Source organism: Cyprinodon tularosa, unplaced genomic scaffold, assembly GCF_016077235.1.
Source record: "Cyprinodon tularosa strain WSP-4 unplaced genomic scaffold, ASM1607723v1 ctg210, whole genome shotgun sequence".
Classification (NCBI taxonomy): Eukaryota; Metazoa; Chordata; class Actinopteri; order Cyprinodontiformes; family Cyprinodontidae; genus Cyprinodon; species Cyprinodon tularosa.
This window is the reverse complement of record NW_024038779.1, coordinates 550,961-623,049: the sequence shown is the minus strand read 5'-3', so window position 1 is coordinate 623,049 and position 72,089 is coordinate 550,961. Positions and strand designations below refer to the sequence as shown.

The 72,089-nt window shown below is 39.2% G+C and overlaps 3 protein-coding genes and 1 long non-coding RNA gene across 4 annotated transcripts in view; all 4 read left to right on the top strand.

The window, feature by feature from the left end:
• Nucleotides 1–26,650: 26,650 nt before the first annotated feature.
• Nucleotides 26,651–27,804, top strand: LOC119783745. Its single transcript, XM_038285393.1, has 2 exons — nt 26,651–27,016; nt 27,123–27,804. Exons 1-2 carry the CDS (start codon nt 26,838–26,840, stop codon nt 27,736–27,738), a joined length of 795 nt encoding a protein of 264 aa, XP_038141321.1. The 5' UTR covers nt 26,651–26,837; the 3' UTR covers nt 27,739–27,804.
• Nucleotides 27,805–32,500: 4,696 nt separating this feature from the next.
• LOC119783763 lies at nt 32,501–33,409 on the top strand. Its single transcript, XR_005280855.1, has 3 exons — nt 32,501–32,710; nt 32,812–32,879; nt 32,969–33,409. It is a non-coding gene; the product is annotated as an uncharacterized LOC119783763 (long non-coding RNA).
• A 2,966-nt stretch (nt 33,410–36,375) lies between these two features.
• Nucleotides 36,376–38,897, top strand: LOC119783723 (E3 SUMO-protein ligase ZBED1). The gene is made up of 2 exons (XM_038285363.1): nt 36,376–38,109; nt 38,355–38,897. Exons 1-2 carry the CDS (start codon nt 37,156–37,158, stop codon nt 38,571–38,573), a joined length of 1,173 nt encoding a protein of 390 aa, XP_038141291.1. The 5' UTR covers nt 36,376–37,155; the 3' UTR covers nt 38,574–38,897.
• Nucleotides 38,898–71,702: 32,805 nt separating this feature from the next.
• The window catches only part of nkx1.2la (NK1 transcription factor related 2-like,a), a 4,974-nt gene continuing 4,587 nt past the window's right edge, over nt 71,703–72,089 (top strand). The window contains exon 1 of the mRNA XM_038285399.1: nt 71,703–72,048. Within this exon, the coding sequence (XP_038141327.1) occupies nt 71,877–72,048 (172 nt within the window). The 5' untranslated portion in view covers nt 71,703–71,876. The remainder of the gene's footprint in view (nt 72,049–72,089) is intronic.

Here is a 72,089-nt window from a genome sequence, read left to right as displayed (position 1 = left end):
CATGACGCTATTTTTCAGAACAGTGGATACATCATCTCTGAAACGATAAATCATGTTTTTCTTTATGGTAACCCAAAAAAACAAGTTTGTGTATGACAGGTGGCTGGAGAACAGCACTAGTCCGACTTTAATGTATTAATGTAAAGTTTGGTGCATGGCATGGGGGTGTTTTTCAGCAGTGGGCCATGGCTGTTATAACTGAATTAACTTTTATTTTCTGAAACATCCAGAGATTTTGCATAAAGTGGTTCTAGGGCAAAAGTTTGGTGACAACACCTCCAGTGTCGCTCAGGGAGAAACTCAAGTCCATCAGGACATGAACCTTTACAAATAAAATAGAGTTTAATTGTCATTATATGGAGATTGACAACAGAAGCGACTGAATTAAAACGAGTTCTGAGCGTCTGTCCAGAGCAGCTCTGTGGGATTTCAACCTTGTCCTAATCCAAGAGATGCTGTGGAGGCCCTTGCTGATTTGCTTGTCTGGAGAGAAGACAATCGACTGTAAGGACCCCTTGAAGTTTTTTTATCGCCGTGAAATTGAAGATGCCATCATACACCTTTATCAAAAAACCAACTGTCCTTTAGACAAGGCATCTTGAATCTTTTAAGGATCCTTTTCTTTGATTTCTCCAGTGCATTTAACATGATACACCCTGATTAACTTTGTCAGAAACTCCCAGCAGACCACATTTTCAAACACTGAATAATGAAGTGTCCAATAGAGTATTTAGCAGCACAGTAGCACCACAGGGGACGATACGTACTTGTAGCTTTCCTTTTCACTCCGTACACCTCTGACTTGCAGTACAAGAGTGTCCTGTCATCTGCAGCTGTTGAATGCATCAGAGATGGATGTGTACAGGGGGCAAGTGAACAGATTTGTAATTTGGTGTGGAACCAATCATCCGACCCTGGATGTGGACAAAACAATGGAGATGATTGTAGATTTCAAATGAAACAGGAACAAGTCAAGCACTGTTACTATCATGGTAGAGGTAGCGGTGGAGTATAAATACCTTGGTGTTCACCTGGACAACAAACTGGACTGAATGCGAAACTTTGAGTCTGTCTACATGAAGGGACTGAGCAGACTGTGCTTTTTAAGCAAGCTTAGATAGTTCAGTATTTGCATTAAGGTGCAGGATATATTCTATAAGTATATTGTAGAGAGTGTGACATTATCTGTTGGGAGTAGCAGCATCATGTGCCTTGAAGAGGCCTAAAGGCCTAGAAAAGAAGGGTTGCGCTGATCTGAGAACTCCTATAGAAATTCTCGGAATCATTTAACAAAGAAGAATTGTTATTTTGGACAACCCTGATAATCAGTTTCAGATAACTGTTAAATAGCAAAAGAGTGTCTTTAGGCAAAGGCTCCCCCAGATCTCCTATACAGTAAGTTAACCCTTAAAAAAAAAAAACCCACAAGAGTCACAACAAAATTAGATGTTCCTTCTGGATAATTTAGGTATTCTTTAACTTAAGTGATTAGTGCAGAAATTATATTTGTCCTCCAGCAGTGCATGGTTGGCTGTTGTTAAACATTTAAAGGAGACAATTTGTTAAGTAATACTGGTAAATGGAAAATAAATTTCTGCAAATATGGTTGGTTTGCTTTAAAGGAAGAATTAAAAAGTATATCGCTTTCTTTTTGACGAATCCTGAAATACCCGTTTTCTTTGCGGTGCTGGTTTAAACTGTCACATATCAGTGAACAAGCTGTGTCAAAGCAACCTTTAATATTTGGATCCACCAGTTATGCGGAGAGAAAACTAATGTAAACAGGTAGATTCACTTTCAACACGACTTGCACTACTACTACTGGATATTTTAGTCCTGCCCTACTCAACCACACAATGGTGTTAGATTTCTTCTTTCCATCTGCTCTCCTACACACTTCTCCCCCTTATTTCTCTTGCCTAAAGGTTGTGTTCAATGAAACAAACAACAAGCACAAAGAGTGGTCTTTGTACTGGAAATATTTGACACAAGAAAACTTGTAACTTTGTTAGAATAAGCCATTTCTTGATCATGAGAAACACAGTTAAGATCTTAGATATATCTGAAGGTTATTAGATTTAACTTCAAAGCTTTATGATAATTTTTTATCATTAGGCGTCCTCATTCTTTCACTTAGTCATGTTTCAAGATATTTTTTTGCAGTCTGTTTTTCCAGGATTCTAATTGTAATTCGTTGAACCGCGTTTGCAATTTCATGACCTCTTAACATCTTTATGATTCTCTTAATGGTGGATCTTTACATCTTCAATGAGACGATTCTCCATCAATGCTGATAGTTGCAGTTTCTGAAGGGAAAGTTAAAACACTGCTGCTGTTTCAACATCTGTGTTCTACAAATGCATGTGCAGATTGTGTACCAGTGGGGGAAATCTAAGACCATTGTTCCTTTTTACAGAAAAAGGTTGATGAACAAAAATAGTCGGCAAGGTAACACAGTAGGCCGGGTGAACTTCTAGATACACAGCAGGCTGTATAGTTGTTTTTTTTTTTTGGAACAAATCAGTCTAATGTTGAATAACTATTTCTGGATGGGTGAGGACTAAACATTTATAATAGATTGCTTTTCCAATACTATATCCCTGTCAAATTGTGTCATATATCTAGGAAGATATGCAGTTGTTGAACTCAAACTCTTTATTTTTACAGTCATGTAAAGATGGCCCAATAATTACAATCTAATATTACAATCTCATAGAGAGCAATCCGTTTGTGCTGGTGACAAATCACTCATCTCTATATGTTGGTTGCTTAAAAATTTCTTTGACATTCTGATTAATTTGTCTAATAATTATCGGACCTCCTGAAGCTTTCTAATTTTAGTTGACAGTATATCCTTTAATATAAAAAAAGCACACCAGAAGACACTTTAATTTTTCGTTAATTATCTTTGATGCTTCTTTATTTGTATCCATGGTAACTGTATCTCTGAATCCCAGACGTTTATGGGAAATAGAGCAGTAACTAGACCAGAAGTGACCTTTTTGTGAGTTTTTTTGCTGTTGTGACCGAGCCCCCTCAGATGGTTAACAAAGCTTAACATCCACCATTATGTAAACTATTATTTAAAAAGACGGGGAGTAACAGCGTAAATGATTCAAAAAATGTTTATGAAAAAGGTAAATGCTTCAAAAAGTCGAGCAGAGATTAAATACATATCAGAGAATAATTTAGGTGGGAAAACCAAAGCTCTAAACCGGGGGCCATTAATGTGGTGACCACAGAAACCACGGCGATCCCGAGGGGCACATGAGACACCTCTTCTAAAAATAGGACAGCTCACGTGTGAGGGATGAGTCTTTTATTTAATTATGTTGCTATTCTTTGTCAGTCACACTTATAGACATTTGAAAATAACAATTTCAGAAAAAAAAAAGATTAAAAAAAGGTTTCTTTTACTTGACATTTAGGTGAACGCTTTCAGGTTTCAGTAGCTCTTCATATTACCTCATACACCTGAAGTAGCCCTCAGTCTCAAAAAGGTTGGTGACTCCTGATCTAAAAACTAATACTATTGCTCTCAGAACTGCATATATATAAACAATAAAAGCAACACTAGATCAATCATACATGCTCTGAGAAGACCCTGGAGGTTTGTCAGAGAACATTAGACAACAAATAGCATCAAGAATGCCAAGGAACACATGAGGTAGGTGTGGGATAAAGCTGCAGGAAGGTTTAAAGCAAAGATAGGTTACAAAACAATGACCCATGGTTTGGACATCTCCCAAAGCCTGATTAGATCTGTCATCCGTAACCAAACCTTCATGCAACAGTGGTTTCTTCAAAACAACTAAGAGGTATTTTGCAAAGAAGGGCTAAAGGTATAATGTGGAAAGAGATGCAAGGCTAGCAGACAGAACCCTATAAAATATTCGCAGCTACAAAAAAGGTAAGTTTACAAACTAATGGCTCAGGGTGGTTGGATACTAATGCATTCAACACAGAAATTTTCATTAAAGAGGAGTTTTAGGAATCAAAGATAGTTTTCCTTTCACTTTGAAAATAGAAACTACTTTGTGTGGTTTTGTTAACTGAAATCTAACATAAAAAAAACAAACACAACAAACAGTTTAAGCTTGTAACAGGTCAAAATCTAAAATAGGTATGTGGTTCTACAGTTGAGCAAGAAATGTTATGGTATATTTAGCTCAGGTTGTTCATGTGTTTAGTGTCATGTCTGTTAGTCTGACAATAGATAAATCATCAAGTCTTTTATGTTTTTTGGAACATTTTTGTAAACATTAACCCTTTATTTACCAATAGATTTTGTTATCTTACCCCTCGAACAAAAGGTTCTAAATGGTCAATTAGAATATAACATCCTATCCGTTTTGATATAAGATTCATTAAGTGGTAAATGAATGTAAGCTCTTATAAATAGGAACTTAAGCTTCAAAACTGCTGCCAAACAAACTTGGCTTAGTGAGTTTCTTAATCCAGTGATTAAAACTCTTTATGGCCAGGCTTAAATATGAAAGAGCATGTGCTTGGTCATGCAGATGATTCTACAATGCAAAAATAGGACAATGTTTACCGCATGTGGAAAGGGTTATCTATTATAAAGGAAGTGCGTGTATAATGAAGGAAGCCTTACTGAAAGATAAACACACCACACCTCGTACTGTCTTGTCCAGTCGGATCCTGTCTCACTGAATCAGCCTGACCTGCTGTATCAACAGCAGCTTCATTTCTATGACTTTCTAAAAAGTTCTGTATGCGTCAACAGCATTTATGGCACTTTGAAAAACCACAACCACCCCCATCAAACTATCCCTGACCCCACCCCTTAACAGCAGAATAAAAGTCTTTATTTTGCTGTTAAGAATAGAATAGCAAAGGATAGAATAGAAAATCTCTTTATTGCCCCAGAATAGGGAAATTGAGGGGTTTACAGCAGCAAAAAGTTATAGTAGAGGTGGTCACACATTGTGCACCTTAGTGTATAGACATAACATGAAAGTTAAAACAAATTGAGTATTGTACTGTACAGTGTTTTTACAATATAAATACTCTTTATCTGGAGAAAAAAAGGAGTTTCGGCCCACTCTGCTTCTCTGCATTTTTTATTCAGTCACATTACAGGACCATTTATATGAGACAAAAGACCAGACTTTGACTAGGCCAATACATAACCTCATTTTTTTAGTATTCTAACTATAATCCTGCTGATTGCTAATTGATGCACTATTACCAGCATGTGTGATAGCCTTTTTTTCTGGATTGTGGCGCTATTCTTAACATAACAGGACATTCTAAAAAAAGGTCCTATTTTATCCCATCATTCTGGGATTATTGAGATGCTTTTTGCTAAGATTAGATAAATCTCATTTTGAGTCAGTGGTATTTGGTCATGGGACTCATCCATGGATCCTTTTTTCCGGCCTCTTTCTTATTGATTACTCATGAACACTGAATTACCCATGATTACCCTGAGGAAAATGAAACCAGCAGGGATTGTTGAGTACAAATGGCAAGGAATAACATTTGTACTTTACAGGGGATGGATGTAAAGTTTCTGCCTGTCCTCTGTTCTTGATTTCCTTTATTTTTGATAGGAGGGTATGTTTTTTAAAAGGTTAAATAAGCAGCAGGTCATATCATTGGTGATATTAACCCCCAAAATAGTGGTGAGTGATAATGATTCAGTGAGGAGTTAACACTTTTTAATGTTTTAATGTTGTTTAATGGCTTTGTAAGCCTTTGCTCCGAATAAATTATTAGAAAACTGCCTTTTGGTTTAACTCCAAAATATTTATGATAAAAGAAATATGTGAGGGGGAGTATATTTCTTTAAAGCAGTGTAAAAACACATGTCAAACTATACGTGTACCATAAAAGCTGAGTTTTCTCCTTTTAATGGGAATAGCTTCTACTAGCAGAAAAAAAAAAAGATGACATCTGTTCAGCTTATGTCACTAGGTATCATGTGTTCTTGAATTTAATTTGTTAAATAAACAGATAGATGGTGCTTTGGCCTGCAGTCTGGGACAACCTGGACAAAAGACTCCTCTTTGCCAGACAATACTCCTCACAGGTTATTTCTGGTGCTGTGGTGGAGAAGAAGGATGAAAGAGTGGCCACAAAGGAAAGAATGTGATTCCTGTTGTGGTCTCAGGGAGTCATGGGCAAGTCGAAGTAGGGGTGGGGTGTCTGCCTTTTCACATTTGGTGGCCCCTGGGGGTGCATGAGTCAAGGTCTGTTGAAGAGGAGGGGTGACTGGAGGAGAAAAATTGTTGTTTATAGTCCGGAGTTGGAGGGGTCAGAGGTGTGGGTTACGCTTTAAGAGCACAAGCATACAATAGATGCCACCTCTGTTTAACCCCACAAAACTGAGTTTTTTTTTTTTTTAAAGGATCTTGATTTACCATGTTCACACTTCCCTTAAAGATAATATTAATATCTATTAGAGCAAAAAAAAAAAGGAAAAAGAAATGACATAGAAAGTGGTGCACTTGATAAATCAATTTCTTTGGTACGTTTTTTGGAACTCTAATTCAAAAGTATGTGTGTGGGAGATCTGGTTGTCTCTGAATGTTTACTGTGGGAACTATGTGTTGTGACAGAAGAACTAACTCTTCTAGGCCTTGTTACCATGTACTGTATAATATAAATGATTATCTGACTGTTTTCCTTGCAGTCTGTGTACACATGCCCCATCTTTGGCAGACTCCCATAACCGCTGTCAAGAGGCATTGCCACAGAATCAAGTTTAGCCACCTTCTGTCTGTCTGTGTCTGTATGTCTGTTTTTATAGCCGCAGAGCTGTCACAACACTGCCTTTGCATCATACAACCAGCTGTAATATTCTTCTTAAGAAGCCCCCCAAAATAAGAAGAGGAAAATATTATTTATCTCAGTTAGACATGGTTAGTGTCTAATTCAACTGAAAAAAATAAACTGGTTTACCCTCTTGAGATAATTGTAGCTTAGCTGTAAATGTGAATAGTGCTGAATGATAAATTTATTTTATTATTTACAAATGAATATCTGAAAAGTGTGCTGTACATTTATATTGAGCCCAGTCAGTACTCAGGAACCAGCTTTAGCTGCAACTACAGCTGAGAGCCCATTTTTGGTGTGTCTGAAATGTCTGCAGTGTATGTAAAACAGATTTCAGTCAATAAAGAGAATCAATTTTAAATCAATGTTTAAATCAAGATGGATCTCTGTCTCTGTCTGTGTTTTGCCAACTCTACTAAGGTAGCTTTTTATGTAGCTCCATCTATTTGTCTTGTAATCAGTTTCCTTATCCATGCTAAAGAAAAGCACTGATGATGCCCCCATGGCTGTTTTTCCACCATGTGTATGGTGTGTTCAGGGTGATGAACAGTTCCTCAGAGCTCTGGATTTCTGCAGCTTTTCTATTTTTACCAATGGGCTCTCTGATACTTCCCTAATTACGCTCTGATACCTGGTCAGACAGTTGAAATGAATGCCCATCTAATAGAATGTTTACATTTTCCCAAACCCTTTACATCCTCAGACAATCAACTGAACGATGCTCCATACATTTGAAAAGCTTAGGAAACTGTTATAGCCTTTTCCATAACTTTATCCCTGGACTATAAGGTGTGTGCTGTTTGTTCACTAAGGTTCCCTAACACATTTCTCACCTCTTCATTCGACAGCTGTAGGTGTGTTGAGGTTAAATTACATACAGATGGGAGTTAATCTTTGATTAGGTTACGTCTGAAGGCAATGGGTTGCACTGGACTTTAATTAGGTGTAACAAGCAACCCTCTGCAACCCTGCAATGATAACCAGGTAGAGCGTGGATGTAATGACCAGTTTACTTTTACTTTACAATTATGCAATACTTTGTTTTGGCCTGTCATCTCAATTCCAAATAAAACACTGAAGTTTACACAGTAATCTGACTGGAGGTCATCCACTTACTCCTAATGAACCTATCCAAACTCTTCCTCTCATACTTCACCATTAAAAAAAATATTGATGCCACCACAGAGTCAAAGAAGGTATTTAGGAGCATTTCCTGTTCTCTGAAATATCTCAGTCTCCAAAGCAGGTATAGTCTGCTCTGATCTTCCAATAAAGTGCACCAGGGAGGTTTCTCCATTTTAGTCCAGGGTGGATCTTCCATGCTGCAGGACATCTTTAATGATAAAGATTTGCTTTAAAAATAAACCATAACATATCACACATTTTCATATGCCAAAGTCCAACAAAATAACACATCAATGCCCTTATAAAAAACATATCTGCAATTTTGTGTTTTCTTGTTGCATTGGTGAGAAATAAACAAGACAGCTTTGAAAAATTAAACAATTTATGATAGGACAAGATTTAGCAAATCTTTTTTTACATTGGTTAAAATAAGAAATAAAGAAATTGTCTATAATCGTCGAGTTATAAATTGTTCAGCCCTAAAATAAGCTACAGAGTGGTAAAAAACTAAAAAAGACAAAACAACCCCAATATAAGAGACCTTAGCTAAAATAGGAAGATTAGAAAAAGAAAACAAAGGAACAAAAGATGGTTGACGGGGTAAAATAAATGTGAGAATCTAACTTGAGTAAAAAAAAAGATAAGTGTAATTACACAGGGTGATTTCCAGGTGAGACAACAAACCTATGTCTGCAATTGATCGAAATTGCGCCAAACCTGTCATTTCTTGGCCCAACTTGTTTTAGATACTGACAGCCTAAACCTGAACCAATCTGGAGACCATTAAAGGATCCGATTGGGGTCCCAACGCCTGGTATGCATTGCAGAGACTCCTTAGTCTTATGTTAAGCCTTCTTTATTGAAAACAGACAAAATATAAATGGAAAAACCACCCAGGTGAAAACACATTCAAAAATAATTAAGGCAAAAAGACAAATTTTTGGGGTAATAAAGTTGAAGTCACAAGTTTTAAAAGTATTACAAATAGTTTGATTAATGAGCAACTCTGAATAGTTTTTCGCAGTAAAAACAATCATATGAATTTCATTCTTCCACAGAAGCTGTTTTGAAAGGGTAAAGATTCTGGACATTCCTGCACGTAAAACTTAATTTCTTCCTTATTTTTTCACCTGGATTAAACTCAGAAAATGGCTTGGGCCTTTTAAGCTGTTTAATTTTCTATACCGGGGACCAATTACGTTTCCTTGGCTTTGACCTCTATCAAGACTACCACAACCATATACTTAAAACGCCACCAGTTTTCCTCTAAAGATGATGTGCGCAATTCCATGGAGAATGTGAACAGAGGCCGTGGCATCATTGCTTTTCACTGTAAATCTGTTTCCAGGTTTTTCTAAAGTAAGTAAATCTGTAAGTACTCCTTGGCACTTGGATCTCTCTCTTGATTGCCCTTTTGACTTTTATCATAATAAATTTATGTTGGGCCCACTTTCACATCATTGCTCCAAGGGTTCTTTCATTTGGACATAGCAGAAGAAATACTGTCTAATCACAGATTTCTAATAGTCTCCTGGCTTTTAGCTCATCCTTTACTTCTTTTTGTCATCCCAACTTTTTCCCCTAGAGCTTCATTTATGGACTAATTTAATTTCTTTGTATGCAAAAGTTATTTAAATTTTTACTGACATCTGGTGCTGACATTATCACATCATGCCCCACAGAAACATGAGATCTGAATTTGATATGGTTACATAACTTTAAATAGGCTGTTTTTGCTTATAATTTCTCCTATATAGCGTAAAAAAAATAAAAAATAAATAAAATCTACTAAGAGGAGTGTGGCTAATTATAACCACAGTGATATAAAAGATAGCTAGTTAATGCAAATGCTGCTAAGGCAGTTGTTTCCCTGCAGTTAGTAGGTTTAGGGGCAAATTATATTTTCAAAGAGGGCAACATTATTTTTGACAACCAACAATAAGCAAACAGAAAAAAAACTGAGGAGGGTTTTTCTTTTTCACAGCAAGTCTGCTAATACCCATTCAAATCAAACTGTCCTTTAAAGATAGATTGGCTTAAAGCTGTTTTATCAGGAGCAATGAAACATGAGCAACTAGACTTTAAGTACAAGGTTTATTCTACACAGACACATAATGTATTTACAGAAAATAACGCCTGCTGCCCTGAAAGTCCTTCTGTGGGACACTGTTCCAGGAAAATGTCATTAGATACCAATCTAGCAGAAGGACAGGAAATTTGAGATGCTATAACCAAACCAATAAGCCCAGTGGTGATTATTTAACACTCTGACCAAGAAGCAGCTGTCATGGACATTCAGCCAAAAAGACTTTGTGGCTTTAAACCTGAGCACACTCTTTGTGGCGCTGCATGGGTATACCCAGCTGTACCTTTCTATGCATGTTTCCAACAATAAAGCAGTTAACTGTCCTGCAACTTCCAGCATACATGGTCCAGGACAACACAGCTAATATTTAACAAGCACAGGTGAAGGGTGTGCATATGTATGAATGTGTTTTATATCTTTAGATAACCTCCTTCTGACCTGGCTCATCCTCTTTTAGTCTTTGTTAGGGCTACAAATCATTTCACAGACTGTTGCACAACACTTTCATACTGTTAAGGAACAGGTTGTGCTGCCAGTGACTCTTACACCAGTACCAAAACATACCCACACCCACTGACTTTCATGTAGGAAAGCAGCTGTTTGAACAGCAAATATAGATTTTAATTCAAGTACTAAAACAAATGCACATTTTTAACTGAGAAAAAAAAGAAAAAACATAACCCACCCAAAATGCACACTCAACCTTCTATGTAATAGCGAGCAGAGAACCACTAGATGGTGCTATTTAACTTAAAAGTTCAGCAGCCTTTTCAAATCTATAGTTTGGTCCTCAGCATTTTTAAACCCTGGACAAGTTGGCAGTCGCTTAAAGAGGCAAAGAATTAGATTAACCTGAAAATCACTCTATTAAGATTTTTTTTAAATTAAAATGTTTAAATTATTAATGTATAAATGAAAGTCAGTATTCACAATTTGAACTTAATCCAACCATATACATTTATATTGCTGTTCAATTAATTATTATGATATGTCATTGGGTATATCTAAATAATATGTGTTTGCTGTGTAGATTTGAGATTTTATTTTAAAGCAGCATTTTAAAAAGTTTCAAAATTACATTGTTTACTCTGGGATGTATGTGTATGTCACTTTTCAGAGAGCCCAAAGTGGCAGTTTCTTTGTTATTTGAGTTCTATAAACAATATAAATTCTCAGAATAATGAGTGCATTGAGATAAACATTTTTTTTTAAGTTTTCAAACTGAATGAATGTAAAATATGCTCGAACTTTCAAGGACAGCTGTTGTAACCGTCCCAGAGATGAGGTGAAGGAGATTTTTTTTCCCCTTTTTTGTGTGTGTGTGAATATTGTGAAAAATATGTCCCATCTAATTATATGGCTGTGAACAAACAAGGACTAAATGATTGTCATTTATACAGAGCGGGCTGAAACTCACACATTCAAAGCACACCACTGAAGTGATATAGCTCCATCTTCTGTCTGAGAAAATACCTGTTTACTCTATGGAATGAGAAAACTTCACAGATAGAACCATTGATTAATCAATCACAGAGGATGCTAAAAAAAACCCAAAAAAATTAACAACACACACAAAACAGCTTTGTCGATCATGTTAATATTTAGAGCAATTTACACATAAAGGTAAGGAAAAAACTTTTATAGTTACCATTCTTCTAGTTAACATTCAACTGACTATATCTTCTGTTATTTTGTACCAGAATACCACGTGTTGATATTTGTATAAATATAATATCTATACCTTGTGTGAACATTGGGACAGTAGATTCACAACACTGTTAGTACCATCACACCACTTAAAGCATATTATCAATTTATTGGATATTCAACTAACCAGAATCTATAGAACTAGATAAATAAGTTCAGAAGACTTATGATAAATGGTCCAAGACCTGTACTTATATAACACTTCTTCAAGTCAGGAGACTTGACCAAAGCTCTTTACACTACATTCAATCACACATACTCATCCAGCTATACGTAGTGAGGACCATGTGTTGACTCCCTTTGACTTCCATTGATTTTCAGTCATTTTCAACCCTTTCTATGCCCTAACCCTAAAACTAACCCTAAACCTAACCATTACCAATGCATACATCACCCTCACCCTGACCCAATTGACAACTTACCCATAAACCATTAGCAAAATAGCTTGTGAGGACCAACAAATGGTTCTCACTTAGCAACAACTGGTCCTCAATCTGATGGTGACATTGGAAAAATCGTCCTCACTCTGAGGGCTAGACAGGTCCCTAAGCTAACTGCTAACTAGCTCCACAGGAGGCCCCGTCCAGGAAAGACACAGCCAGGCAGACGAGCTCCGAGCCAGCTCCCATGTCAGAGGATGAGAGAGAGCACAGTCACATTAAAAGGAAACGTGACTACACTGAAAAAAAGGCCAAGCTCCAGCAATTAAACAGAGAAGTTGATGGCAGCAGCACAGCTGATATTTCTCTCCAGGATGGTGTCACAGCCACACAGGAACAGACAAGATGAAGCTACAATGTTGAGGAAAAGCAGAGAGAGCATAAAGTTAGAGGTTGTACTAACAAATACTGTCAAATATAGATAGAATGAAGCAGGACGATGAAAAGTGGTCCCTATGTCCTCCAGCTGTCTAGACCTACAGCAGCATAACTATAGATAGCTCAGGATAATCTGAGCCACTCTAACTATAAGCTTTGTCAAAAACTAATATTTTAAGCCTAGCCTTAAAAGTAGACAGGGTGTCTGCCTCACGGACTAAAACTGGTAGTTGGTTCCACAGGAGAGGAGACTGATAACTAAAAGATCTGCCTCCCATTCTACTTTTAGAATTTGTTGGAACCACAGTGTAAACCTGGAGATTAACAGCAAAGTGCTCTGTTAGTAACGTAAGGAACAATCAGATCCCTGATATAAGATATATACTTAAATGAGCTTCTTTTTTTTATGTCTGCTTCTGTCTCCTTGAACCCCAGTCGGCCTCGGCAGATGGCCGCTCACACTGAGCCTGGTTCTGCTGGAGGTTTCTTCCTGTTAAAAGGGAGTTTTTTTCTCTCCGCTGTCGCTACATGCATGCTTGGTGTCAGGGATTGCTGTCAAGTCAATGAATCAATGCAATCAGCTGGTTTCCTTTGATAGAAAACGTTTGACCAATCTGACTGTATGATCTGATTAAATTTGTAAAGTGCCCTGAGATGACATGTGTTTTGAATTGGCGCTATAGAAATAAACTGAATTGAAAATAAAAGTACCGGTATTGATATTCATGGTCAAATCTCACTGAGTTAAAAGTAAAAGTTGCTCATTCAAACACCTACTGGTGTTAAAGTACTTAAATACTAGCTTTTGGAAAGACATAAGTTTTCAAAAATGCATGCATTTTAAAGTATTTAAGTATTCAAAAGTACAAATTAAATGATCTCAGATCAGTACATTATTGTAGAAATTTCAGAGTAATTTTACTAAACCTTGTAACTTTCAGAAACCACTGGATGTATTCAGGCGTAGACAACTCTGCTACAAACTCTACATCAGCTGTGAATAATTTCAGCAAAAAAAGGACAGCAATTTTAATTATCATTATTCTATTTAAAAAGCACACACCAAATGAAAACAGGAGAGTGTCAGTTCTCCTCAAAATTCTATAATGGAATAGAGGTTTATGGTTGAATCTATTACCACAAAGAAACAAGAACTCTGCTTTGAGAATAATCTTACTGAACAACTTCACCACATGGCAACAACTCACAACTTAATGAAATTTGTAAACCTGAAATTATATCTTCCCTAAGTTTTTCAATTTTGTAGAATGTCATGGAAATCTTTTAATCAGTGGTGTCCAAATTCAGTCCTCAAGGTATCTTGCATGTGTTAGGTCTTCTCCTTGGAGGTCGTAACATGATTCCTGACATTAGTGCCAGGAATCATGACAGGTAGTTACCACCTCCTAGGCATGTCAAAGTTCTGCATGTGCCAGCTAATGAGCTACCATTTCCACCTTGGTGTATTGAAAACAAAAGATAGCTAAGGGCCTTTCCACACGTAGCAGGATATCTGGAAAAAACAAGACATTTTTATATGGTTGTGCCTTTCAGCCAGACATAAACGTTAGTTTAGAGTTATACATCCTTTATTTGAATGACCCTAAAAACTCTGGCCAAAGATTGTACAAATGCTCCGCTTGGAACCTGGGTAAAAACATCGGGCCCATCCCATTGTGAGACGAATATTGCTGCCTTGCATCACACATATGCGACCATTGTTCATATAAGTGGCCGCATGGTGTATTTAAATAAATGCTCAGTGTTGTATTTGTCCCGGTTAGTGTGGATTATAAAAAAAGTGTGTATGGTATTATATCTAAAGACAACCGGTATAGGGGGTATATGTTCTTTCAAATTCCCTGCTATGTGTGTACATAGTCTAAAATATCCATGATAGCTGTTCTTAACCATGAACGTTAAACTTTGTGTGACCAAAGTTCAACGTGTGGTCAATTGCATTTCAGGAAATAAATATAGCTATAGTGGATTACAAAGCTAAGCTGTGCCAAAAAGAACAAGTAACTTCAAGCCTTCCAGAAATGTAGTGTAGGGGAAAGTGCAATATTTGACTTTGAAATGTAGGGGAGTGAAAGTTAGTAGTTTCCCCTCCCCCAAAATTACTCTAGTAAAGTAAAGATATTCCAAAATGTACTTAAGTACAGTAGTCAAGCCAAAGTACTCGGTTACTTTCCACCACTGAAGATGGCATAAATTTGTTCAAATACAAAGTAGGCTCTGTTATCACAAAATTTGGGCATGCAAAACATTTCTTTGACATAAATAATATGTTTTACCACAAAAATTGAGTTGTTCACCTCAGCACAAAGACTTTTTGCTGCGTGGAATAATGACTAAACTGAGCATTTGCAAAGTGAATCAGGTGAGTGCTAACTTGTTCCTGATTGGAGAATTTGCAAGTCTTACAACAAGAGAAGAGAAGAAATTTGTGATTTGATTTGGAACATTTGTCTCCGGTCGCTTTACAAGGATATGTGTAAGTTTTTATCATCTCATTTTTGGAATTTAATATATATATATTTTTGGCTGTTTTGGCTTTCTTACCCAGAAATATTTGATTTAAGTAGACAAATTCAAATGCTCCTAGGATGATGTCAGTTAAATTAGGCCATCTGGTATAATGAGCCAATAAGATTTAGGTGTTATGGCTCTTTAATTTTTTCAGCCAATGGCTTCACATTATTTTCAGATTGATGGCTTACCTGTACTTGAAAAAAACAAAAGTTTGTTTGATTGGTCAGTTACAACTGTAGTGGGTGGGGCAATGCTTAGAATTTGGCTTTGTGACAAGAACTGAGAGGTAAGTGGTCAAATCCTATCTGCAAATGATAAGGTAAATAAATCAGTGAAAAACTGATGTAGTTCTCATAGAAACATTTCATAATACATACTTTACCACCATGATGCAGATACTTTGCAAAATCTTTGTTAAGCTAACTATTTTTTTATTGAAAAAAAGTTTAGATGGGTGGCTCACTTGACCTTAAGCTAAAATGAGGCATGCATTTAAGGTAAAATTAGCTACCTTTAGAGAAGAATTTTTATGGTTAATTTTTCAAAAATAATTAATGTTTGTATATGAAAATTTCAACAAACCTATTTCATATATATTTATATTTATTTTATAATTTATAATTGTACAGCATCAAAAGTTTTTAACAAAAGACTGGCCAAGAAGGTTATTATTAGTTAAAAAACTGCATAAAGCGGAACCCAGGGCTTGGATTGTGAAAACCTGATGTGATGTCAGCTGCAAAATGTGCAAGGCTGAATACCCAGGTGGTCAGTTAGGGGTTCTAGATGTATGATAACCTGCTCAGCACTCTGGGCCTCAAGGGTATATCCCATGTATGGAACCTGGACAAGCGTGGTCTCCAAGATGATGATGGGTTCTTCTGTAAAGACTGCCTCTAAAAGCTTTCTATTACAATACCATCAAAAGAGCCCGTCACACAAAAAGCATCAGCAGTTTCACAGTTTTCGCAGAGATTATATTGTAGTGTTACAGTAGTGAGCTCTAGATATTTTTTTCTTGACTAATTCTTCATGATTTTTTTTCCCCAGTTTTTTAATGTTATAAATTGTTTTTTACTTTGTTTTTATGCAAGTTGGCATGTACAGTAATGATTTCAAAAATGATTTCAAGTTTAAATTAATTTAACTGTTATTTATCAAAAGTAGTGTTTTTTTCTTCGAATGGCTCATCTTAGCTTAACGAGTGGCCCACCCTGAATAATCAAAATTTCTTAATTATTGGACACCTGATGTTTTAAAAGCTATAGAACCTAAACAATTACATGTTGTGGCATCAATTTAACAAAGAGATATTAGAAACTGTCCATATAAATCACGGAAACACAATTCTTTGTACTTAGCGTAAGATAACACAGATACTGTCCACATTGAAAAATGTAGGTGTAACTGGAAATATATTGTTGATATAAATTATTATATGACAAATTTTGGATAAATATTTTGCATCTGTCATGATAACTTCCCATCATTGTGAGTTAAATTGACCACTACATGTTCATAAGATTACTTTCCCTCCATACTTCATATGTCTTCATATCTTAAAACTTTCCCCTCCCTCTTTCCAAAAGGTCTTTTCATTGACAGAAATGGGAAGGCAAAAGAAAGGACACAAAGCTCAGAGAAAAAAACTTATGGGAAAGTGCAGGTGGTTTGCAAGCTGTGGTAGAAACTCTGAAAACTGTGAATATAGAAAATAGAGACACCAGCTATATATCAGCAATTTGGTCAGAAATTTCTTTGAAATTATTTGGCAAAGATGAAAGTAAAAACCAACATTGGCTGTGGGTCCTATGGACAAACAATCGGAAAAGAGTGAGGGATTTTTTTGAAAAAGAAAGTCAATCAACTATAACTGAAGAAATCCTAGTGAAAGAAGTAGCTGATGTCTAGCATGATGAGCAGAAAGAAAGTCAAGAAGAAGAAGCAGTGGATGAAAAACAGTAAAAAAAGAGATGAAGAAGAGACAAAGGAGTAAAAACCAATTGGAAGAAATACAGGATGAACAAGACAGTGAGAAAGGAAACAAAGAAGACACAGAGGAAGAAACCCAGTGGAAGAAGTAGAGGATGAACAAGACAGTGAGAAAGGAAATGGAGAAGATACAGATGAGGAAAACCAGTTGCCAGAAATACAGGATGAAAAAGACAGTGAAAAAGGAATCGAAGAAGACACAATGGAAGAAAAGAAAAAAACCCAATGGCGAAACATACCAGTGCTATCAAAAAAAATTGTCATCACTGTTAATTAAAAAAAATGGAGACGTATTGCCCCCAAACACGGTTCCACAAAAAAAAGACAACCATGGACAATAGTATTGTATCAAATTTTCAGGAAAATAAATCCATGCTGTACTCTCTTTTCTGAGCCAGCATTTAAAAAAAAATGTAAAAGTCGAAAAGTGAATTGTCCATATTTAAATATAAGCCCAATCTGCACCTTCCCATCCTGCAAGGCAAAATATTGCTTTACAAGGAAAAATAGACCATCTGGAGACGATGTTGTTAAAATAACTGTCAAATAGAAAGGCAAAATAACACACAAAACTAGGGAAACTAAATTCCGGCCTGCCACAAAAACAAAACGTGGAAAAATTGCCATAGCTCTCCGTAAAGGTGTGAGCAAAGTGTGCTATAGAAAACTGAAGAAAACACCACAAAGAGAGCTAACCTCAGGAAACATGACACAGTGTCTGAACAAAATTTTTAAAAGTCATCAAATCAGAGGTTAAAAAAGAGAAAAGAATACATGATGTAAATATGGAAATGTACTTAACAAAAAACATAATCAAGGAATGCAACACATCATTTCATAACATGCCTGGGTATGTACAGCATTTCCAAGTGGAGCCATTTGGTTTGCACATGTATACTGAAACAGGAGTCAGTCAGAGAAAAAAGGCCCCCGTCACATTATACTTTGATGCTACTGGAAATGTGGTATCAAAAGTACCTAGCCAGAACAAAAGAGTGTTATACTATATACTGACACTTCTTGGAGGTGCTCAAAGTTTACCTCGCCTTCCTGTGTGCGAAATGGTAACCAATGACCACTCAGTTCCACAAATAATCTTCTGGCTCATGCAGTTTTTAAGGAAACTGTCACAATATACAAAAGTCAGAGTGCATCAAGTTGAAACAGATTACAGCTGGGCACTTATTCAAAGCGTTCTCCTCTCTTTTAATAAGGAGAGCATCAACATTTACCTTGAAAAGGCATTTGACACCTGTTCAAAAAAAAAAAGACAGCAAAGGTCCAAATGTTCACTGTGCTTCACATCTTCGCTGCACATGTAATAAAGACTGTTGCACAGTCAGTAGCACGAAAAACCAAAGACAAAGGTTTAAGACAGTTTGCTATATTTGCATTTGCGAGAATGCAAAACAGCACATCACTGACCACAGCCCTCACAATCTACCGTTTTCATTGCAAAATACACTATAGAGTCCAGAGTCATCTTAAAGTTGTACAGGACTTGATCAAGGAATGCCAAATGCCAGACATCGAACAAACTGTCAAACTTGAAGACTGCCCCTTACGTAATGAAGAAGATGATGAGAAAAGGAAAAAGGCCCACACTATTGTTGGGGGATCACCTTTCACAAGTGCATTTAAGAGGGTGTTTGAGAAGGAGGAAATTACCTGTTTCTGGTAGCATGCTTTTGGGATTATTTAAACTTCGATTGAGTTTTTTCCAAAACAGTGGTTATAGTATGTTCATCGGGGTCTCTTGGTCCGTGTGGGGATTTTGGAGAGTCTGGACTGTATAATCACAGAGCTATTGATCAAAATATGATAGTAATCGTTCATAATAAAAAAAAATTCTAAAAAATAAATAAAGGTGTATTTTTCCAAAACAGCTGTTGTAGTATGATCATCTGGAGTCTTTTGGTCCGTGTGGCGGTTTTGATGTGTCTGCACTGTATAATAGCAGAGCTTTTGATTAAAATAGGATGACATTAATACTTAACAATAAAAAATTCTAAAAAATAAGTAAAGGTATCTTTTTCAAAAACACCAGTTGTAGTACGGTCATCTAGAGTCCCTCGGTCTGTGTGGCGATTTGGAGTGTCTGCACTGTATAATCACAGAGCTATTGATTAAAATATGATATAAATGGTTAATAACAATAAAGAAAATCTAAAAAATAAGCAAAGGTGTCTTTTTCAAAAACAGCTGTTGTGGTCTGTTCATCTGGAGTCCCTTGATCCGTGTGGTGATTTTTGAGTGTCTGCACTGTATAATCACAGAGTTATTGATTAAAATAAGATAATATTAATTCTTAATAACAAAAAAATTCTAAACAAACAGGGTTAAGGTGTATTTTTCCAAACCAGCTGTTGTAGTGTGATCACCAAGAGCCCCTTGATGTGTGTGGTGATTTTGGAGTGTCTGCACTGTATAACCAAATAGCTATTGATCAAAATAGGATGATATTAATGCACGTGATAAAAGCTGCAGAAGCAGCTGGTTTACATGCAAAGTCAATGGTTGATGCACATCAAAAGGTCTTTGCATCTTAATGCATCTAAGCAGTTGAAGCAGCGTCTCATCAGCTTCTGAGCATGTAACGTGCTTGAGGCGCTTCACAAGCAGCAGCTTCTGAAGTTGGAAAAATTTTACTTTTGCTGCTAGATATTGTCCTAGATATTGACTTTTAACCATAATATTTTGGGAGTGCTAAATTTTATTTATTTTTATTTTGGAACAAGAAATTAGGTTTTCTACAATATGATGTTAAGTGATTAAAATATTTATCCTTAGTGTTATGACAGTGTTTGAGGGACAGTGTTTGTTTCCATTAGTAAATAAAACAGCAGCTATTGGTGTCACAGTCTTGGTTTGTTAGTTCCTGTCTTCCAGGTTTCCCATTTGTTGTCCTCTGCTGCCCTCTTTCCCTAGCTCTGTTTTCTGCTCTGCCCTCACCTGTTTTCAATCCCCTCGTTAGCCCTCTCTTTGTCTCTGTCTCCTTTAAAAGCCTCCCTCTTAAGTTCCTGTTTGCTGGATCCTCGTCTAACGTCTGTCTGTCTACCTCGTCTCTCCCTGGTTCCTAGAGTTTGGTTTTCCCCTGATGTCTCCTCAGTTCTGGTTCGTTTGTTATTTTTTGTTGGATTTTTGATTCCTGCCTCAGTTCCTGTGAACCTCATTAAACCCACCTAAATTCACCTCTGCCTACTTGCCTCTGCATTTGGGTCCTCAAACCAACACCAAATCCTGACAATTGGGATGTTTTGCAGGGTGTGTATTGTTACAGATTTATAGTTTGGCTCAATCAATTATTTGATATGGCATGCACATTGTCATTTATAAGCGGTTAATAGTATTATGAGCATTATATAATTTGGTTAAGTTTACTGCAGGTGATAACAACCAGCTGAGTTGAGTTTCAGTTTGGTAAACTATTGTTCATGGAAACTGGGAAAATAAGGAGATGTCATAAATTGAACATCGTAAACAGGACCAATGGGAGGAAATAAAATGATTTAATGTGTGCAATTGTAACAACAGGAAGTTGAAATTTCAAAGTAATAAAATGAGATTGAATTTATAAAAAATGAGTAAAATATCATTTGTTTCTTTTTTAAAGTTAAGGGTTTTTTTATGACGGGGAAAAGTGTAGGATTAGATTCATTTCATACTGCAGTAAGTAAAGTTAAAATATCCATGTTTAAAAAAAAGAAAAAAAAATCTATAATTTGACATCATATGGAGCCAGAGGAAACTTACACAAACCTACTAATAGAGGAAATATATATATATATACACTGTATGTCTTAGTCTCATGTTCACTATGGTATACTTTCAATGATGTTGTGATATGATGGTATATTTAAAATTAATTGTAGATGCTCTGTTCCCGCTGTTCGCGGCGGGTGGGGCTGCGGGGCGGGTGGGGGCCTGGAGTGGCTATGGCCGGCGCGTGGTGGGGGGCCGGGGCGGCGGAGCTGCTCTGGCCGCGTGTCAGGGCCTGGTGCGGGCGGCGGGGGGGGCGGCGGACGTGGCTGGGCTGCTTTGGCTTCGTCCGGTGGGGGGGTTGCGCGGTTCGCTCCGCTCTGGCTTTGTGCTGCCCCTCGGGCTGCTGGAGGGGGTGGTTGCGCCGGCTGCGGTCTGTTCTTCTTGCGGTTTTGCGCCGGGCGGCTTTTCTGCTCTCGGGCTGATTCTGTGCGCGGTGTGTTTCGTTGCACGCTGTTGGCGTCGGTCTTGGTGGGGTGGGGCTGCGCTTTTGGCCGAGGGGGGGGGTTTTGGGGGGGTCCCGCGGCGCTCGCGGCCGGTTCGCGGCGGATGCGCGTGGGCCCCGGCCGGGGGCGGGGCCGCCTGAGTGTTTTCCTGGGTGGTGCGGTCGCGGTGGGTGTTGCGGCCGGTCGCCGGGGCTTGGTGCTGGGGGGCGGGGCGTGTTTCGGTGCTCTGTGGGGCTGGGGCGTTTCGGTTGGCGCCGTGGGGGGGCTGGTGTTCGGTTCCCGGCCCTACTTCGGGGTGGCCGGCTGCCGGCGGGGCCCGCGGACTCGTCCCCGCGGCTCCCCGGGGCGCCGGCATGGCGGTGGCTGGAGGGCTTCTTCGTGGCTGTCTCTCCTCCTGCCTTGGTGGGGTCTGGTTTCCGGGGCTGGCCCCGCCTTGGTGCCTTCGCTTCTGGGGTCCCCTTGGGCGCCTGGGGCTTTGGGTCTCCCGGCGCTGGACTCAGTGCTCTGGGGGGTGTGCCTCTCCGGCTCTCCACAACCACTATTGAGCATTTTTTTCTATGGTTAAAACTTTACATGCACAAGTTCACCCTCACAAACAACTACAGGTGCTAGGCTTCAGGTACTTAGAGATTCACTTCCAAACAGAAACCCCACATTCATATCTTCAGGTAACACAGAGTACATGTCAGACTTAATATTACTTTAGCGATAGTTTCAAGGTGTTTGCTTTATTGTATATCTCGTACCATGTTTTTTGGTTGTGCTGTTTTTTTTTTTTTTTTTTTTTTTTTTTTTCTCTTTCTTTCCATCTCATTACAGGTGTTGAAGCAGACTGAAAATGTTTTGTCATTGTCTCCTTCCTATCTCCTCTTTCTTTCATCTATTGTCCTGTTTTTTTCTTTTTCCTTCTTCTTCTGTTTTTCTGCTCTACTTACATTGCAGTGTCCATATGAACTGTAAAACTCCCTGCATAATTATAATAAAGCAATTTATATACATGAAACAAGTGGAGCAGTATGGCAATTGCGATACCGCTACACTTGTGAAAGTAAAATCTGTTGGGCTCCTTTTGGCATCAAGACAATTATTCTTATTGCCACCTTGCCAGACAGGACACTGTAAAAAAAAAATAAAATAAATAAATAAATAAAATTAATTGTAGATTAAACATGAGATACACTAAATGAATGGTTTAGAAGAGAGGTTAACAGTAGGTTTAATTTTTTTCTTTGGGTTGTCCAAAAAAGGTTTAATATTAATACATTCATTAATGTTTGTTCAAAATAGCAGCAGATATAATAAGCAAATATATATTGTTACAGCTATGATAAGATTACATGCATTTTGATGACACACATTCAATGGACTAGACCCAAGACTCCAGGTGTGTCCTTAATTCAGGAGTCACTGTTTGTTGGGTAAGTTATTGTTGTATGTGCTGTATGTGCTGCCCTTCAGAGGACTGCGGGTATTATTTAATGAAGATGCCAGCTGGGGACCTGTGAGGCGTCTGTTTCTCAAACTGGAGACTTACGCTGAAATCCCACATACTCCATCAGCGCTCCAGACCGCCTGCGCAAAGCAAAGCCTACAGCCGCCGCTGTGGTCCGCTCTGAGTTTCTTGGAGATTGTAGAGGGCATGCACGAGATGAACCAGGGTTTCCGCGGATCATTAAAAATAATTACAATTCATTCATTTTTTCTTTAAATCAATGCCTTAATTGGCACTAAAATTATTTAAATATGTTTATCGAAGTATTTATAATTCTTTAATAAAAAATGCTTATAACAACAATTTCGTCCGATATATTATATCGCTATTAATTTGCGTGAAACTGATCATAAAGCCGTATGTTCGGAAAGGAAGCTCGAGGCGGAGAAAAAGCTAGAGAATATATATATACGTATATATGTGTGTGTGTGTGTGTGTGTGTGTGTGTGTGTTTACATACATACAAGAGTCATGGAACTGTGCTTACAGTTCCTTCATATTTCATGTACACTAATAACTTGTGTACCTGGTTCTTGTTGATGGCATTAAAATAATTTCTAATAGCATTAAAATAGCATTAAATTAGAGTCACTCATTCCTGTATGAACCCTGTGAGCGCTTAATTTAATATGGCATATTAAAAAAATCCCACCATCATATGTTCAGTTTTCTGCCCAAATATATATATATATATATATATATATATATATATGTATATACACTATATTGCCAAAAGTATTTGCTCACCTGCCTTGACTCACATATGAGCTTAAGTGACATCCCGTTCCTAATCCATAGGGTTCAATATGACGTCGGTCCACCCTTTGCAGCTAGAACAGCTTCAACTCTTCTGGGAAGGCTGTCCACAAGGTTTAGGAGTGTGTTTATGGGAATTTTTGACCATTCTTCCAGAAGCGCATTTGTGAGGTCGCACACTGATGTTGGACGAGAAGGCCTGGCTCTCAGTCTCCGCTCTAATTCATCCCAAAGGTGTTCTATCGGGTTGAGGTCAGGACTCTGTGCAGGCCAGTCAAGTTCATCCACACCAGACTCTGTCATCCATGTCTTTATGGACCTTGCTTTGTGCACTGGTGCACAGTCATGTTGGAAGAGGAAGGGGCCAGCTCCAAACTGTTCCCACAAAGTTGGGAGCATGGAATTATCCAAAATGTCTTGGTATGCTGAAGCATTCAGAGTTCCTTTCACTGGAACTAAGGGGCCAAGCCCAGCTCCTGAAAAACAACCCCACACCATAATCCCCCCTCCACCAAACTTTACACTTGGCACAATGCAGTCAGACAAGTACCGTTCTCCTGGCAACCGCCAAACCCAGACCCGTCCATCAGATTGCCAGATGGAGAAGCGCGATTCGTCACTCCAGAGAACGCGTCTCCACTGCTCTAGAGTCCAGTGGCGGCGTGCTTTACACCACCGCATCCGACGCTTTGCATTGCACTTGGTGATGTATGGCTTGGATGCAGCTGCTCGCCCATGGAAACCCATTCCATGAAGCTCTCTGCGCACTGTTCTTGAGCTACATGAAGTTTGGAGGTCTGTAGTGATTGACTCTGCAGAAAGTTGGCGACCTCTTCGCACTATGCGCGTCAGCATCCGCTGACCCCGCTCCGTCAGTTTACGTGGCCTACCACTTCGTGGCTGAGTTGCTGTCGTTCCCAAACACTTCCATTTTCTTATAATACAGCTGACAGTTGACTGTGGAATATTTAGGAGCGAGGAAATTTCACGACTGGATTTGTTGCACAGGTGGCATCCTATCACAGTTCCACGCTGGAATTCACTGAGCTCCTGAGAGCGACCCATTCTTTCACAAATGTTTGTAAAAACAGTCTGCATGCCTAGGTGCTTGAATTTATACACCTGTGGCCATGGAAGTGATTGGAACACCTGATTCCAATAATTTGGATGGGTGAGCAAATACTTTTGGCAATATAGTGTATATATATATATATATATATATATATGTGTATGTGTTTTTGTAACGGGGATAAGGATCATTCAATACTGCTTTTTTTTTTATGAACTTGTTCTCTACTCCCAAACTCAGCATGTTAATTTAATTTGTCGGTGACGGACGGAGAAGACGTACGTAGACGGAGACGTGCGGAGGAGTAGCAGTGGATGTGGAACAGCTCTCATTGATTTCGATGAAAGACAAACGCTCCGTTCACGTACGTCTTCTCCGTCCGTCACCGACAAAATACAGAGCCGAGCTAATTTTTGCTCCGCTCCGGTCCGGCCATGTCAAGATCCGCAATTGCAATCGCACCAAAGAGGAAAAAGAACATCAAGAACATCCGGTTTTTCAAATTAAAATATAGTAACGACAGATCACTGTATACAATAACGTAACTTTTAACATTCCCAAATAGGAGTGTGTTACTTAATGATTGAATAATTGAATGATTGAAATACCTTTTGAAAGGTATAAAAACGCTGGCAAAGCTGCATCAAATTTGCAGGAGCTCATCTCAACTCTCACAGAAACATTGATGAGGAGACTTTGATTCTAGCAGTGGAACACCAGTCAATCCTGTATTCATCCATTGCCTCATATTTTGCTCCTATGTAGAAACAAATCAGCTAAGCAAGCTGTGCTGCTTGGCACTGCATGCCAATTTTACTTAAATTTTACTTTAATTGCAGATAAAGGAAACTCTCCTTTAAACTTCATAATATCCAATTAATTTACTCTTAAAGGTGAGAATACTTATTCCCCAATGTAGTAATTTTAAGGGGTGTGTGTGTGTGTGTTGAATGGTATCCTACTGCAATTTGGGCAAGGGGGAGGAATTTGGGAGAAACCTGAAGACAGGCCTGCAGGTCTGTTGCAAAAGTGACTAATTAATGGCAGCCCTGCTACTCGGCTGTGTTCTCCCCCCAAAGGTACATGCAGGTTTTATCAATCATTATAACAGGGTAATCCTGGAAACCATATGAGTCAGCTAAACCACAAGGAACATGAATGCTCTGTCACCATGTGTTCAGTGTATAATTGTGTTGGAGGCAAACCACCTTGAGTGTACAGAAGTAAAGGTAATTATATATGCAAGGAACAACATAGCAGATCAGAGGCTTAAATGTGTTTTATTTGACTATTTAATCCACAGCAGGATGCAGGTGTCACACCATTCTATCCTGCCATGGAACACTCCTTCCTGGAGAGTTGAAGTAGGTGCAGAAGGCGTCCCTGACAGCTCTGGCTTCAGCCGATGTGCGTCTTCCAGCCATATTGCCAACAGGTCGCATCCTACGTCCTTCCTCCTGAGCCTCATCCAGCAGCTGCTGGTTCTCCCTTCTATTCAGCAGGAAGTTGTGGTGGATGCAAGCTGCCATCACCACGGAGTCCACATTATGAGGAAGCAGGTTGATCTTATAATGAAGTATTCTCCACCTTGAGGCCAGAATACCAAAGGCATTTTGAACTACCATCCGAGCTCATGACAAACGGTATTTGAATATTCTCCTCTGATGATTCAGGCTTGATGCAGGGTATGGACGCATCAGGTATGTCTTCAGTGGAAAAGCAGCATCAGCTACTATGACATAGGGCATCCTGTTTGCAGCTTCATCACTAGGAAGAGGCTCATTGGCTGGCACGTTTAAGGTACCACGCTGCAGGCCAATACCCAAGGCTGATCCTGCATAAATGCCTCCATCACTCGATCGCCCATGGTTCCCCACACTGATGACACGAAATCTGTAGACTGCATCCACCAATGCCATCAGTATCATGGAGAATGTTTTTTTTGTAGTTGAAGTACTGACTTCCAGATCGTGGTGGTTTTTCTTTCAGCACATGCTTCCCATCAAGTGCTCCTAAACAATTGGAAGTTCCATTTTTCCCAGAAACCATTTGCAATTTCCCTCCATGCGTCTTCTGTTGGGGGTGGCAAATACTGCTCCATCATGACTCTTTCAATGGCTGAGCAGACCATGTAGACAGAGTTACGAACAGTTGTCACGCCAAGACGATAGCTGAATGCAAGGCTCTCAAATGAATCTCCAGATGCCAAATACCTGTATAGACAGAAAAAGAGAAGCTGAGTCAAATCTAAATGTTTGTTTCTTTTGCAGTGAAATGGGTTATTGCCAAGTGGAGAACCCTGAGAGATGGTTATGTGAAGGCACGAAACAGGGTTGCAAATCTCCCAAGTGGCTCCAAAGCAGAGGCTGTGAGGGAACATAAATATGCCAAGTTGATGGCATTCTTGGACCCATACATACAGTCCAGAAGGTAATACAATGATGTTGCTTCTGTTGATTTTCTCATGGGTGTGTGTGGAAAAAGTGAGAGATGGATCGATGTGTATGAACTTTTGTTTAATTTGAACCCCCAACAGTTCAAGGAGCAATTTGGACCTGCTGCAACCAGCTGCATGGCAGGAATCAGACATCCACCCTACCCCACCAACAGATGTCTGCACTGAAAAACAGAGGCCAAGTTCAGCAGCATCCACCTCAGGCCAGTGTGCGTTGAGCATAACAGAAAGGCCTTCAAGGTCACGTAGCCCAAGAGCCCCGGCCACATCACAGCCCAATGCATCTGGACGAGCCACAAAAAAACCAGACATTGCTGATCGCCTGCTGAGCATCCTGAATGAGCCACAGACTCCCCATGTACCTGTGAGTCTGGCTGATGAGTCTTATCATTTTGCACTGAGCATTGTGCCAATGCTTATAAGGCTCAGTAGTGCAAACAGACAGAAGGCCAAGGTCACCATTTTGGAGACTTTGTCCAGTCTGGAAGAGTCAGAGTCAACAGCCAACACCACCCTTGCCCCCACCACTAGTGTTGTTGTCCTCATGCAGTTCACAGGGAGTTTGCAGAAATGCAACCCCAACCCCCTCCCCATCATATTCCTCAGTGATTATCCCTTCAAGGCAGCTGTGGCCTGCTGGACAGGCATCAGTTTCCTTTACCCCCCGCCCTTCAAAATGCCCAACACCCCCCGGTAGTACTACCCATTATGTGAGTCCTTTCAGAAGGATGCTCTCTAAAACGGATTCTGCAGATTAGATGGACAGCACCATTACATTGTTTGATTATAATAATTATTTGCTTTCTGTTTTTTTTTGTTTTTGTTTTGTATAGTTCCAATGTCTATCACTACATGTTGTGTTAAATAAATGTTACCACAATTACCTCAGTCCGACTGCTAGTCTTTGTTTTGGTTCAATGGCTGCTCTGTATGTGGTACACTGGCGTCTGAGGTCAGGACCAATGATGGACAGGAGTTCATCCATCTTCTCAGCAGACATTCTGAAGTACTGGTAGTGCCTTTCTGAGGGTAGCCTCAACTCCTGGATGAGGTGATGGTAATCCCCTTGCTGTTGTCTTTGCTGATTAAGTGGATGAATCCAATAGCAACTTCTTCTCTCTCTCTGTGCCATGGCCATCAGAGTCAGAGTTGGTGAGATGCTTCCTAAATAATTCAAAGAAATAACAATCGTTAAATCTCTTTATATGGTAAGGTTGTTGAAGTGACATTAACATGTTTTTAAAAGCAAGATTTTACCATTTTTTTAAGTAAAATTTTCTAATCAAATTTCTTTTTTATCTAATTTTGGTTTTGAATATTGTTGCAATTCTATCGTTATCAATTGTGTGATTTTGTAAATTAATCTGTTTTGTGTCTTTTTTGAAGTCACATTGATTTTAACTTGTTCTTAATTTATGTTAAATGTTGAAATATAAATTGGTAAAATTAATATTTTTTTGATATGACCATAGATTTGGTTTGTACCATGATACACATTAAAGTAAATATAAGTCGCAGTTTAAATCTGAACCAGCAGGTGGTGCTAATATGGATTATTGGTTTCTAGCCAGCCAATTTCCATAGAAGAAGGGAATAGATATATATTTGTCTTGCAAATTAGCATTGGTGGTTCTGTGCTGATAAACAGTCTTCTGTGTTTTTGAAGCTTTCCCCAGATTTTCAACTGTTTTTATTGTTTTCTTTTGGTCAAAATATATTTTATCATTGAGGTGAGTGTCTTTTCAGTGTTTTCTGTTTTAAAAATTACTATTTTTCCTCATACTTCTGTATTTACTTGAGTTTTGATTCTATTATTTGTGGAAGTATGTTTTCTTTTGTTTAAGATCATGGCATACAGTTCACCATCTAAGTTCCCAAAGTTTGCTAATGTGAAAAAATGGAGTCTGTGAAGCAGTCTTGTCAGGTTGTTATTTAGCTTTGTATTGTTTTTGTGTATGGTTAAAGTTGATGCTAATAATTTCAAATATTTTATTGTAATAGTTGAAATTGGGGTGTCCTGCCCCAAGTGGAGGAGTTTAAGTATCTTGGGATCTTGTTCACGAATGAGGGAAGAAGGGAGCGGGAGATCGACAGGCGGATTGGTGCAGCGTCTGCCGTGAAGCGGGCGCTGTACCGGTCCGTCGTGGTGAAGAGAGAGCTGAGTCAAAAAGCGAAGCTCTCGATTTACCGGTCGATCTACGTTCCTACCCTCATCTATGGTCATGAACTCTGGGTCATGACCGAAAGAACGAGATCGCGGATACAAGCGGCCGAAATGGGTTTCCTCCGTAGGGTGGCTGGGCTCTCCCTTAGAGATAGGGTGAGAAGCTCGGTCATCCGGGAGGGACTCGGAGTAGAGCCGCTGCTCCTCCACGTCGAGAGGAGCCAGTTGAGGTGGCTTGGGCATCTGTTTAGGATGCCTCCTGGACGCCTCCCTGGTGAGGTGTTCCGGGCACGTCCCACCGGGGGGAGCCCCCGGGGAAGACCCAGGACACGCTGGAGAGACTATGTTTCTCGGCTGGCCTGGGAACGCCTTGGGGTTCCTCCTGAAGAGCTAGAAGAAGTGGCTGGGGAGAGGGAAGTCTGGGCCTCCCTTCTTAAGCTGCTGCCCCCGCGACCCGACCCCGGATAAGCGGAGGAAGATGGATGGATGGATGGATGGATGGATAGTTGAAATTTGTTATTTTCTGTTTTTTCTTTAAAAACATACATACACATATGTATATATAATTTTTATTCGATTTGTATTAACTGTTTTTTATTTTATTTTCAAGTATCTTTGCAGTGATATGGCTGTGATGAGATAGGAAGCATATTTAAAATGCAGTGAGGCCTTTCAAAGACTTTTTCCAATTGCTGGATAAAAAAAAGCGGCACAGAAAGGCTTTGGAGCAGAAAGTGAAATTTTTGACAACTAAGCATCATCAACAAGAATCTGCAATGCAAGAAATGAAAGTTGACATGCAATGTTTGGTGGCTGAATCGGCTATAACTTGTGAAGGTATGTATGGTGTTACTCCAATGTAGGAGAGGTGATAATATTTTTGTATGTAGTTTATTGTAATTTGAAGAGAGTTTGTAAGTATTTAATAATATGTAATATTTTTTTTTACAAGAAATGTCTTGTTTTTTTTTTTTTTTTTGCCTGAAACAGTATCAGACGGGGAAGTATGTTCCATGTTGGAGGAAGTTGGAGAGGTTCCTGAAGAGGAAGTGAAGAGTGCTTAATTTGCGGACTTTATTTTTTTAATTTTTAAATTTTTAAATTTCTTTGTAGTGTTTTTGTGAAATAAAGTTTTGGGGCGAGTTGAAGTTTTTGCTTTTTTATCATACTTGAAAGCTTGTCTTAATTTGAGCATTTCATATATTAGTAGGATACTATTTCCTAGTTATGGATCCAGCATCATTGGTGTGCTATGGCATTGTTGAGCTCTAACTGCAAGAGGTTTTTCAAATACACTGATAGACTAAACTGTGTTGAAAATGCATCTGTCTATGCAGTGCATATGTTAAATATGTCTGATCTTTTGAGGTTCATCATCAAATATACAAATATGGAGGTGCCTCAAGGCAAAAAGGTTTCAGTTGACTGGGAATTTTTATTCCCATATTTGTTTAATGTTTAATACTGTTTTAAATTACTATAAGTTATGCTATGTAGAGAAAAACAAAATATATAAAAACACAAAAATTGTTCAGCAAGTTATTGGTGGATTGGTGAACATTTACCTTTCACTGAATCAGCAAGATTGTTTTATTTTGCGAGAAGATTTTGTTTATGTGAACATGTAAGGATGCGGCATCTTGGTCAGGTCAGGTCTGGAGATATATGCTGTATTTATATAACAGTGCAGTATTTTAGACAATTTGAAAAGGTTTTCTTATTAACACTTTTAATTTATAGAAACGTCGCAGTGAATAAAACATTTTATTTTTAAAATGTTTTTTGGACAAATACCCATATGATTAGACTTTGCTGGTGTGTAAGCTGCTGTTTTGTTAGTTTGAATTAATTGTTTCTACACAAAGTGCTTGTAATCATATTTTGCAAGATCTTTTGAGAGATATTTTCTATGTATTATGATAAAGGCAAATTTAGCAAGATCCTTCCTTAAAGATGAGTTTTGCTAAAATTACACCAAGTGAAAAAAGCTTTTTCACTTAAGGAGTTCTGGATAAAAAATACTGAGAAATGGAAACATTTTTTAATCCAACGTTTTTAATGATTATTTCAACAATCATTATTTAGATTTATTTCAGCTGTAAACATTATCTATATTTACATCATATTTGTGCACTCTTGTGACCAACATTTCCACAGGGATGTGGCTTTTTTTGTTTCTTAATTTCCACTGTTAAACACCGAGTAAAATGACTTGCCTGACACGTATTGCTTTATTGTTAAATTTCAGATGCTGAGAATAAAGTCTCATCGTCTTTCTGAGGCAGCCCGTCGTAGGGCTAAGCTGTTTTGGACTAGAAATAGCTGTGCGTATGAAATGCCTTCTGTCGATTTTGTTCCACGTGAGTATTTCTCTGAATGTTATTGCTGTTGAGTATTTTAATTTTCATATATTCTATTTCTATTAGTTCATGGTACAGGTCGCAGACAGGTTAATGAATGGGACGACGGTACGGTTACTCAGCACAAACATAAACTTGTCATCCCCAAAAGGAGTGTTGATAAGAAAGTAAGTAGAATATTTTACAAATATTTTAATTGGGTTATATTTTGATTTTAAATGTATATAATCTTAATTATTATGATATTTTGTGTTTTGTAGTTTGTACTTATCGGGGCGTGGCATTTGAGGTAATTTGCAAACAACATTGTTCGTCTGCTGGACTTGGATTTTGGTTTCTTGGCGACTCTAGGGGCACGTGCTGATGACCTTTTTCTAGAGGTCCTTGATGCTTTTGTCAGTCAGGAGCCTGATGTGGTTTGCGTTTTTGGCTCCTTCAAACAATCTTACAGCCAGTAGAACTCCAGAAGAAGCAGGACAAGCTTTTGAGAAGTATCTTTTGGCTGTTCTCAGTCAGTGGTCTAAAGTGAGTTTTTGTTATTTCTACTAAAATGGGGGATGTGGACATTGATTTTGTGTTGTGTTAAGGTTTTTTTGTACCTCCATGGTTCCACTTTTGACAGAGCCCAGGCAGAAGCAGGAGTTTTACGATCAGGAATTCTACCGCAGGGCAAAACGTCTAAGAAATTAGACCAAAGGTTTTTAATAGATAATAGGGGCTTTAATCAAGTGTTAGAAACACTCCTTGTTGAATATGTATATAAATTAAGTTGTTTGTACCTTTCTTTGGCTTATTCAGGTGTAAGCTTTACATCTATTGCTGAACACTTCCCCTGGAGCTGTGCAGATCTTTGGTGCCATGATAGTGTAAGTTTGGGCTCATTTTAAACAATCTTACAGCCAGTAGAACTCCAGAAGAAGCAGGACAAGCTTTTGAGAAGTATCTTTTGGCTGTTCTCAGTCAGTGGTCTAAAGTGAGTTTTTGTTATTTCTACTAAAATGGGGGATGTGGACATTGATTTTGTGTTGTGTTAAGGTTTTTTTGTACCTCCATGGTTCCACTTTTGACAGAGCCCAGGCAGAAGCAGGAGTTTTACGATCAGGAATTCTACCGCAGGGCAAAACGTCTAAGAAATTAGACCAAAGGTTTTTAATAGATAATAGGGGCTTTAATCAAGTGTTAGAAACACTCCTTGTTGAATATGTATATAAATTAAGTTGTTTGTACCTTTCTTTGGCTTATTCAGGTGTAAGCTTTACATCTATTGCTGAACACTTCCCCTGGAGCTGTGCAGATCTTTGGTGCCATGATAGTGTAAGTTTGGGCTCATTTTAAACAGCATAAAGTACAAATTTAGTAGCGCATTTTAAATATGTTTAATTTCTGTTCATTTTTCTGTGCAGGTACACCTGAGTGACTCAGAAGGAATGCCACGTCTTGCAGAATTGATTAAGTGTACATATCAGTTTTTTGAGAGGTCAATACTGTTGCCTCCAGTGCAAAGCCAGGTGTCTCGTCCATACATTCCAAGATTCGTGCCTTGTAAGGGGGTGAAGGGTTTGGAACGTCTGTGCCAACCTCCTTAGTGGAAAACTAAAGCAAATTAGATTACAAACTGTCCAAACCAGTCAGGCTAAGTTTAACACAAAACAACCCAAAAGGAGCACCAAACCTCCCAAACACAAGCTTCTAGCTTGAAGTCCACCTAAAGCAGATTCAGAAAAGAAAAAAAATATACAAGCTAGGTCAAAAAGTTCTAACTGCCCAAAACAGTCTGAAACCAAAGATGGGGGAACAGTTAAACAAAACCTTCCTACAAGCTGTCCCCAAACTGAAAGCTTTTCCAGGAGCCTTTAATAAGGTGCAGGTGGGCCTCATCAACATCCTGATTGGCTTGACAATCCTCTGCTGGTCCAATCATGGCACTGCTCCTCTGCAGCCTTTAGTCAGCCAACATGGAAGATATTTGTCAGAGCTGAACCTGCGTAAGAAAACAAGCCTGCACAGTCTTAAAATGCCAGGGGCCGCAACAATAACATATATATATATATATATATTTTTTTTTTTTATTTGGTTTTGTATTAACCGTTTTTATTTTATTTTAAAGTATCTTTGCAGTGATATGGAGCCTAGGCGGAAATTCAACTGAAAAAAAATAATTGTTTTTTCATACATCCACCTGCGGCACAGTTAATAGGCTTTGAACTACACCTCCACGAAAGCCAATCGGCATCCAAAGCTCATCTTAAAGGGCCTCCGATGCGAACCTGTGCGCGGGCGGCGTATGTGCTGTAACTTCATTAAGATGACACCATTTCAACTCGAAGTGAGCGAAGACGTCCCTGGCTCATCGGGCCCAGAACCGCTCCTGGGTTACACTTTTCCAGATCAGCTCTTCGAAAGCCATTCTCCTTGAAACTGTTTCAACTCAAAGTGAGCTTCGGATCCTCTGCCCTGGCTGCTGCTCGATCCTATCCTTCGACACCCCTGTTGATCCACGCAATGCTGCAAAGATTGCCGGCTCTGCCACGCCCTGTTCCCCCGTCTCAAAACATTTCTGTGTTTCAGCCATCAGCGGTTAGCTGGCTTGCTCATGGCGCTTTCATCTTCGCGGTTGGCACCTCATGCTTATCATTGTGGGTGTTTATGCTGCCTTCTAGCATCGCGGCAGGAATTTTATGCTGCCTTCTAGCATCGCGGTGGGCGCTCCATGGCTCCCATTGCAGCAGACGCATCCCCCTATTATCCATTACCGCATCGCTTTTTTTTTTTTTTCCTCCATTCACAGAAAATAACACAAACATAAAATTTCTTCCTTTGTCTTTATGTTGTGCACACCGGATTAGTGTAGACGGTACATTGCTTACAAGATCACCATAATTTAAAAATGTGGAATCACATTCTTAAAGCAAACAAACCAAAATAATAAGAAAACTAAAATTTTGTTTATTCAAGAATTTTCACAAGCCAGGGAGCTCCATCAGAGGGTCTCTGCGGCCGAGCATCCAATTGGTTGTCAACAGACGACAGTGACGCTTGCAAAAAAAGGTTCAGGTAGCGTTCTGTGGGTGAGGTGAGGAGAAAGATGGCAAGTTCAGCTAACCCTGAAATTGAAGCGAGAGAGGTGACAGTCAATCACACATATTATCACGTTATATCATAAGAAGTTACTGTAAGTTGCTCATCAGATCTATTCAGTCTTCCAGATACTGTAGGATAACATTGGACTACTGTGCACTCATTGTGTAAAAAAGGATTCCAATGACAAAATGATGAACCATTAGAAATCCTGTCAGAGAGGATGCACTCAGTGTAGGCTACAAAAAAAAAAATCATCAGCCACTAGTGCTAGCATGAAGTTTATGGGTAGCAGCACCTGTGTTTACTAAACTAACTTTACCATGGGACATTAACCAACATATTTTTATTGGGGTCATGTTATTTTATCATATTCATCAAGGGGTTGGTTGGTTTATCCTATCCTATCATAATTACTAGACATCCCAAGTTCCAAAAACTAATTTCAGGGAGATACTTATACCCCAACCGCCCGCCCCCCGGGGACAACGGACCCACACCGTGCCCCATACATACACACTTAAGGCCAGCAGCTTTTCAACAACTGTTTAACAGTAATTTCTTAAACACTAAACAGAACAGTATTGGTCTTTTATTTTTAATACTTTCAATCTTGTAGCCTTGAACATCGGTTGAGCTTTATGTTTTTCATGGGACTTTAGCATACAGTGCACTTCGCCACGGTGTCATCATTCCTCACCATGGCCGGTTCTAGACGGGGGCAAACAGGGGCCAGTGTCCCTGTAGATCATGTCCTGGCCCCTGTACAGAAGACATAATGCTTAAAAGAAATTCTAATGATCATATGCGCTGAAACAGACATGATTACTGATAGGTCATTTGGATCCATTTCATTGTTTCATTACAAATTCTGTTTTACTAATTATTCAAAAACAATAAGGTGATAGATTCAGTGGGATTGAGATAAGATCCCAATTTTCATCTGTCAAATGTTTTTTTTTCCACAAATAAAAAATGCTCTAATTTTTACAGATGAATTTAACATCTCTTCTTGAGTTCAAATTCAAATTTTTAGAAATTTAGTTTCAACTTAAGTAAAAAAAATATGTAAAATTCCTAAATTTTAAATGTATATTTACCTCATAAGAAATAGAATTTTTATTGAATCTCATTGAAAAGAAATTTTCCTTCATGCAGCTATATTAACATATTTGAATCCCTTGCCCTGTTTTTTTATTTCATGCTTTTCTGGGCCCCCATGAAAACATGCTGGCCCCCTCCTGGCCCCCTGGTACATTTGGTCTAGATCCGCCACGGTTCCTCCCCTTAACTTGACGAGGATATACTTTAGTATATTCTGCTGTAAAATTAGTCTGATATTTTCATGTTTTACTCGAGGATTGAACCTCTGCCATTTCCCAGGATGCACAGCTTTGAGTGGTAACTAGGTGACTGCCAGAGAGTAACCCAGAGAAACTTAGACTGATCCAATCATCTCTCTGTTCAACCAGTCGCCTGGAACGCTGGTTGATCAGAGCATCGCTTTGGACAGATACACTGCACAGGTTTCACAGCAACCTCCTCCCCACACCCCGCCCTCTCTTGTTCCTGGGCAATCGCAGTAGTTCTAATCCACACATGATGCATGAATCATTGCATTGCCCACTCGCTCTCACTCGCGTTAAAAAAACACCACCTCACAAAGTCTAAAATCCAGGATAATTTATCTGACTCGCAGGCATCCGTGAACAACTATTGATATCAGGGAGGTTCCCGGAGACTTGGGATGTCTGCATTACATAGTTTGGGGCTCTGAAAACTGTCCGGCTTACCGTAGGTTCTACTGCTGCAGCAGCAGCCGCACTGACATGCTCACTGCTCGGTTCGCCGTCGCCTCCACTACAACCACCACCACCATCATATTTTACATCAGACACTGGAGCAGATGAAGGGCCTGCTGTTGGAAACATGTCAGTCAGTTTGACACATTTCGCAGCGTCCGTTTGAAGAACTAATTTCTTTTTTTCGCGCAGTTTCTCTGCGCCTCCCTTGCGTTGATCCATTACTACTGTGAACCCCGCCGCACAAAGTTACAATGGAGAGTTAAGGTGTTTTTCTACCTTATGATTGGCCTAGCCCTTTAGACTGTCAGGGATGATAACCAATGGGCTGCAGTAGCCTGTGGTAAGGGCCGGATGATCGGAACAATGCCCGGTACGCCCAATTACCAGTCCATGCCTGCCTCCAACCACATTTAAGTCAGCAGTATGGCAGTATTTTGGCTACCCGGTTGAAACTAAGGATGGAAATCGTGTTGTTGACAAGAAGCACACCATTTGCCATAAGTGTTTTAGAAAGATTCCTCAAGTGACGGGCAACACAACAAATATGCAAACGCACATCAGACGGAACCATCCTGAAATTAACTTAAGTGGAGCCAAGAAACGCCAACAAGACTACTCTGACAAATTTGTTTCAAACAAAGTTTCCACCAAATTTGGACCGTGCACAGAAGATAACCAGGGCAATTTGAACGTTTATAGCTCTGGATATGCGGCCCTTTTCGGTGGCCGAGAATGAGGGATTCAGAATTTTACTTCATGTGCTCGAGCCTCATTATGAAGCGCCTAGTCGGGCACATTTCTCTCAGAATGTGCTTCAAAAACAAACAACGTTTGACAGCCATACAAGTGACAATTTATCTGAAATCCTGAAAGGCGCTGTGGCAGAATGGAGAATCAGCAGACCATACGCCCCCGTTCCCGTAACAACTGACAACGCAAGGAACATTGCAAATGCGGTCATAGCAGCCAGACTCTCCCCGCATATTCGATGCTGCGCCCGCACCATAAATCTGGCAGCGCAGAAAGGAATGGGAGTTAACCAGATGTCACGACTCCTTGATAGAGTCAGGAAAATAGTAACATTTTTCCACCGGAGCGCAGCAGCTGCAGCTGTATTGAAGGATAAGCAGAAAATGCTGCAGCTGCCCTCACACAAGCTTGTCCAGGATGTGGCTACAAGATGGAACCAGAGCCATGATATGCTTGAGCGCTACCTAGAGCAGCAGGCTGTTTTCTCAGCACTCACAGACAAGAGTGTGAAGAAAAACATAAAAGACATTGTCACTTTGTCTGATATTGATGTTAAACTTGGCGGGGATGTGGTCCAGCTGCTGAAACCCCTCAAAACAGTCACTCTCCTCATGAGCACTGATCAGATGCCAACAATTTCAATGGTCATGCCATTGAAACACAGAATCCTGGCCTCCATGAAGCACAGCAGCTCTGAGTCAGAAACAGTTAAAGAAACTAAATCTGCCATTGCCACTGATTTTGAAGATCCCTACTCTGATGCTGATCGGGCTCTGATCGAGTTTCTCCATGTAAGCACTGCACTTGACCCCCGGTTCAAATCCCTACCGTTTCTGGATGAGGCCACCAATGCCGCAGTTTTCAGGAGTCTGACTGAGGGGATTCTGGATAACTGTTCACATCCTGTTCAGGTATTTCACTGTTAATATCAATATAAAATTTAAAATTAAATTGTGTGGTTCAAAAGTCCTTTTAAATAATCTAAGCCCATTTAAATAGGCTAAAGTCAGCATTTGTACATATTCATATGAAAAAATGTTTTATTTTATTAAACTGACCATGCTTACACTGTAAATGTACCTAGATTTGATGTTTCATAAAATACTTTAAATATATATTCATTTGATCTAATATTGTGTTTTGAATTTTGTTTCAGGCCCAGACTTCCAGGGAGGAGACAGATAAGGAGATTGCCTCCAGCAGCAGTGCCAGTGATGGTCCTCCTCGAGCCAAAAAAGCACAGATCGCGGAACTATTTAGAGACCTATTTCCAACAACATCATCATCCAAGCCTTTTCCTCAGGTGGTGGAAGAAGAGGTACAACACTACAAATCTGTGCAGAGCCTCCCAGTGGAGTCTAATCCACTTGTGTGATGGAAGGAGAATGAACAACAGTTTTCCCACTTAGCCAAGTTGGCCAAACGTTTTCTGGGGATCCCAGCCACATCTGTTCCCAGTAAGATGGTGTTTTCCTCTGTACGGGACTTTGTAACAGCACAGAGTGAAAGACACCAAAGTGGACATTATGCTGTTGTTCCTAAAAAAAAATAATATTTATATAGCTTTAAATAAACCAAACAGGTTTGATGAAGCTGTGTTTATTTACTTTAAGTTTTAAGTTCTTTTGGAGGGCAAAGAACACAGAGTACAACCTCTGTCTTTTTTTTTTTGCCTGAAACAGTATCAGACGGGGAATTATGTTCCATGTTGGAGAGGTTCCTGAAGAGGAAGTGAAGTGATTAATTTATTGATTTCATTTATTTATTTTGCATAAACGTTTGCGTTTGTGGTTCATTGCTGATAAACCCTGTGTTTTTGAAGCTTTCGTTTTTCCCCCAGAGTTTTAACGTTTATTGATTTCTTTTGGTCTAAATAGTTTATCATTGAGGAGAGTGTCTTCAGTGTTTTCCATTTTAAACATTACCATATGTTCCTCATACGTTTGTATTTACTTGAGTTTTGATTATGTTTAATTGTGAAAGTATGTTTTATTTTGTTTAAGATTATGGCACACACTTCAAAGTTTCCCAAGTTTGTGTATGTAGAAATGGAGTCTATGAAACAAGTATTGTCAGGTTGCTTGTGGAAGTTATTTTGCTTTGTAGTGTGTTTGTGTACGGTTAAAGTTGATATTAATTGCAAATATTTTATTATTGTAATAGTTAAAAAATTTTTTTGTCTGTTTGTTTATAACTGTTACACCCCAAGGTCTAGGGGTTCTGGGGAAGTAACATAAAAATGTGTCCAGAGCAAATAAGTGGAATGTAAAAGGATTTATTACAAAAGATGGTTAAACAGACACAAAACAAATTACAGCTTAACCCAATTAAAACAAAAGAAAGGGGCAAAAACATTCAAGAATGGTTAAGAGCAAATTAGATTACAAACTGTCCAAACCAGTCAGACTAAGTTTAACACAAAACAACCCAAAAGAAAAGACAAAGGGAGCACCAATCCTCCCAAACACAAGCGTCTAGCTTGAACAAGTCCACCTAAAGCAGATTCATAAAAAATATACAAGCTAGGTCAAAGAGCTCTAATTGCCCAAAACAGTTTGAAACCAAAGTTGGGGGAACAGCAAAACAAAACCTTCTTCCTACTAGTTCTGCCCGAACTGAAAGCTTTTCCAGGAGCCTTTTATAAGGTGCAGGTGGGCCTCATCAACATCCTGATTGGCTTGACAATCGTCTGCTGGTCCAATCATGGCACTGCTCCTCTGCAGCCTTAAGGCAGCCAACATGATTTCTGTCAGAGCTGAACATGCATAACACAACAAGCCTGCACAGTGTATATATATATATATATATATATATATTTTTTTTTTTATTATTTTTTTATTTTTATTTTTTTTTTTCAAGTATCTTTGAAAGAGCCCAACAGATTTTACTTTCACAAGAGGAGCAGCAATGTAGGACAGGAAAGGAAAAACAGAAAAAAGTAGAAAAAATGAAGGAAAGAGGTAATAAAAGGGAGATAATGATAAAACATTTTCATCGACTTCATCATCTGCAATGAGATGTAAAAAGAACAGCACAACCAACGGATATGGTACTAGACATACAATAAAGTAACACCTAGATACTATCGCTGAAGTAGTATTATTTAATCTGACATGTACTCTGTGTTACCTGAAGACAAGAATATGGGCTCTCTGTATGGAAGTGATGGGTATGCAGATGCTGTCTCAAGATTAATCAACAACAGATCTCTATACTGATTGATGCTGAGTTTATCCTTACTTTTCCAATTCATTAAGATAGTTTTCTTTGCGATACATAATGCAGTGAAGGCCATGCAAACAGATTTTTTCCCCAGAGAGGTTCCCTTAAAGCCACCCAGCAAGCAAATTGAAGGGGAAAATGAGATTTTACAACACAGGCACAGTGATAAGTCCTTACATACCTGTACCCAGAACCGCTGAACCGGCGTGCATAACCATGACATGAATATAATGAATATAATTATCAAGATGACTGATATTGTATCCTCCAGTTTAGTCAGTGTCCTGTATAATTTAGAAAGTAGTTTGGGGGGTTTAACTCTAGGAATTCTGATACAGTGGTGGAAATAAGTATTTGACCCCTTGCTGATTTAGCAGGTTTGCCCACTTACAAAGAATGCAACGATCTATAATTTTAATCATATGTACATTTTAACAGTGAAAGACAGAATCCCAAAGAAAATTCCAGAAAATCACATCATATGAATTTATCAAAATTGATAACCATCTGATGAGGAAAAACTATTTGACCCCCTGGACTATAATATTTGACCCCCTGGACAAATTCCGAGGTTGTCGCCTGGCAACTCGAATTTTAAGCTCCCTCCAAAGATTTTCAATTCGATTCAGGTCTGGAGATTGGCTAGGCCACTCCAGAACCTTGATGTGCTTCTTTTTCAGCCACTCTTTTGTTGCTTTGGCGGTGTGCTTAGGGTCGTTGTCGTGCTGAAACACCCATCCTCAACCCATCTTCAGCTCTCACTGAGGGAAGGAAATGTCTGTCCAGAATTCCACGATTCATGGCCCCGTCCATCCTCCCCTCAATACGACAGAGTTGTCCCGTCGCCTTGGCTGAAAAGCACCCCCAAAGCATGATGTTGCCACCACCATGCTTGACGGTGGGGATGGTGTTCTTTGTGTTGTACTCGGTGTTCTTTGCCCTCCAAACACGACGAGTTGAGGCCAAAAAGTTCTATTTCGGTCTAATCTGACCACATCACCTTCTTCCAGGCCTCTTCTAAGTCGTCCAGGTGGTGAATGGCAAACTTCATGCGGGCCTGTACAGGGGGACCTTGCATGCGCTGCAGGATTTCAATCCATGACCACGTAGTGTGTTACCAACCATTTCTTTTGTAACTGTGGTCCCAGCTGCCTTCAGTTGATTCATTAGTTCCCCCCTTGTGGTTTTGGGATGATTCCTCACCGTTCGCATGATCAGAGACACCCCACAAGGCGAGATCTCGTGTGGAGGCCCAGACCTAGGGAGGTTGGCGGTGGTGTGGTGTTTCTTCCATTTCCTGATAACTGCACCGACAGTTGATCTTTTCTCTCCAAGTTGCTTTCCGATTCTCTTGTAGCCCATCCCAGCCTTGTGCAGATCAACGATCTTGTCCCTGGTGTCCGTAGAAAGCTCTTTGGTCTTGCCCATGGTGGTGATGTTGGATGCTGGTTGTTTGGGTGTTGACAGGTGTCTTTTATACAGGTAATGAGGTGAGGCAGGTGTATTTGATGTAGATAATTGGTTGGGATTGGGGCTGTGTCTTAAAGAAAGACTAACTGGCTTGTAGGAGCCAGAATAGTTGCTGTTTGGTAGGGGGTCATATACTTGTTTTTCCTCATCAGATGGTTATCAATTTTCATAAATTTATATGATGTAAATTTCTGGAATTTTCTTTGGGATTCTGTCTGTCACTGTTACAATGTACATATGATTAAAATTATAGATCGTTGCATTCTTTGTAAGTGGGCAAGCCTGCAAAATCAGCAAGGGGTCAAATACTTATTTCCCCCACTGTATATTAGTTGGAATTTGTAAACCTGCATCAATATGCTTAAATTTATTTCTAATTATAGCTTTAATTGGCTCATATTCTAAGAATTTATTCATGTTAATATTATGTCCATATTGCAAATTTATAGGATGAATTGCAGCATCCGAGATGTCAAACAGCAGTGAGCTGCTGATTAGGAAATAGTCGAAATGAGAGTAGGAACGATGGACATCAGAAAAGAAAGTGTATTCCTTACTGTTAGGATGAAGAGATTCCCATGCATCTCAAAGACCACAATCACTCATGTATTGTTTGACTACATTTAATGATTGCCAACTGCGCTGAGTCTCTGTTGTATTCAACCTGTCTATTTCTCCATTTAGACCAAAATTGAGGTCACCCCCAATAATTAGAGAACAGTCCTCTTGCTTTGAAAGTGCATGAAAAAGTTTGTGGAAGATTGAGGGGTCGTCAGCATTTGGACGATATATGCCGACAATACATAACGTTTGGTTATGAATAGATATTTTAATCATGATGAATCTGCCTTCAGGATCAATAATTTTGTCTAATAAAGTAAAACTGACGTTTTTGTGGATTAAAATTGCTACTCCTCTCTGTCTAGAGTTATAACAGGCCGCAAACACATCAGGGAACTCAGGGGAGTTAGGATCACTTACAGTGGTCACATATTTATGGGTTTCTTGCAATAAGACAACATCTGCATTTAATCTTTTAAGACAGTGAAAAATCTTAAACTGTTTCTCTCTGGTGCCAGCTCCATGCACTTTCTAAGTCACAAACCTTACATTCACCATAGGTGTGAATGGGAAGATGAAAAGTACATGCCTCTGAATAAATAGTTATACCTAGACCCAGGTAGCATGAAACCGTGTGCTTGTAATTGTGTGGATCACAGGGAAGAAGCAGACGAGGAAGATAAAGGAAGACAGAGAATTAAGAAAGTGCAAACAGTAAGAAAAGGTGAAAGAAGAAGAACCCCAGCCCATGCTTCCTGTACCCAGCTGTGACTAACAGCCATACCGTGCCAACGTGCTCTTGAGCTGTGCATATATTTGATTTATCACCATGATCCGTTCTATACATTTTTATCAAGTGTCACATGTTTTAAATCCAACTGTTGTGCATCTAATAAAGCCAAGGAGTGATCTTCTGATCCCTGAACAACTGACCATTAATATAAAGTTTGTAAACTGCTACTGTAGCTCTGATGCCTTAACTAACCCCTTGAACCCTGCGGGTCCAGCTGCTACATGACCTCATAGTTTTACCAAACCCCCCGTATTGATGTAAAAAACATATTTGGCACAGTTTGGTGACATTTATGGATAAATGTGCCAAAATGGCCTCTCCGCCTAAGAAATTTCTCACTAATACCATTCTAAAATAAATATGATTCATCTGATTGATACCAAATTTGGTATATTTTTACACAACATTTAGATTTGAAAGTCTGTACTACTTTTTTGTGCTATAAATAATATTTTGGTAGTGTTTTGCAATGTTTATTTAAAAGAAAATTTTGGCGAGGTTCAAAAAAAGCAAAATATTTTGTATTTTGTCCCTAATATTTCAGGCAGGGTCAAAGCTACAATGGTGCTGACACCAGAAAACCATTCTATGACATCTTACCTTTACAGAGGTACCAAAAGTTTCTTCTTAAATCTAATAGCTTTGAGGCTATAAGTTATTTACTTTTGTGTGTTTTTGTCAGGCAGAAATTTATTTATACCCCCTTAGGGTGTAAGAGGCTAATATATTTATTCCTGATTGGGAATAAGACCCGCCTACGATCTAGTATTTCCTTTGGAAACTGGTCATTAATGCTGAAATCTGTTCCTCTCAGCTCTCTGCCCTGACTCCTGACCTGCTCTTTTTGTTTGTAATGTTCAAACTTAGCTACGATTGGACAGGTTTTATCAGGCTTCTTACCTCCGAGCCGGTGAACGCGGTAGAAGGTGATGTTTTTTTACCTGGTCCGCCAGTATTTTTAGCTTTTGCTGGAGGAACTCACGGATTGTCACCTCGGGATCCTCCTCCTGCCACTCCGCGATTCATGCGAAGTCGAGGTTGTCTCTCATGCTCAGCGACTGAATGTCCAGAATGGATTCCTTAATCTTCTTATTTTCGCCGGACAGCTGGATCATCCCCTCGGTGAGTTTGGTGACTTTCCCCCTCAGCGCTTCATTCTTGGCAGTAACGGAGGCAAGCTGCGCTTATCAGGCTCATCAAGGTGTCATGTTCCAGTTTTAAACAATTGTTAAAGTTTTAACCTGACTTTTTTAATTTACAATTATTGGCTAGTACTTACATGAGTGGACATGTTTTTGAATTACCTGTATGTAATTTTACTTACGCACACAGCTCTCGTGAGATCTTAACTGCTCATTCACCCCCGTTCCTTTTCTTTCCCTCTTTTTTTCCACCACCGGGGGCTAGGAGTTGAGCCTGCAGGCTGGAGAAGCCGTGTGTACAAAGCCGGGGGCCGACGGAGGCCCTCCAATGGCAGGCCAAGTTTGCCAATCGGTCAAGGAGAGTGACCGTGGAAGACGTCCCTGGTCCACAACTCATCGGGCCCAGAACCGCTCCTGGGTGACACTTTTACAGATCAGCTCTTCGAAAGCCACTCTCCTTGAAACCGTTTCAAATCAAAGTGAGCTTCGGATACTCTGCCCTGGCTGCTGCTTGGATCCTATCCTCTGACACACTTGTTGAGCCACGCAATGCTGCAGAGATTCGCGGCTCCATCATGCCCTGTTCCTCCGTCTTCAAACATATCTGTGTTTCAACCATCAGCAGTCAGCTAGCTCGCTCCGTGTTCAGCTTGCTGACACTGATTCTCTTCAGGTGAGACATATTTGCTCCAAGGCTCTAGTGTTTCTTCATTCATACCTTCAGTTCTTTGCATAAATCTGGAACCTGAATTCCTTAATCGGACTCAATAAATCTGTAAACTAATTTAATTTCATTAGCCTAAACATGATCTTCGTCAGCTGATTAAATATTTACATCAATGTGTCTATGTTATTTAATATATATATTTAAAAAATCTCTTGGTTCATCTAGGTTTTTTTAGAGTCTATCGACTTATCGTCGGCGCATTGAGGTCGAGATGTATTTATCCCCTAGGAGACTGTCAGTTTTTATCACTTTTAAACTGAATCATGGTCATTTCTATCCTTGAGGAGTTGTGGCGGATTTGCTTTCGGCAATTCACCATGTTTTACTGTCATTTAACAAATTTCATATACTGGCACATGATGGAGAACTACATTTTATCAATCTCCTCATTCACAAGTTTTAGAAACACTTGTTTTACCTTAACAGTGATTTTTAACTGACACTTGTTTTACGTCAATTGTTTATATGTTTGAATTGTTTAGATAAGAGTTGTAAGTCATAAGTCATTTAGTGACCCAGTAGGAAGCTATTTGTCTCCTGCGCCTGTTGTCTGGTTGGTCATTATGTAGCTCACTGCATTCATAATCTCTGCTTCTAGTTTTAGATCATCATCCACTGCATGACTCAACGTCAGAACATTCACAGGCATTCCTCTCAGCGCGTTGTTTCGATCTAAATCTGCATCATGTTAGACGCGTTTCATCGTGAAGGGCATGCTAGGCACCCTCCATCCATCGCCTGGCATTCCTTTCTCATCGCTTCAGGTGTCATGACTCCCTCTATCTGTGGCAGGCGGTTATAGTGCCATTTTTCCATTGCTGCAGGTGCGCAGGGTGCCCTCCATCTAGTGGCGAGGGCCTATGCTCCCCTTTTTCCATCGCTGCAGGTGCTCATGGTGCCTTTACCTACCGCTGCAGGTGCTCAGGGCGCCCTCCATCCTTAGTGGCGGGCGCCTATGCTCCCCCTTTTGCCATCACTGCAGTTGCTCATGGTGCCCTCCATCCATCGCAGCGGGTGCTCACGGCGGCTTTTCCCATCGCTGCAGGTGGTATGGCACCGTTCAATCTCTTACCGACGCTCATGGCGCCCCTCTTCCCATTCCACAGGCGCTCTCAGCACCATTTTCTATCGCTGCAGGTGCTATGGCACTTTGATTGCATGGCGTTTCATGGCACCCCTTTTTTCATTGCTACTAGCTTATGGCACCCATTTTCCCTTTGCTAGGTGCTTGGCACCCTTCATTATCGCCCCTCTTGGCGCCCTTCATCCATCTCTGCAGGAGCATCATGGTGCGTTATATCTTTTGCGGCAAAATTTTTTGGCAGACTTCCTAAATCGCTACAGGCTCTCATGGATCATGGTGCCTTTCATCTTTGCAGCGGGCGACTCATGGCGCTTTTATCTTCGCGGTGGACACCTCATGCTTATCATTGTGGGTGTTTATGCCACAACATAGCAGCGGGCATTTTATGATGCTAGCACCGTGGCGGGCATTTTATGCTGCTAGCATTGCAGCGGATATTTTATGCTGCTTCTAGCATTGCAGAGGGCATTTTATACTGCCTTCTAGCATCGCAGCAGGTGCACCATGGCTTCCATTGTGGCAGACGCATCCCACTTGTATCCATTACAGCATCGCTTTTTTTCCATTACAGCAGTGCATTACGGCCCCCAGCTCTTTGCCTCAGGCGCATCGTGCTTTTAACCATCGCAGCAGCGCTCAGCTCATTGCTCCATGTAAATCTCACCCAAACCTGTCCATGCGTTTTCACCTCAACATCCCCTCACAAACTTTTGGTAGGCCTTCGCGGCAACCAGCCCTCTATTGGTAGGCCTTTGTGGCAACAGACCCTCTTTTGGTAGGCCTTTGTCGCAACTGGTCCACTTTTGGCAGGCCTTCGCAGCAACTGGCCCACTTTTAGTAGGCCTTCGCGGCAACTGGCTCTCTTTAGGTAGACCTTCTCGGCAACTTGCCCTGGCCCTCTTTTGGTAAGCCATTGTGGCACTGGCCTTTCTGTAAGCCTTTGCGGCTCATCGCCTCTGTTACTACTTGTCTACTCTACTTTTCTTAGCTTCACTTCAGTCTCTGCCTGAAATTTTCTATCGCTGCAGGTGCTATGGTGCTTTCATTGCACAGCGCTTCATGGCGCCCCTTTTTTCATTGCTACTAGCTTATGGCACCCATTTTCCCTTTGCTAGGTGCTTTGCACCCTCCATTATCGCCCCTCTTGGCGCCCTCCATCCATCTGTGCAGGAGTATCATGGTGCGTTATATCTGTTGCGGCAAAAGTTTCTGGCAGACTTCCTAAATCACTACAGGCTCTCATGGATCATGATGCCTTTCATCTTTGCAGCGGGCAACTCATGGCGCCTTCATCTTCGCGGTGGGTGCCTTATCATTGTGGGTGTTTATGCCACAACATCGCAGCGGGCATTTTATGATGCTAGCACCGTTGCAGGCATTTTATGCTGCTAGGATTGCGGCAGATATTTTATGCTGCTTCTAGCATTGCAGAGGGCATTTTATACTGCCTTCTAGCATCGCGGCAGGCGCTCCAAGGCTCCCATTGTGCCTGACGCATCCCACTTTTATCCATTACCGCATCGCTTTTTTTCCATTACAGCAGTGCATTACGGCCCCCAGCTCTTTGCCTCACGCGCATCGTGCTTTTAACCATCGCAGCAGCGCTCAGCTCATTGCTCCATGTAAATCTCACCCAAACCCGTCTATGCGTTTTCACCTCAACATCCCCTCACAAACTTTTGGTAGGCCTTCGAGGAAACCAGCCCTCTTTTGGTAGGCCTTTGTGGCAACTGGCCCTCTTTTGGTAGGCCTTTGTCGCAACTGGTCCATTTTTGGCAGGCCTTCGCAGCAACTGGCCCACTTTTAGTAAGCCTTTGCGGCAACTGGCTCTCTTTAGGTAGGCCTTCTCGGCAACTTGCCCTGGCCCTCATTGGGTAAGCCATCGCGGCACTGGCCTCATCGCCTCTGTTACTACTGGTCTACTCTACTTTTCTTAGCTTCATTTCAGTCTCTGCCTGAGCATGCTGTCGTATCGGCCTCAACCTCAGCAATTTTTTTTTTGGGGGGGGGGGACAGCTCTAGTTTTTGCTACTGTTCATGCATATCTATCGAAATTAAGTGCTATTTTTCCTGCCGAGATCTGAGCGCCAAAGACAAAGCAATTTTATCAATAAATTTCTCCTAATCGTCTTTTCCCTTTGTGTAAGTTTTTCAGATTGAAATAGAGCCTAGGCGGAAATCCAACTGAAAAAATGTATTGTTTTTTTCATACATCCACCTGCGGCACAGCCAGTCGGCTTTGAACCACACCTCCATGAAAGCCAATCGGCGCCTTGTGATGCCGATCACTTCGTTTCGAACCACTTAGCCTCATGGATTACATATCTCGACTGAAACATCTGGCTTAATCATCATGGCTTGCTTGTTTCGCCTTCGCTCTTCTTGTTTTGCTGGTTAGCTAGATCATTGCATCCCGCTCCCACTTTCTCAGTTCATCGTGGCTTGTGTATCATATCCCCAGCTTATTGCTGCACAGGCGTGTGTTCTCTGCTTGCACCCTTCGCTCATTGCTACGCAGACCTCGTCTGTGGTTGTGGTGGGCCAGAGTGCTCAGCCACAGCTTCTTTGCTGTTACCACCACAGTCATCACTGCATAATTATTTCAAGCGTCTTTGGCTACATTCACACTGCAGCCTGAAGTGACCCAAATCTGAATTTTTGGCCAATATGTGACCTGAATCTGATCTTTTCATGGCAGTCTGAACAACACAGATCTGATTTTTTCCAATCCGACCCAGGCCACTTGACTATGTGGTCCTGAATCCGATACGAATCTAATCTTTTCAAATGCGACCTGTGTGTGAAGGGCCAGGCCGCATTCATCCGACCTGGACTCCATTAATACCCAACAAACGTCACTATTCTGTGTCATGCTATGCAGAAGCGGCAAGAAAAACAACAACCATGGCAGATGAGGATGCGGAGAGCAATATTTATGTTTAACTATATTGAAAAGATTGTGTTTTTATGGTTGGAAAAGACCGCTAGATACTTAGATACTTGTCTACTCTACTTTTCTTAGCTTCATTTCAGTCTCTGCCTGAGCATGCTGTCGTATCGGCCTCAACCTTGGCAATTCTTTTTTTTGGGGGGGGGGGGGGGGGGGGGGGGGGACAGCGCTATTTTTTGATACTGTTCATGCATATCTATAAAAATTAAATGCTATTTTTCCTGCCGAGATCTGAGCGCCAAAGACAAAGTAATTCTTTCAATAAATTTCTCCTAATTGTCTTGTCAGTCTGCAGCAGCCCTCTCTCGGCATAGCCGTGTGTGAAGGACCGCTGGCTCTAATGCCGACTTTTTGAGTTCTTTTTGGCAAAATGTTAATTTGATTTGTGTTTATCTGACCGTGTTCATTATTATTCCCCCAATAAATGTAAAAAATCTTAATTTATTATTATCTGGGGACCATTAATAACGGGAGATAAAATGCAGCTATAGACTAGCTGAGCGTGTGGTTACGTCACGAGTACGCATCGGTTCCAATTGACACATATGCTGCGTGCTTGCGTTCTCACCAAGTTCAGACCTTCTGTGCACTTGCCAAGACCGAACTTGACGAGAACGCGAGTACGGACTCGCGTTCTCGTGAATTGAGAAACGGCCCTACCTGTTTTCGTTCAATGAAACAAAGTGTAAATTACAATGATAAATATATTTACCTTATTGTCAGCTACCCTGACACTGACACACCTGCACTGACAGAAATAAATTTCAATATATTTTAATGAAAGTACATGATTATAACTCTTTTCCTCTTGTTTTTATATCATTATAATAGTTGTTTTTTCCACTCTTGAGTCCCTCTTCACACATTACTGCTTATATTTTTTACTGTCTAAACAAATAATATGGTTGTGGAGTGTGTGGAGTACACCACTGTGGTGGGCCTAATATCTGGTCATGATGAGATCCACAACAGTAAATAAGTACACACTCTGGTGTAGTGGTGCTCGAGGAGAAACTTATCCTGAACACAAATAGGACCAAGGAGGGCATAGTGGTCTACAGGCGAACCAGGAGGACTGAATACACTTCTCTCTGCTTACAAGGGGAGGTGCTGCAGCTAATGGACAGCACTCACATTGACTCTAATCTCCCCTGAACTGAGAGTGTATCCCACCTGATGAAGAAGGCCCAAGAACAGTTCTTCTCTCTCAGGAAACTGACACAGACAGGCCTTTCTTAAGCTGCTTGTGTAAACTCATCGTCTTTGGTCTCCCTGCATCTGGTTCCTTGGTCAACCTCCTCTACTAACAGCTATGCAATTGCTTCTTTGAACATTCTTGTGTTGAACACTGAGTTTTAAAGATGCGGCAGGACAATTTTAATTTTGGGTGCAATCAAAGGTAATTTTCATTTTGGAATTTAGACTGTTTTGCCTCTATTTCCATCAGATCTCAGAGGTGCCTTGTATTTTGTCCAATTTTATGTTGATGTTTCAATTTGATGTTTATGATACTTATCAATCTGATAGTGATTAATCAAGCAATAAGTACCTTTCTATCCAAATCCTACCTTGTTGTCGAGTATTTTATTGGGGTGGAACCTATAAGTGTCAGGGGACTTAGTTTTAACCAACCTCTTCTGAAAATTTAAGGCAAGGCAAGGGAAGTTTAATTGTATAGCACAATTCAGTACAAAGACAAATTAAATTGCTTTACATGAATTCAACTATAAAATACAGCAGTTAACAGCTTTACCTCAACAGTCAAAGGCAGCTCCAATTAATATGGTTTTTTAAATTTAGCTCAAAAGAATTCCAGCTTTCAGGATTTGTACAGTCTTCTGGAAGTTTGTTCCAGGTAAGAGGTGCATAGGAACTAAACCCTGCTTCTCTATGTTTGGTTCTGGTTCTGTGTGTACAGAGTAGGCTTGAACTGCAAAACTCAAAAAAATAAAGGGAACACATCCATCCATACACACATCAATGGTATGGAAGCACACAGGAGGAAGGACTTAGCACTGCGTGATTAGCACTGGGAGTGGTGGGATGCTATCCACCAGATCTGGACATGGTTTAAAAAGCAGTCCAAAAAAGGGTATAGTTGAGAAAAGTTTTAGCCTACAAAATGGTATTTAAGTGGTTTCTTGATTATCATTTACAGAGGGGTGTTTTCTTATTTTTTTTTTTCATTGGGCTGGAACAGATTACAAAGCTTTTTCCTCTAATAAGTAATGTCATCATATCAATAGTGACTCTTTACAGAAAAAAGAGGCACTATTCATACTTCAAATTCTACTTTTCTCAGCAATGTAATGTAGTTTTTCATGGACACTTAATGCAAACTTCACAATTCTTAATTAAGTGGCTAATGGTTCTGTAATTTAAATGTAATTTTACCAATGAAATAGGGTTAGATATGAAGTAAATTGACTTAATCCCCCTGAGAGTGTTTTCTGTGTCCCAGAGGTCCTATCAGTTGCCCTTCCTGTCCCTCATACTGCCCTGTTTGCAGCTGACTGTCATCCATCCAGATAGATCGAGGTCTAACAGAGGGACATGCCCCGTTAAGTGATTGAGCTGTAAATACAAAACGACTAGGAGAAAGACTTCATCATGTGTGAACTCATTCAACGCTCTGTCCCCTTTCTTGGAGTCTGACACTGTCTGAATCATGTCTATCATGAAACGGGGGGACATCTCTGATTATAAAGGAGGAGAGTGAGGCACACAGTCAGTAGTATGTATATGTACCGTATGTGTGTGGGTGAGTCACTGGGCTTTGAAAAGGTGCTGAAGCATTAAACTGCAATTCTGAGATGATCTTCATATCAACCAAACAGGAAGCGCAGATTGTGCAAGGTAAAATTTATGGAAATAGTCATAAAAAGTGAAGACTGCAGAAATGGGATATGTCAATAAAACTCACAATCTACTGCAGTTTGCTGAGCAGATCAGAGACACGGCTGTTAGGCGGCATGGATCTAATTTTCTCAATAAAACGCAGTTAAGTCAACATCACTAAAGGTTTCATAAATCCTAATACAGGACAAATTAATCATGAATGTGTTTACCATTGGCAGAGCCCCGCTGCTGCACTAAATCCCTTGTTAATGACAGAATTAAGAAACATTTTTTTTCAACGATAAAGAAGCATCCACTAAATGTACCGTACTATTCGTTTGTAAACATTTGAACTTATATCTGTGTTGTTTGAAGATTGATATTTCAACATTTGAATGAGGATTATTTTTTAGAAATTCTTTCGACATCAGATCTATTCTTAAGATCATTTCATGACCCGCACCTCCAAAATTTTCCACATGGGTGGTGGTGAATGCAGACATGAGGAGAACGGGTGGAGAAGGCATATTGAGACAACCTCTGGGGGAGGAAAAGGACCTCAGCTGCTTTAATAGCAAAGAATGGTTTACGTGTTATAAGAATACTGCAAAAATGATCTAGAACTAAGCAAAATGTCTTAAATTAAGTGTATTTATCCTTAACTTGAGTAGGTAAATAAGATGATTTGCCAAAGCAATGAGTATTTTTACTCTTAAATAGGATGATTTGCTAATATGCACAAAAAAAAGACACTGAAATTATTTTTTCTAATATTAAATGTACATTGTCTTGTTCCATTGGCAAATTATCTCACTCAATTCACCTCCTCAATTCAAGAAAAAATGCACTTATTTTAAGAATAAATGGCTTATTTAAATTTAAATTTTTTGTGTTGAAAAACTACAGCTGGTCTGTGGAAATCAAAGTGAGCTAACAGACCCTACATGGTCTAAACATGCTAAAATGGCAATTGATTTTAACTTTGCTAATATACAGCATTTCCCTTTATTTACCTTTAAGCATACATTGATGACTCTGCTTACTGACTCCTAAAAAAGAAAGAAAATGGTTAATGGGTTGAAGGGATTTTGAGACACACCTGCAGTGCAAGTAATTTAAAAAAACTTACAGTTTGCCAATCATATACATGAAAATCTGTTGAAAGCCTTGCACATTTTGGCAAGGTAAACCCAAATACCTAATGTATGTAAAACATATTTGTGACTTATTTACTACTCATGTTTATTTTTGCTATAAAGTCCTGCCTACCAAAAAGCTTGTGTTTTTTTGTTCAAATTTCTTCAGACCATTTGGCCTGTAGAGTACAGCATAACATAGACACTAAATTTTGATACAGCCTCTGTAGGATCTTTTCAAGCAAATGTGTGTAATTTGTGGTTCGTTGTAAAAGTTTTGCACGTTTTTCCTTTTCAATGAGAGATATGATTTGTTCTTTAACCTAGTGCCATAGAACTGCTTTTTAATGTGCCACCAAATAAAGTATATTTGTTTTACAACATAGCTTGAGTTAGCAATTATGTGGTGGTATTTTAAACGTGGTCATGCATTTGACAGATCCAAATATTTGTATTCTGTGTGCCCTAAAAACAACCCACTGCACACATAAACCACCTTTATTGCAGCAACTTCAGTGCATGTTATAAACAAATCTCTTTGTACCAAAACAGTAGCTATTAAACATTTGTTGGCATCAAATTATTAACATTAAATTCTTTAAATTTTTTCTTTCATTTCACCAGGGTCTAAACATTTTTATTTTTTAGTGGAAATAAGCCCAATGAGTGGATGTTTTCATGTCTTTATTTACCTTTCACAGTAAGTACAGTGTAACAACACCCTACATTTGTAAAAAAAAAAAAAAAAAAAAGAAAAAAAAAAAGAAACATTAAAAGCTACTATAAAAAAATACCTTAACACTAAACAATTATGTTTATGATTCTTTCATGCAGTGCCAGTTTTGATTCAATGGCTTTTTGCCCTCAATAAGGGAAACAAATATTTGTATTTATCTCTGATTATTTGTGATTTCTAAAACAAACATATGAGTGTATAATGTAGTACTGTATATACTTAACAGTTTTCAGCATTTTTAATCACTTCAAAAGCAGTTACAAATAAAAACAAATATAATTTATTCAGGACATTAACTGGTTCTTAAATTTAACAGTGATTTAAGAAAAAGATGAACTAAAGTCAAAGTATGATAATAAAAATGGAGAGCTATTACTCTTTGTCTGGCCTGACACCAGCTGTTTGTTCATTTTTCAGGTTAAAGCATGTAGTAGCAGCCCTGTCTAACCATTTTCAGGTCTTTATTTGAGGCAGTGGTCAAGCTCAGGGTTAGAACCACGACTCCTTTTGGGAAGTGTGAGCCTAGATCAACAGTAATCCTTCTTCCATGGAGGTCACACTCTAGTTATAAGAGAGCAAAGGTTCCATCCGCTGTTTGCAGCCCAGCTTCCATTAGCAATCTGTTAGACGCAGTCCACCGAGAGGAAGGCCGGCCTAAAGCACACGCCCCTGGGAAAGTGCAGAAACACAAAGCCACACACACACTCAGGCTCGCAGCACTGAGCTTGTTTGATGAAAAAGAACAATTAAGGGAGAAATGAGGGAGAATCATCAGGGGAAATGGTTGATGAAGACTTTATTGATTAGAATGGCTCCACTGATCCAGCTCTCATTGTAGCAATTACCACTGGCTGCCAGCAAAAGTGGAAGGCCTCACAGTGCAGCGGCCTATCTGAGGACAACGATGTGAACAAAAGAAATCATTTGTAGCCAAACAATCATGCTTTATCCTAAAAAATAGAGGATAAAAGAAAGAGACCCAACAGAGCTGCAAATAAGTAAGACTAAGAAGCCTAATAACACAAAAAAATAGTTTTTCCCCAACTATTTTTTAATCACAAAACTACCTTACTGCACTACATAACTAAAGAATAAAGCAATGTCTTCCCTGCATATTTCTGGCCTCCTATTTCTGGACTTTACATAAACACACAAACACCAATGATTGATTCAAATCCCTGTGAATAAAGCAATAAAATCTAATAGGGGTACATCTGAGCAAACAGAGACCTACCAGAGAGCTCAGTCCTTGTTCATTTGTTTGCTCAGCTCAAACCGAGTGGTATTTGTATTTAAATAGGACAGACACCTGCTCACAGCCTAACACTGAAAATGCAAAGAAGGCAGACACTTCCCCCTAATGTGCTTCCCAAATCAAGATGAAAAATGATTAAAAATATTATAGTTGCATGTTAAGAAGACTAAAGGGTCGTTCAGCGAATAAGTCACAACTATTTGTGTTGTTGAATTTTGCATTGCAAGGAATATAAATTGGTACTTACAAGATTTTTGCAGCATAGAGGTAAAAGGTCAGCTGAGGTAAGAAATCTGCAATGAAGCACAATAGGGACAGAAATCTACGTTTATTTTATCTGCAGACTACAAAATATTAATTAGAAACCTACATCGCCTATATTTACAGCTCTTATATTTTTCTGTATTTTTTCATATTGCTGTGACAAAAAGAACAAGAGAGAAAGAAAGAGAAATAAAATCATTTCAGTTTTTTTTTTTTTTATATATTTCATATATATGTATTTAAAAAACTGGGAAAAAAAACCCAGCTTGGATTTGAATTTAAGTCAATACAAAAATGAAAACTATATATCTTCCCCAGCTAAATACATGTGAAACATTTTGATATTTTTCTCAAAAGAATTTAAAAACAATTTGACATTTTTCATTCAACTTCACAATAATGCAATACATTTTGTTGGCATGTTACATTATTTTCCAATAAAATGCATTGAGTTTGGGTCTGTGGCATGAAATAGTAGAGAAGCTCTAATTAAATGTATATATACAGTATGAATATACTAAATGTAAATTTAATAGCAAATATTGGAGGATTTGTGAGAAGAAAACTGGTTTGGTCGTAAGAGAAAACTTATTGGAGGCTGACAAAAGCAGAGGAAGAATTCATCAATAAAAATAATCACGTTTAAAACAACCTTTAAATCTACCCGACGAATCATAATTAGGGTAGATAGACACTGCAAAGACATTTAAAACTTTTAACACTACTAGAACCTTTCACATATACTGAAAATGAAAAAAATAATACTTATAAACACAACTATTATTGCATTTTTTTTCTTTTCCTTACCCCCTTAAAGCTTGCTTTTCATATGACGTTTGTACTGTTAATAATGATGACCGATGAGATTCCTAGTCCACACACAGATTTGCACCTAAAGCTATCTCTAATTTTGATTCTAAAATCTCTTGTCAAATATGATTAAATTTTCTATAAACATTATTTTCTTAAATTAATCATCTTTGTTGGGCTTTATTGACATTTTTAAAGGAACCAAAAAAAGGTCAACAAAATTTTTCATAACATCCCCTTCTCACTCAGTCCATTCTCCCAGTTTCCAATTTCCTGAACTATTTAGCAAGGGCAGCCAAACAAAACTGTGATAATGGTCAAGGGAGAAATACAAAGGGACAAAGACAATCTGTTTATGCTCTAGATGGAGATGAATGGAGCATAATCCATTCCCTTTCATTTCATCGGCCCCTCCTGTGCCATGGCTGCTCCCTACTTAACCGCAATGATGATTAATCCTGCGCTCAGTATTTATACTTTCTAATTGTAATTAGCCTGAACTATCAATTACACTTAGTGCCTAATTGCCCTTCATAAAGTCAACTCCCCAGGTTTAAACGGGACCATTTAAATAATGTAACTAATAGCTCTTGTCTTTACGTTGTGGATACATCTTCATTGCGGCACGCGTAAACCATGATGGCTGCTCGTTATTTAACGTGGCAAACAAGAGAAGGAGTGCAGGTGGCACTGTGGGGCTAATTGTTGTAAATGAATTATGATGTGACCTTCTCAGAAGAATAGCTAATCAATGCTCTCAGTGAGTGACAGTGAGCTCTTTGCAGATGCCAGAGCTCTTACTTGCAGGCCCTTCTTGGAAAAAATACCTTGCATAAAAATCAAAGCCTATAAGTCTATAATAAATGAAAACCAGAAGCAGCTTTTTGTCTCTAAATATTTCATTTCTTTACTGTTTGCCCCGCTATCCTTGCAGTAACTATCCATCATCTTCCATTAATATCAATGGCCTAACCCAGACACTCAACCTAACCATTACCAATACATTCCTAACCCTAAAACTAAGCTAAAATCAATTCACACCTTAGTCCTAAACCTTACGTGATCTTTGCTGTTTTACTACTATTCTTCATCTTTTATTCTCCTATGACACAGGCCATTATATTAATAAAATGTGTAGGTTTTTTCTAAGTTGCAAAGAAAGTCAAGGTGCCACTGCATAGCATGTTCTTCACCATCAAAGGGCCTTAAGAAAATCGGTGAAACTCTGATAGGAAGAGGTCTGTCATACTCAAAACATTATCTTTAATTGGTGGGAAAGTTTCTGATAGTAAAAAACTTGTATGAAAGTCAGCATATAGGAAAACAGCTTCAAGAACAGCTTAACAGTATTCAGGTCATCTTAATGCAACATTCTGTAATGACCAAGAATATAAATCCAAGCAATGCAAGAATTACTTAATAAAGAACAAGACCGTAAGCTTCAGACCTTAAAGCTACAACGTGTAATAATTATAGGGATTTACTGATGGAAATATAATATACATAAGTATGTAATTAATTAGAATCTACAAACATTAAGTCTCAATGTTTATGTTTGTGTTGTCTTAGAAATGACTATTTATAATCACATAGGGGTGGATCGTGCATGTATGGAGGCAGACATCTATCTTTCTTTTAAAGCCACCAAAAAACTTCTTAAGCCCTAATTCATTAGCCTAGTAAACTAGCCCCACCCGCCAGCGGCCAAAATTATTTTTGCCTGCGCGTTTGGTCTAGCTTCGATCAATGCCCCAGGCCCTAGAACTGGTGGGCCAATCACAACACAGAGATGTGTTTTGAATTTCTGGATGCAAAGCGGGCGGGGTTTTGAGGGCGTGACGACAACGCTGGAGAAAGCACAAGAAGGAAGATAGCAACAACTATTGAACAGTAGCATGCAATGTGGCAGCAGCAGCTTTCAATGGAGCGCTCCACTGAAAGTTAAAAGTTCTCTTTTCTGTTGCTGTTGTTCATTAAAAGTACATTTTAAGATCATTTGAGGCAAGAATATTATACTTTAAAGCGTCACTATATGGTCCATTTACCGTTGCGCTCATTGATCAGAGCGTTGGCCAATAGGCACAGACATGGTTTGAAAAAAGACGGGTTGTTCTCATCAACAATCTTCCGATGTCTCATTCAGCGGGGCCAGACTAAATAACATATTTAATCTCACATTTAGTCTGGATTATCAAGCTACTAATTCATACTTTTTCAACATTATTTTCTCTAGTTTCCATTTTGATTAAAAACATGTCTCTGTTGCATCTTTCACTGAAACAGTAGTCGATTCAGTCTACTTTCTCATCTCCTAATTTTTATACTTAATAATACAATGTTAATGTACATGAAACAACATAATTGAAGAATTTAAGTAATTTGATGCTGTGATCTAATGGAAACAAAACTCTTCATCATATTACAAGATTGGTAAACTGGATGTTGCGTAAACCATTTTGCGCCATGATGGCCTCCGTATTGTTGGAGGGGGAGAAGCAGTGGGGGGAGCGGTTCATGTCACTGCTATCTACAGTCTGACCGTTAGATGTCGCTGAAAATTACACACTGCAGCTTTAAGTGGTCAGTAAAGACTCTGTACGTATGGTTTGGGATAAACTTTACAGAAACACAAAGGTAAGTCAGACTTCAAAGGCATAATTTCAGCCAACTGATTGAAAAATGCTGGCCAGCAGATATCCCTCGTTCAAGGAGAGACTTGAACCTACAAAGAAAAAAATGACTAAAATGCCAAAATCCGAAATCTACTAATCAAAATGACAAAATGACACATAATCCACACGGCCTTGGGAGACTTGAAAAGCCATAGAAGGCCTAAGAAGAAATTCAAGTTCTTCCACAAACTGAGATACAATTCAGGAGAAGGAAAAAAACCATTTGGCCTCTGTCCGTCAGTGGTGACTCTGTGAAAAGAGTCTCCAGCTCTAGGTTTCTGGGCCAGGAGATAGAGGATGACCTGACATGGAGGGTCAACACTACCATCTTCAAGAAGGATGAGCAGAGATAGCGCTTTCTGGGAATGTTGAGGAATAACTATGTCAAACAAAAGCTGTCAGTCTCCATCTACCAGTACTTCAGACAGTCCTTCCTCATCTCCTTCTTCTGTGTTTGGCTCTCCAGCTGTACAGGGGCAGATAGAAAAACACTGCAAAGGTTTTTGACACAGCCCAAATAATCACTGGGTTCCTACTCCCCTCCATGGAGGAGGAGGGGGAACCATACAGCAACTAGTGCCTTGGAGAAGCTTAAATAGCCAGAGACCCATCTCTTTCTAGAAACTCTCTTTTTGAACATCCAGCTCTTGGCAAAGGCTGTAGGCCTCTGAAAACCCATACAAACAGACTGAAGAACAGCATTTATGTCAGTCCTCTAGCTGCACTTAAAACAGCTATTCTGTGTCATTATACAATGTAAGTGCAATACTTCTTTATAGTTTTGGTCAGTCTGTTTAAGTCATTTATTTTTTTATTTAAACCTACACTTTAAAAATTGCTTACAATTAGCTGTACCTGTAGAATAATTATGACATAATTAATTTAATTAGGGATATTCGTAATAAACAGCCATGAAACACCTGGATGTCTGAACTGGCTACTATGGAGTTATGATCATCTATTAAATGTAGCAGAATCTGATTTTTTAAGCACTGTAAAAGAAATGCGAGCAATCAATAAAGGTTTATTCTGAATGAGAGTGTAAAAAAATAGAATCATAATCCTTAGTCAAAAATTGATTAAGCAACGATGAACATATCTATAAGCACAAAGAGGCTATCAAGAACACACCAGGAGAGTTAGCTGACGACAGCAGTGTTTGAACTGACCTTTACCTTGTTGTGACAGGAGGTGCACCATGACTGACAGTGTCCCTCAGCACAATTTACCCCCACCCTGCATTGCCCTCCATCTACTCTGTGATGAAGTTGACCCCTTTACAAATCACCAGCAACTTTTACACATCTGCTGCCTGTCAGCATCTGCCAGGCGCACTCACCCGTCCCGCCTGTAATGAAAAACTCTCATTACTCGCCTCCACCCAACAGGTACAGGAGCCGTTAGGACAATTACCGGGCAGCACTACTGACCTTGTTGAGAGTCAAACAAACAGAGGGGTCTGACAGAAAAAAAGGCCTGGCAGCGAGATTCAAGCTCTCTACCTTATAAGGAAGGTAGAGTGCTGATCTCAAATGGCACCTGTCAGTGCCATCTGCTTCAAAGTGTAGGAACATTTGAGATACGGGATACTACAGAGCTTAATGCTTCATTCCAGCCTCAAAAGACAAACTAAAGCAATTTCCAGCAGAGTTAACAGTCTGACTTTTGAAATACAGAGATTTTTATGAAATCTTAAAAAAAGCATACAGGTGGATAACAATAAGCTTAAATATCTCTAAATATGCATTTTATTTCAGTAACTAAATTAACAAAGTAAAACTCACATATAGATTTACTTCCCAAGCTGTTCTTTCTGTAATATTGATGCTACTTTTTTCCATATAGTCTTTTTAGTGTGTTGAATGTTTTAATTTATCTTGGTATTAAATATTTTTTTAATAGAAATATTATTTTATGGCCTTCATGGGAAGACTTCAGATGTTACAGTTGTTCTGTTTCCTCTACATGGCTTCTGTGGATACTCCTTTAGTATGTGTCAAGCCTTCACAACCGATACAACAAATGAATTATGCCTAAAATGTACCCATATACAAGAAAAACAAAAGTTTCCCAAGTTCATAAACGCTGACCATAAAGAATGAAAATGATTAGAAAAGCCTTCGCTTTGAACACATATTCAAGAAAAATAATTACTTTTGGTATAAATAACTGTTTTGTTTCATCTTTTATGAAACAGGTTAACAGTTTAGCAGCACCTTTTAAATGATGGTGGAAGTCTTAAATGCAGTAACAAAATAACGCTTCTGATCAACTTGTTTTTACCTTTTAAAGTGATCTCTGCTTGTATATGTGTTCCACATTATTGGTGTCTGTTTAGAGTGCTGGATTATACACAAGTTGGAAAGTTTAGTGTAAAAACAAGTGGTAGGGAAATATTAAAGGAAAAATGAAGACTTGGTGAGAATCACAATGTGTGTTCCTCAGGAGAAGTCAATTATTCTAAAGCCACCACACACACACACACACACACACACACACACACACACACACACACACACACACACACACACACACACACACACACACACACACACACACACACACACACACACACACACACACACACACACACACACACACACAAACACACACATACACACAAACATATTCAGGAACTGGCCTACAACTGAAGCATTCCTTGTGTTAAGAGATTCCTGAACCTGTGAGAAATTCAATGAGACGTGCTTCAGGAGAAAAAGCCTCAGCCTCTGTTGAGGTCCCGAGGAAGAGATGCTTAATAGTAACCTTGACTTCGGTCTTATCATTCTTAAAGCACTTTTATATGAAATAGAAAAGATAAAAACAACAGTTAAAGCAAAACAAACAACCAGCACAACACATTGTAAAAGGAAGAATGAGCTAAAGGAGCCATAGCATGGGAAAGAAAAGAAAGGAAAAAAGATAGACCAATGTACAGTAGAAGATGGTAGTTTTAAGTATGAAAAAATACAATTGTGTCAATGATGATAAAAAACTGACAATTTCATATAACATGCTCTGAACATCTTAGGAGTGTTAAAATAAAGGATCACAGATTACATAAATCATTAAAAATCCACAGAATACAGAATATCCCATAGAGTTTGCTGGTTAATAGTGAATAAAAAAGTCTATCTTTTGGCACTTTAAGCTGTTTGATAGGAGTTGTAGCCTTTGCCCCGTGGATCTTAAATCTTAAATTATACATGTTACTTTAACATCTTAGTTACAAGTTTTTTTTCCCAGTTGTATGCTTGGTTGTAGTCCAATTACCAGTGTTTCTAATTAACTTTCATTTCTTACTTACTAACTCGTGGATGGTGCCAATGACTGGATGCTGAACTAGTATCATATCAGCAGTCCTCCCTTTGATTGAGATTGCCAAAAAGTTAAATTTAAAAAAAAAAACATTTCTTGAATTTTGATAGAAGATAATACATACATAATAAATACTGTCGAATTGAATGTGTTGAGTGAAAGCAAACAGAAAAAAGGCCTAGATTGGATAAGGGGTACCATTATTATTTAGCTACTCTGGGTAATACCAAAAATTGTTTGTGGATCAAAAATAGAAAAAAAACTCAGATAGGGCCAAATGGCTTGATTGGTGCATGAAACGTCTTAAGCTCAAAAAAAGACTTTTCTTTGTGTGAGTTTTAGAAAGTATTCTAGGAGGCTGGGGTTGACCAAGTAAAGCACAATGCACAAAATTAAAATGTAAAGAAGTAATTTTTTTCTTAAAATAAGTTCATTTTTTTTCCTTGAATTGAGGAGGTAAGTGAGACACTTTGCCAATGGAAGAAGAAAATGTACATTTAAAATAGGAAAAAAACAATTGCATCGTCTTATTTTAAGTGCATATTATCTAATTATCTTATTTTAAGATAAAAATACCCATTCCATTTGCCGATAATCTTATTTAGCTCCTCAAATTGACTGTAAATACTATTACAGTAGTTTAAGAAATGTTTACTTAATTCTAGCTCGTTTTTGCAGCGCAGGCAGGACGCTAGCTAAATGTTGGTCGGATCCCTCATCCATCAAGATCTAGGAGCCCAAAAATAAGAGGCCAGAAACATGAATTTTTCCTAATGTTAATTTCACTTAAAATCCTCTGAGTTGTTGGGAAAGTACCAAGTAAAATCTGCAAATATTCCAGAAGAACTTACAAACTTCCAGAGGTGTTAAGTAATGAAGTACAAATACTTCGTTACTGTACTTCAGTACAATTTTTACGTATATTTTACTCCATTACTTATTTCTCTTCCTACTTCTACTCATTACATTTTTCACACAAGTATCTGTACTTTCTATTCCTTACATTTTTAAAACAAACAATCGTTACTCTTGGCTTCTGTTTAATGCAGAGGTCACAGATTAGCGGACCGAATCCAACCTGATTTAAAACATTTCTAAATTACCACATGTTGTCTGATAACAGTGTCTAAACGTCACTTGCGCTGCTTCTCCTGTTACCCGGAAATCCCACACCACTCCGCCCTGCAGCACCCAGACCTCCTGCACAGAGCAAAGCCTACAGCCTCCGCTGTTCCTCCCGTATTGCTGCTCTCCGACTTAAGGGCAATTTACAGTTCTGCAACCGCACACATCAAATGTCGCTTGCGTCTGGTTGCGAGCCACTTTTGCTGGTATGCTTCTGGAATTTCTAGGGATGCACAGCAGTTTCCCGCCAAAGCGCATGGGGGAGCCTATTCACATTACAGTGATTTTACTTCCAAACCTTCTCGATCAACCTTTCGTCATGGTTATTTATTGTTGTTATTACTCCTCGGTTTTTAAAAATGGTGCGCCCTGGCACTGAATCGTGAAGGACGACCACACAGACAGCCGGAAAGGCATATCAAAGACCAATCACAGCCGCTTTTTGTCTGCGCACTTCTGCTTAAGATCTGCACGGGTTTACGACCGTCCGACTTGTAGTCAGGATTTTTTTGAGGTGCGCTACGACGGTTGCTGAAACTCTGGGGCTATGGTCGCACACAGAGACAGATTTGACGGTTGCGTCAGAAGCATAAATTGGCCTTTTTCCTCAGAGCTCGAGGACAGCATGCGCAATATTATCATTAAATTCATTGGGGCAATGCTTAATTTAATATGACATATTAAAAAAATCCCCATCAGCATCCAACATACACTATATTGCCAAAAGTATTTGCTCACCCATCCAAATTATTGGAATCAGGTGTTCCAATCACTTCCATGGCCACAGGTGTATAAATTCAAGCACCTAGGCATGCAGACTGTTTTTACAAACATTTGTGAAAGAATGGGTCGCTCTCAGGAGCTCAGTGAATTCCAGCGTGGAACTGTGATAGGATGCCACCTGTGCAACAAATCCAGTCGTGAAATTTCCTCGCTCCTAAATATTCCACAGTCAACTGTCAGCTGTATTATAAGAAAATGGAAGTGTTTGGGAACGACAGCAACTCAGCCACGAAGTGGTAGGCCACGTAAACTGACGGAGCGGGGTCAGCGGATGCTGACGCGCATAGTGCGAAGAGGTCGCCAACTTTCTGCAGAGTCAATCACTACAGACCTCCAAACTTCATGTGGCCTTCAGATTAGCTCAAGAACAGTGCGCAGAGAGCTTCATGGAATGGGTTTCCATGGTCGAGCAGCTGCATCCAAGCCATACATCACCAAGTGCAATGCAAAGCGTCGGATGCGGTGGTGTAAAGCACGCCGCCACTGGACTCTAGAGCAGTGGAGACGCGTTCTCTGGAGTGACGAATCGCGCTTCTCCATCTGGCAATCTGATGGACGGGTCTGGGTTTGGCGGTTGCCAGGAGAACGGTACTTGTCTGACTGCATTGTGCCAAGTGTAAAGTTTGGTGGAGGGGGGATTATGGTGTGAGGTTGTTTTTCAGGAGCTGGGCTTGGCCCCTTAGTTCCAGTGAAAGGAACTCTGAATGCTTCAGCATACCAAGACATTTTGGACAATTCCATGCTCCCAACTTTGTGGGAACAGTTTGGAGCTGGCCCCTTCCTCTTCCAACATGACTGTGCACCAGTGCACAAAGCAAGGTCCATAAAGACATGGATGACAGAGTCTGGTGTGGATGAACTTGACTGGCCTGCACAGAGTCCTGACCTCAACCCGATAGAACACCTTTGGGATGAATTAGAGCGGAGACTGAGAGCCAGGCCTTCTCGTCCAACATCAGTGTGCGACCTCACAAATGCGCTTCTGGAAGAATGGTCAAAAATTCCCATAAACACACTCCTAAACCTTGTGGACAGCCTTCCCAGAAGAGTTGAAGCTGTTCTAGCTGCAAAGGGTGGACCGACGTCATATTGAACCCTATGGATTAGGAACGGGATGTCACTTAAGCTCATATGTGAGTCAAGGCAGGTGAGCAAATACTTTTGGCAATATAGTGTATGTGCAGTTTCTGATTGAGATGAGAAATCTGCTTCCTGGTCTGCTGAAGTACCAATAGTTTGCATCCAATCTTTTAAATAAATGGTCTTAGTTTTTTGAAATATATAAGAATGCTTTAATTTGTAGTTACCGACCTGTCTTCTCGCCATTCTTTTTCCTGTTTGGTGCGATTGCAATAGCGGATCTTGACCTGACCGGACCTGCTGCTGTGAAGCAGGATTCTCCATCATAAACAGAATAGGAAATAAATATGGATCCAAGCTCAAAATGAACACCTTGATATGTGCTTTAGAATGGCTTTGTCTCCATTCAAACCCAGTTTTAAAGCCTTACAGGGCAGCCTAAAGCCGGCTGCTCTCATAAAGCCAGAAAAAAGAAAGAATAATAACAGTCAGTCAGTTCAATTGTTTTATAAAGTATGTGAATCAGGAAATTGTCTACTGAACTGAAAGATTGTTGTTCTGTACTTCGAAAAACACTTTAGATTTTACAATGGAAACATTTTTTTCATGTATTTTAATAAAAAAAATTCAATGTATAACATGGATGCCTAAACACCTCATTTTATTTCAGTGTTAAAGTCAGTTTAAAGTAACAGCTTATAATTAGATTAGATATTGGACAGATTATTAAAAATGTCTCAAGACCTTTACCGGTTAATGATTTCTTTACTTGGATGCCGCTGATTTTTAATTGGTTATCCCTGGTTTAATAATCATGAATATTGATATTACGTCATGCACGCCATCCAATTCTGATCATTGGCGCCATCCACATCTAGTGAAAACTAGTGTCATTGGATGAATCATATAACACAAACACTCATTGGTTAGCTAAAGGAAATCATCAGAAGCAAGCAGGTAAACTGCAAACGTGAATTGTCTATGCCATGCTACAATGTCGGATTCAGAAAAAGATGTTGAAATGTCGTGAGCGTATCGGGAGATGGAGAACAACAAGACCTCTCTTAGCCTTGGACCTATCTCACAGACTTTTTCGAAATAGTCGAAAAATTGAGCTTTCAATTCACATAGTGGCATCTGACAGTTTTTTTTTTTAAAGGTTACTTTATACTTTTATACTTTAAGTAGTTTTTGGAGCACATACCGTTTCACCTTTACTTGAGTAAAGAGGTCAAGTTGATATTTCCACTTTTACCAGACTGTTTTTAAACTGCAGTATCTATACTTCTACTTAAGTAACAAATGTGTGTACTTTTGACACCACTGCAAACTTCAGATAGAATGATTTGGAAGCAGTTTCCAACAAATCACTTACTGCTGTGCACTTCTAATGACTGATGACAACTGACAGGACGGTGGTCAACTTTTTGGGGAAGGATACATTCAGGACAGGAGTGATAACTGTAGAGCATATCTCTGTTCTGTTTGGGCTTGGCATGTTTTTCCCTTTCGGTGCGTCAGTAACATTTCCTATTTAGCACTAAACATAAGGTGTAGATGATGCTGATGGGGAAGTCATTAGTGGTCCAGATGTTTGGTTGTATTCCAGAGTATTGGGGAAATTAGAAGTGAAAACACAGAGAAAAAGTCACCAAAATCATCAGGATTTATCAGAATGGTCTTTCCTTTATCAGGTTCAATTAAATAAAAAAGGAAATACCTAACTCTTCAAAGAATAAGGAGAATTAATTGCTATTTCTGGAACATCCTTCCCTAAGAATTAACCAAATTCCTGATACCTTCTTTTTAGTTTCACATTTTACAGAAAGGACGAGGACTCTCAGCAGGAGTTTCAAGAAAACAAAGAGGACAAAAGTCTGTGAGCACAACAGCGACTAATAATCCTGCTCCTGCCATTAGACAAATCATCTGATGTTGAGCAGCATCCCTGGGAAGTGGCAACTTTATTGACCCCAGTGGGGGGTGTTGGATGGAAGTGTGTCTCTCTGATCCCCTGCTGAGTTCGACAGTAATTTCTCTGCTCTGAAGTCTCGCTGTGGCCCAAGCAGACCCCAGGGCTGTACCAGCGGCTGTTCCTGCTCTCAGAAGTCTACCTGAAGGCCTCTTTGTCCTTTTGTCCCACAGACATACGCAAACAGATGTCCAGCCACTGGGCTTTCCCGAAGGAAGTTGTAAACCTCCAGCATGCAGTGGGTTTCTTTCATATGGAGAGCCCACAATAATGCCCGTGCCAGTGTAATGGATATGCAAATGCTGGCATGCAGACACCCGCAAGTTAGTGGAGGTTTCAGCAAATGTTTGACTTTTTAAATACTGACTCTGCTATGACTGAGGGGCAATGAAAGCTGCATGTAGATCAGTAGTAAAGTGATCACAGTAAGACAGGAAACTGGGAAGATTTTTAATACCGGTAGTCTGTAAACATGCATGGATCCTGCATGTTTCTGCCTCAGTTTGTGGTAAATGTGGCATGTGGTTAATCTATGAACCTGCAGAAAACAACAGCTCCAGCAAGATTTCTCTTGACTTAACAGCTATAGCCACTCCACTAATGTACTTTGTGGAAATAAAACAAAAATAAGTAAGTTTTAAAGTTTGCTAAGTGGGAGCAAAAAAAAATTACTAGAGGTTTCAGTATTTAAAAAGTTACGACAAGAAAAAGAAGAAAAAAGCTATTTACAGATTAGTTTTATCTAACCTGACGGAAATGTATCTATTTTTTCATTTTTGGATCTATGTTTTTTTCTATGTATTTGGAAAATGAGTAGACATGCTAGACCTGAAATGGAAATTTTAGCAAAATAAGTTTATACATAGGAAACTGAAGGGATTGATACAAAAAAAAAAACTTACTCAAATTTTAAGATGTTATGTCAACAACTTGCATCATACATAAGTAAAACAAATAATAAATAGTAGGAAATCTTTTGGCAGCCACTTTTAGTTTGAACAATGAAACATAAAATTAGACTACATTAAAACTAATTCAATCCAATAGTAATAATTTAGTGAAAATCTTTTAAAGCACCTAATAAAGCCTCAGATCATCCTATCTGTGCCACTGTGGGTTACCTTCCAAGTCTTCAAATTGTCTGTTTAGGCATCAGGCTTTATCTGTATTGGACACCTGCTGGAAGATATTGATTCTGTGCTGGTTTCACCATTTTACCCATTGCTGCTTATCCCGTTTTAAACAGCACTGTGTCTCTCTATATTGAACTCTAATCAGAAAAACTTTGGAGTCGATTGATTGTGAATTGAAATCCATTAGGCTTGGAAGAAAAGCAATCAGCTGCATTTGTTCTTAGTTGTGAAGACACTGTAGAAACAGATATGTTTTTTTTAGCATATCTTCTTTGGTGGTGTTGGATGTTTAAATACTTTGCTTTTTGTGTAGAGAGCCTAACAAGTAACAAATGAAAATAATTTACATGATCAATTAAGACACAACAAAAACAAAAAACAATTTGATTGTCAAATATCTATAGAAACTTGGAGTACTTATGATTTATGTTTTATAAGCTAAACTATGAAGCAGACAAAGTCATCACCACGTAACTGGGGGAACGATTGAGATCTATAATCTCTAACCCACACAAACAAATTACACATTACTAAAAATCATTGAATTTAAACAAAACCTAAAGAGCCAGATTCATTATGATCAGTCCAGCCACTAAAAAATAATGAGGTGCAGAATATTGTAATGTTTGATTCTTCAACTCTTTGCAGTCTGTGAACACCAGTTATGTAAAACAGACATGGTGACTTCATGGACTTTTAAAAATGGATATAGGATATTAAAAATATAGATAGAAAACCAAGAAATATTTTTAAATAGTACTGGCAAACCATTCAAAGTTAAAATGCAATGTTTAATGACCAGCTGTTAAAGTTTGTAATGAATCTCAAAGATCTATAGACTACAGCCAATGCATGAGAGCAGTTTGAAGAGGTATTCATGTAAGTTTGAAATTTACATTATACCATCTTTAGGCAAAGCAGGAAATAAAATATATTTAGAGACATCAATAAAGTTAAAAAAAATCTTTAATGGGAAAACTTTTTTGGCCATCTATATGCTGTATCCAGAGCTTCTCAAGTGGAAAGGTTTTAGTTTCACCTAGTCTAAATTCTGTAAAATAGAAAAACTTCTTCAAGGAACCTTTTACTATCTGATTATTAATAGATTAATTAACAAATAATAAACAGAGATGGTAGATATGGAACCCTCAAATCATTTCTATGTCTTGCATTTGCTCTGCCCAGCCACTGAACCAGGTGAGTCCAATCTGCACAATTTAATTCACTGTGCAGCAGGCACGTGCAGAGGGGGGGGCTAAGGGGGCTTGAGTACCTGCCCCTTTTGCTCCATGATCCCAATGTGCCCTTTTGGTCCTTTTTTTTTTTTTTTTTTTTTTATAATTTTTTTTTTTTATTTGACACATGTACTGAAATTATTATTATTATCTTTTTTTTTGGCAAGAAAAACAATACAATAAGCCCTCCGGTCACATTGTTACCTTTCACCTTTTGCCGGTGACGACGCACTTGCCTCTCGCACAGTCAGATAAGGCGGCTAACTGCGGAGCTAAAGGTAGCGAACATTCCACATTACACTGTGGCCGCTGCTCATTTGGCCCTAAGCAAGATCAACCATGATCGGACGGATGGCTATGTCTTCAGTCTGCACCGCCTCTCCAATGTCAACCTGAATAGAGATGTAAGTGAAACCAAATGAGCCCCATGGATGATGCAGTATTGTTTGATCTAAAACACTGTTTACTCTGTGCTTTTAGTCTTTTACATTGAAAATTATGTTTTTTAATTCACAAAAAACTGTTCTGTAATGATTACAGAACAGTTTTTTTGTGAATAAAAAAAAATATTTTTGGTGAAAATACTGGAGTAGGCTTGCTACTTGTCAGACAACGGAAAACTTTGAACGTTTTATAATTTCTCTACTTTAGCAAAGAGTAGCGGTTTAAACGGAGGAAAGTATAGGACGCGGCGCGCCTTTCTCTGAAGAACTACTGAGCGGGAGGAGACAGCCAGGTGAGGAAAAGCTGTTCTTATCTATCGATTCAGTATATTTATCATACAGACATTAGGCTGTTGTTCTTGTGTTTCCCTTAGCTTTGATTGTATGTCTCACAATTTTGTAATTTATAATTGTTCATTAAACTCTGAAAGCTATGTGACTTTGTTAATATTCTGTCCTAAAATGCGATAAGATGTGCCCTTTTTTTTTTTGAGCACCTGCCCCTTCAGTGGTCTCTGCACGGCCCTGCTGTGCAGATTGGATTTACCTGGTTCAGTGGCTGGGTAGGACAAATACAAGACATAGAGATGACTTCAGATCTCCCACATCTGATAATAATCAACAGATTAATCAATTAGCAAAATGATTGTTAGTTGCAGCCGTAACCTACACCTTATTCTGTAGTGTTGCCATTATAATGTTTTACAATAAAGATAATGAGTTAGGATGATGTAAAATACTAGTTTCTCATTATACAGCCTCATGAACATAGGCAAATAAGTACATTTGGGCTCATGTTAACAGAATATCTAAATCCAAAAGTTATTTTATATATATTTTATTTTGTTTACATCTGTTAAAATAACTATAATTTTCCAAAATTTTTTTGTACAGGTAGTCCTCATCATTTAGGTCTCTGATCAAATATGATGAAATGTAAAATACTTTAAGAGGTATGGGATGTTTTTCATGGTACAATATGACTGTATTCATGTTTTTAACAGGACTACGACCATGTGCCGTGGTCCTGATCTAATCAAAAAAACATTATTGTCAAAAAAACAACAACAAAAGCTCTATGAAGAGTTCTTAAAGCAACATAAGTTACATTAGCTTAGGTAATTTATTGTTATCCTTATGTTCATGGTGTTTAATAGTTGTTTCATAATTTTAATAAGTGACATGGTTGATCATCTTCCCTTGCAAATGAACAGTGAGTTTGTATTGAAAATAAATGTTGTTTAACACTATAAGGCAATCCATTTTCTCAGAACACTTTCATTTTGCAATTCATACTTAACAATAACCAGTGTGCCATTTAAATATACAAGGACTATAAAAACTTTTAAAGTTAGTTCGGATTTATCTGAATTAATTCAGTATAATTGGTCGTCTTAGAAAAAAAACAAGTCCCATATCTGCTGTTTTAATGAACACAAAGCTGGGTTTATTATTTAAGAGCATATTTTTACCTTAGTCAGTGAAATAAATCTCTGTTTATCCTGTAACGCTTAAAACAGAAAGCAAACCACAATGACAGGGCGATTTCTAATGAATCAGATGCCATCTGCGCCCAATTAACATGCAGCTCGTCAATTATTGAGTTTAATGATATGGGTGATTATCATTGGACGCCGTGAGACCATTAGGTGGTCGTGTGAAACACTAATAGTGTTTGTGTCACGTGTGAGAGAATTGGGGGTGGGCTCAGAAGCTTTAAAGACTGACAACGGTCATTTTATTCACGCTAGGAGACAGAAGAAAGAGGCAGTGGGGAGAGGAGTCCGCACATTGATGGAAGAGCTGCTTCAAACCTCCATTCAGTTGAATTTGCTGGATTAGAACCACGTGCGTCATTGCGCAGAGCAACCGCTTGTTCTGCTATTGCATCTCAAACTGTGAACTGATGATGATACTTTGGAAGCGACAATGATGTCTAACCATAAGATTTCATTTTCTATAGCTGATATATTGGATCCAAACAAATTTAACAGCAAAAGAGCAAACGAACTTCCAGTTGCTGAGGAGAAGTTTACTGCGCCGGATGCAGAGGGAACAAGTTTGGAATGGGACAGCGAGGCGGCGAGAGATGAGCACACAGGTACAGAAAACTTAAACTGTAACTTGACTAATATTTTTACA

Bases quoted from the DNA above. Each gene is read 5' to 3' on its own strand.
- LOC119783745 (XM_038285393.1), top strand. From the start codon at position 26,838: ATGTTTGTTTCTTTTGCAGTGAAATGGGTTATTGCCAAGTGGAGAACC. The intron at 27,017-27,122 runs GTAATACAATGA...AACCCCCAACAG, and splicing joins CCATACATACAGTCCAGAAG to TTCAAGGAGCAATTTGGACC.
- LOC119783723 (XM_038285363.1), top strand. From the start codon at position 37,156: ATGCGGCCCTTTTCGGTGGCCGAGAATGAGGGATTCAGAATTTTACTT. The intron at 38,110-38,354 runs GTATTTCACTGT...ATTTTGTTTCAG, and splicing joins ACTGTTCACATCCTGTTCAG to GCCCAGACTTCCAGGGAGGA.